This window comes from Heterodontus francisci, chromosome 41 (assembly GCF_036365525.1).
Source record: "Heterodontus francisci isolate sHetFra1 chromosome 41, sHetFra1.hap1, whole genome shotgun sequence".
Taxonomy (NCBI): domain Eukaryota; kingdom Metazoa; phylum Chordata; class Chondrichthyes; order Heterodontiformes; family Heterodontidae; genus Heterodontus; species Heterodontus francisci.
The window spans coordinates 31226614-31293381 of record NC_090411.1 but is presented as its reverse complement, the minus strand read 5'-3'; the positions used below and the strand labels follow the sequence as shown (position 1 = coordinate 31293381).

General features: G+C 44.7%; 2 protein-coding genes across 5 annotated transcripts; both read right to left on the bottom strand.

The window, feature by feature from the left end:
- Positions 1-6431: 6431 nt before the first annotated feature.
- Positions 6432-20573, bottom strand: LOC137353429 (protein lin-7 homolog B). Of its 3 annotated transcripts, none has more exons than XM_068019707.1 (6): positions 20507-20573; positions 17699-17817; positions 15986-16057; positions 14335-14544; positions 12763-12974; positions 6432-6634 (listed from the first exon to the last, which is right to left on the bottom strand). In XM_068019707.1, exons 1-5 carry the CDS (start codon positions 20541-20543, stop codon positions 12807-12809), a joined length of 606 nt encoding a protein of 201 aa, XP_067875808.1. In that variant the 5' UTR covers positions 20544-20573; the 3' UTR covers positions 6432-6634; positions 12763-12806. The 3 variants fall into 3 exon arrangements, with proteins under 3 accessions (XP_067875808.1, XP_067875807.1, XP_067875809.1); XM_068019706.1 differs by having other exon boundaries at positions 12811-12974; XM_068019708.1 differs by lacking the exon at positions 15986-16057 and having other exon boundaries at positions 12811-12974.
- Positions 20574-36388: 15815 nt separating this feature from the next.
- On the bottom strand, positions 36389-62375 carry LOC137353671 (neurotrophin-4-like). 2 transcript variants are annotated; one of them, XM_068020032.1, is made up of 2 exons: positions 62193-62375; positions 36389-37259 (listed from the first exon to the last, which is right to left on the bottom strand). In XM_068020032.1, the coding sequence occupies exon 2, from the start codon at positions 37236-37238 to the stop codon at positions 36507-36509; it is 732 nt and encodes a 243-aa protein (XP_067876133.1). In that variant the 5' UTR covers positions 37239-37259; positions 62193-62375; the 3' UTR covers positions 36389-36506. The 2 variants fall into 2 exon arrangements, with proteins under 2 accessions (XP_067876133.1, XP_067876132.1); XM_068020031.1 differs by lacking the exon at positions 62193-62375 and adding an exon at positions 61168-61213.
- Between the last annotated feature and the right edge of the window lie 4393 nt (positions 62376-66768).

The following is a 66768-nucleotide window of genomic DNA, read 5'->3' as shown; positions in this document are numbered from 1 at the left end:
AAGGATATGCAGATAGGGTTCAATGAAGTAGTGGTGGGAGGAGGCTTGTGTGCAGCATAAACATAGTCATGGACCAGTTAAGCCAAATGGCCTGATTCTGTGCTGCAAGTTCTACAGACCTCGGTATGCAGCCCCACAGTTTGTTAATTTTCCAATCGCGGATCTGCATGGTGAAATTTTCTTTTATCTGGTTCTCTTCCCCAGAGGCTAAAGGCTCTCGCGGGGATACAGCTGCAGGAGTGGGGAAAACTCCACAAATAATGAAGGGCTCACCGCTCTCAACTGCTATTCAGGAGAGTGCACGTGTGGACGTCACGAGCAGAGAATCATCTCTGGTTGTGAGACCCATTTCCCCCAACACCACCAAGAAGGCGCTGAAAGGGTTAAATTAGGAGGATAGGTTGCTTCGACTAGGCTTGTACCCTCATATGAACAAGGAGCAGAAGTAGGTCATTCGGCCCCTTTAGCCTGCTCCGCCATTCAATAAGATCATGGCTGATTTGTTTGTGTCTCGAATTCCACTCTCCCCTATTAACCTTTGATCCCTTGCCTAACAAGAATCTACCTACCTCTGCCTCAAAATTATTCAACGACCCAGCCTCCACCACCTTCTGAGGCAGAGTGTTCCAAAGTCGCACAACCCTCAGAAAAAAAACTTCTCATCTCTGTCCTAAAAGGAGGACGCCCTAATTTTAAAACAATGCCTCCAAGTTCTGGACTCCCCCACATCCTTTCCACATCCACCTTGTCAAGAACTTTCAGGATCTTATAAACTTCAATCAAGTCTCCCCTCACTCTTCTAAACTCCAATGAAAATACCCTTGCGTGTAGAAGATTGAGGGGTGATTGCGGTTTTGAAGATGATTAAAGGACTTCATAGGGAAGAAAGAGACAGAAACTATTTTCTCTGGTGGGGTAGTCCAGAATAAAGGCTGTTCGGGGGTGATGTCAAGAAGCCCTTTCCACACAAAGGGCAGTGGAAATCTAGAACTCTCAAGGCTGGGGTTCAATTAAAAATTTTGAAACGGAGATGGATAGATTTTTGTTTCGTGGATACTTGTATTAGGGGATACGGAACTGATATAGGTAAATAGAGTTCAGATACAGGTAAGCCATAATATAACTGAATGGCAGAACAATCTCGAAGGGCTGAATGGCCTGTTCTGTTCTTAACGTTGCGAAGTAAGTTTCTGATACTGCCTAGACTCGCACGTTAAGAATGGGCAAAGCAGCTGGAGAGTGACACCCTGAGCATGAATCACTCCCTTTGAGTGAGGAGGGTAGAATAAAACTTCTGAGACACAAAATGCAACAACTGGTTTGTAATAGCATTTGGAAACATGGCAGTTTATGCATGATTAAGGTGATAATTATCTGTGCTGTGATGAAATGTCCTAATGCCACTCTACAGCACCCATAACCACTGTCAGGTCAATGCTGCTGAATTCTTCCTTCAATGCATTTAAAAGAAGAGAAACAAAAATATATCAAATTACATTTCCAGGTATTAGATAGAATTTTTAATCTTCATTTTGTCTCCACTGCCCCCTGCTGGCTCAGAGTGCAGATATCTCTGACTCATTCACTATTCATTTAGCTTCAGGTTACAAACACCCTGATTTAACAAATGTTTGACTTTGACTTGTTGCTAACATCCAAATGACGGTTCTGATCCAAGATGCAACAATTCACGGCGAGTCTGAACTCACATTGTATGTTTAACCACTCAAACTCTTGCCTTACAGATCATCGACTTCAGAATCAGGGAGCAATGTCTCATCAGTCATCTGAGTGAATGGAAACTGATGTGCCATGTTTGAGATGCAGGCAAATGCTTGCCAGTAGTTCACACAAGCATTTGGTGCAGAACAGATTATGTTGAGGGAAATGCTTAGTGTTAAGGCTCTGGAACACTCACGGAGCCTGCATTTTAAATAGCATCGAATGTAATGCCTCTATCTACACCATTCGGTCGCCTGCAAAGGAAACATTCAACATTTCTTTTACTGTTTTAAATAATTATATATTATTTTTTATTCGGCAATAAATTAGGCAGTAGCTATATGAAAGAATTATGGAAACACTTAAGACTTGAGCTGCTTACAATATACATCAGTGCATATTACTCCAGTACATTTACAGTACATACAGGATTTACAGACATCCCCAGATCAGTTTCCCGTTAACACACAAGTATGTTCAAGATATACAATATTTCACAACGGTAAGTTAGGAAGGTGGGATCCGGCATCCAGCCTGCCTTGAACTGAACCACTGGTAATGCACAGCATGGGCATTTATGAGCGGGATGAGGGTGGAGGTGTCTCTCACACCCACACCACATACATGTGGCAAGTCCTATGACACACATAGATGTAACTATTTAACTGCACCCCTGTTTCGGGGCCCTAGCCAGTGCTATTTCCTTTAAGTTATCCCTGCCACAAGAGTGGGATAAGTATGCTTCCTAGCGTTTACCATCTAGCAACCAATGCACTCTTGCACAGTATTTCCACCTGTGCCAGTTGTCCCTCTCTTGGTTTATACTGCTGCCAGTTGCCAAAGATTCTAGTTGCCAATGGAAATTCCAAAAAGCACGAAATCTCCTGCGCTAGTCAGTCAAGTAAACACAAGTTAGTGACTTCTTTTGGTTACCCTTTCTTTTTTTCTAACACACAGATAACAAATGATTACTTTCAGCTCTTATCAAGCATGAGACAAAACGGGCTCTGCAACATAACCATTTCATTGTTAATTAGAATAAAACACTTTATTTTAGTATATATTAACATCTTATAGATTAAGGTAGTGAATAATTAGGAATGAACATTCCTAAGCTGCCTTGACAATCCAGCAGATGAAGGCACAACTCAGTGTAGAACTAAAGCACAGGGCTGAAGGTTCCAGCTTTGGTTCATGGGTTATGCTTTTGAGCTGACCTTAGCAAGGGTAGCAGTGGGACACTGCAAACAACAACATCCCCTGGGCTAAGGAAGAGAAAGAGAGAAAAAAAAACTGGTATCCAGTGACATCCACTTGGCAAGACAGCAGGTGAGGAGACAGGTAGGGTTTGACCGTGATACCTTCCATGCTCGAACAGCCTGCCGATACTTACTGTCTTAAGCCATACACGATGATTAGTTTCTTGGGCAAGGTATCAGAGGGTGCAAGTGGAATGACACCACACCACTTTCAGGACAGGGAGGGGTGTAAAATGGACAGGGGAGGAGGGAGGGAGGAAATTAACATTTATAAAGTGAGCAGAGACTTGAAGGACAAAATGGGAATGTCTCTACATCCATAAACAAATTTTCATGCTTCAGAAACAAAAGTCCCCCTGTAAACACAACTTCTGGAAGGCTACAGCGTTTTTGTGCTGAGACTTCCCGGGCAGCGGCCTATTTGACTTCTCCAAGTGTAGCTGGACTATGGCGGTCACTCACGAGTTTGCTCATCTGCAGCAGCACATTCTGTTCAAAGGTAACTTTCATGATCAAAGACTGATCAATTACATGTCAATCTTCCGAATCTGAATAAACCCCTTTTTCACAACCAGTTGATCCCATCTCCAAAAACAGATGGGAACAAGGAGACAGGGGAATAAAATTAAAACGTGGGAAAAAAAGGGAATGCTGTTGGAATAGTTAATAAATAAAACCACAGTTAAAATTTAAATAAAAGGATAAAGCAAGAGAGAATAGGAGGGGAAAAGGGCAACAGGATGAAGGGAAGATAGCGTTCAGATTCCTTTCATTTCAGTGAAAGTAATGCCTTTGTGTTCCTAATATCGGATCAGCTTTATTCCAGTAATATTAAGGCTTATTTTAGCATTACCATGTGTAAGTTGAAAAATAAAACTGCTCATTCCAGAGAGACAGGTACCTCCCTGAAACTGCCAGAAATCCAAGGGTTAAAATCGAGAAAGTAGTTTGATCTGCGAATATCGCACATTGAGAGACCTGCCAGATCTACATTTCTAGAGTCCCTCGACACTCAGAATGTGTTTTACCACAGTACCATTCCCTTTAGGAATAGCACGGGAAGACTGATCCAAACATTTCCCCCCCCCCCCCCATAACCAACTAGTTCGGACAAAGCAGAGTCTAAGTAACTGAACAAAGCAGTCAAAGCTCGGTTGGAAAGTCTGGAGTAAGTATGCCAGAACTGAGGGGTTGTACCTATCAGGAGAGATTGAACAGGCTGTGGTTCTTTTCTCTAGAAAAGTCAAGGCTGAGGGGTGACCTGATTATGCAGGGAATTGATAGAGTAGACAGAGAGATAGTTCCACTAGTGCAAGAACCAAAACAAGGAGCCATTAATATAAGATGGTCACTAATAAATTAAATAGGGAATTCAGGAGAAACCTCTTTACCCAGAGAGTAGAGAGAATTTGGAACTCACTACCACAAGGAGTGGTTGAGGAAAATGGTACAGATGGATTTAAGAGGAAGCTAGATGAACACACGAGGGAGAAAGGAATAGAAGGATATGCAGACAGGGCGAGATGAAGAGAGTGGGAGGAGGCTCGTACGGAGCATAAACACCAGCATGGACCAGTTGTGCCGAATGGCTGGTTTCTGTGCTGTGTATTCTATGTGCAGAGTTCAGTGTTCAGCCCTGGTATATACACTATGTTACAGTTTGTCTGGATTCTGAAAGGTGCTGGAAACATTCAATGCTCTCATGTTGAAATTAAATGAACAGCAGCTGCCTTCAAGACTATCGCAGTCAAAATAGACTTTAGAACTCAGGTGCAATGTAATGTGAAGAAAATACCACAGGGAACTCCAGAGTTTAGGCTGCAATCTTATCAATTTCTTTAAAAAGGAAATATTGACTCCAACAAGCATCATCAATGTGGCAGCAATGCAGTAGGCACACTAGTCACTACAATAACCCCTAGTGAATTGGCCAGACTGGCTACTACAGTAAATAGCAAGGAGGAAGCACTAGTAATAGCCCAATGGGCAGAATGGCCATCAGGCTTCCAGTAACCAGCAAGGACGGATAAGCAGATGACAATTAAAATCAGGCCATCCACAGCATTTCTACAATATGTTAAAAACAAGATTGGGCGGGGGGACGTGACAATTCCCAGCACTTTCACTGTTTAGCAAAGAAATATCAGATATAAGAACAGCCAAGATCAAGAGAGACCTCAATGCACATAACTACAAGCGTCATAAGTGGGGAACAGTTCAGACTGCAGATCTGGGTTCAAATTCAAAAGTCCTGCACAAAGTTACGAAGGGGTTCCCTTTCCGATAGTCAAGAGTTCCTAGAATGAGCCAAGTTTAGTTCAGGTCAATCATATTTCAAGTAAATTGCAGTCAGTTGCACCAAAACGTGTACACACATACAAACACTGACAATAAATTTAATGCTGTAACAATATGATTGCTCACTAGATATTTCTGCCCGGGGGAATGGGGAGCAGGGAAAGGATTAGGTTCTGTAAGCCACTACGAAAAAAATAGTTCATTATAAAATCTGGCACAATCAACACTCATAAATAAGCCTTGCTTATCATTTGACATTTAAAGGTTACTCCATGCAATTCCCTTCAGAATTCCGAATTATTCAAATATTCCCACTGCAAATTGAACAAAAGTTAACAAATTTCGGATAACCAGTCCTCATTCAGGTTACACTGGCCGCCATCACTCTGACCCTGGCTGTTGGATCTTCCCTCTCCGTCCAATAATGTAGCAGTAACTTTCTACTGAGGTGAAGATGAAAATTCAAATTGAACAAACACAGGTAACCTCCTATTTGCTTGTTAAGTCGCAACTTTAAAAAAAAAATGGTAAAGGTGAACTTTCAATCCTATTCCCAAACATATTTTTTTAATCCAACTAAATATCTTACTAGCAGAGCTTTGAAAATTGAAGTTAACGCAAACTATTGTACCAAAAGGTTACTTTAGTCTTCAATATCAAAAGAGCCCATTCAGAGCAAGGGGAAGTAATAGATAACAAACCAGTCAATTAACGGGATGTGTGCACATTAGAGTTTTATGTAAGCGACTTGCCACAATTGTAGATTTTTGCTACTTTTAGTTCTTGACATATACAGATGTATTACCTTCACCGAGAAACATCCACCGCTTTTGCCACTTGTTTGCAAACCCACAATGCAATGACATTCAAAACCAGAAAATGATGGAAATACTCAGCAGGTCAGGGGGCATGTGTAGAGAGAGAGAAACAGTTAACGTTTCATGTCAGAACCCGATTAAAGGGCACAGACCTGAAACGTTAACTGTGTTTCTCTCTCTACAGATGCTGCCTGACCTGCTGCGTATTTCCAGCATTTTGTTTTTATTTCAGACTTCCGGCATCTGCAGTATTTTGCTTTTGTGTGAGATAACATAATTGCGTTGAAATGTATCAGCGCACATATCTGGAACATATATGACTCTTTGGCCGTGCGCCCCCCCACCCCACCCCCCCAACATGCGCTGAACATTTATTCATGAAAAGGTGATGCCCGTTCACAGTCTAACTAAGCTCGTATCGATTCTCGTGGTCAGACCTACAGTACGGGGGTCACTCGGATACGCTCGCAACAGCTGCATCACGTGCTTGATATCAGGCCCACCTCTGGAAACAGCTATCCTCTGGATTCCAGTGACCTGCCAGAGAAAAAGAAATCAAAAAAGCTGCACAGCACGCTTCAGAAAAACAAAGAACAAAGAAAATTACAGCACAGGAACAGGCCCTTCGGCCCTCCAAGCCTACGCCGATCCAAATCCTCTATCTAAACCTGTCACCTATTTTCTAAGGGTCTGTATCTCTTTACTTCCTGCCCATTCATGTATCTGTCTAGATACATCTTAAAAGACGCTATCGTGCCCGCGTCTACCACCTCCGCTGGCAAAGCGTTCCATGCACCCACCACCCTCTGCGTAAAGAAATTTCCACGCATATCCCCCCTAAACTTTTCCCCTTTCACTTTGAACTCGTGTCCCCTTGTAATTGAATCCCCCACTCTGGGAAAAAGCTTCTTGCTATCCACCCTGTCTATACCTCTCATGATTTTGTACACCTCAATCAGGTCCCCCCTCAACCTCCGTCTTTCTAATGAAAATAATCCTAATCTACTCAACCTCTCTTCATAGCTAGCGCCCTCCATACCAGGCAACATCCTGGTGAATCTCCTCTGCACCCTCTCCAAAGCATCTACATCCTTTTGGTAATGTGGTGACCAGAACTGCACACAGTATTCCAAATGTGGCCGAACCAAAGTCTTACACAACTGTAACATGACCTGCCAACTCTTGTACTCAATACCCCGTCCGATGAAGGAAAGCATGCCGTATGCCTTCTTGACCACTCTATTGATCTGCGTTGCCACCTTAAGGGAACAATGGACCTGAACACCCAAATCTCTCTGTACATCAATTTTCCCCAGGACTTTTCCATTTACTGTATAGTTCACTCTTGAATTGGATCTTCCAAAATGCATCACCTCGCATTTGCCCTGATTGAACTCCATCTGCCATTTCTCTGCCCAACTCTCCAGTCTATCTATATTCTGCTGTATTCTCTGACAGTCCCCTTCAGTATCTGCTACTCCACCAATCTTAGTGTCGTCTGCAAACTTGCTAATCAGACCACCTATACTTTCCTCCAAATCATTTATGTATATCACAAACAACAGTGGTCCCAGCACGGATCCCTGTGGAACACCACTGGTCACACGTCTCCATTTTGAGAAACTCCCTTCCACTGCTACTCTCTGTCTCCTGTTGCCCAGCCAGTTCTTTATCCATCTAGCTAGTACACCTTGGACCCCATGCGCCTTCACTTTCTCCATCAGCCTACCATGGGGAACCTTATCAAACGCCTTACTGAAGTCCATGTATATGACATCTACAGCCCTTCCCTCATCAATCAACTTTGTCACTTCCTCAAAGAATTCTATTAAGTTGGTAAGACATGACCTTCCCTGCACAAAACCATGTTGCCTATCACTGATAAGCCCATTTTCTTCCAGATGGGAATAGATCCTATCCCTCAGTATCTTCTCCAGCAGCTTCCCTACCACTGACGTCAGGCTCACCGGTCTATAATTACCTGGATTATCCCTGCTACCCTTCTTAAACAAGGGGACAACATTAGCAATTCTCCAGTCCTCCGGGACCTCACCCGTGTTTAAGGATGTTGCAAAGATATCTGTTAAGGCCCCAACTATTTCCTCTCTCGCTTCCCTCAGTAACCTGGGATAGATTCCATCCGGACCTGGGGACTTGTCCACCTTAATGCCTTTTAGAATACTTCCTCCCTCCTTATGCCGACTTGACCTAGAGTAATCAAACATCTGTCCCTAACCTCAACATCCGTCATGTCCCTCTCCTCGGTGAATACCGATGCAAAGTACTCGTTTAGAATCTCACCCATTTTCTCTGACTCCACGCATAACTTTCCTCCTTTGTCCTTGAGTGGGCCAATCCTTTCTCTAGTTACCCTCTTGCTCCTTATATATGAATAAAAGGCTTTGGGATTTTCCTTAACCCTGTTTGCTAAAGATATTTCATGACCCCTTTTAGCCCTCTTAATTCCTCGTTTCAGATTGTGCCTACAATCCCGATATTCTTTCAAAGCTTCGTCTTTCTTCAGCCACCTAGACCTTATGTATGCTTCCTTTTTCCTCTTAGCTAGTCTCACAATTTCACCTGTCATCCATGGTTCCCTAATCTTGCCATTTCTACCCCTCATTTTCACAGGAACATGTCTCTCCTGCACGCTAATCAACCTCTCTTTAAAAGCCTCCCACATATCAAATGTGGATTTACCTTCAAACAGCTGCTCCCAATCTACATTCCCCAGCTCCTGCCGAATTTTGGTATAGTTGGCCTTCCCCCAATTTAGCACTCTTCCTTTAGGACCACTCTCGTCTTTGTCCATGAGTATTCTAAAACTTACGGAATTGTGATCACTATTCCCAAAGTAGTCCCCTACTGAAACGTCAACCACCTGGCCCGGCTCATTTCCCAACACCAGGTCCAATATGGCCCCTTCCTGAGTTGGACTATTTACATACTGCTCTAGAAAACCCTCCTGGATGCTCCTTACAAATTCTGCTCCATCTAGACCTCTAACATTAAGTGAATCCCAGTCAATGTTGGGAAAATTAAAATCTCCTATCACCACCACCCTGTTGCTCCTGCAGCTTTCCATAATCTGTTTACATATTTGTACCTCTATCTCACGCTCGCTGTTGGGAGGCCTGTTGTACAGCCCCAACATTGTTACCGCACCCTTCCTATTTCCGAGTTCTGCCCATATTGCCTCACAGCTCGTGTCCTCCATAGTGCCTTCCTTCAGCACGGCTGTGATATCCTCTTTGACCAGTAATGCAACTCCTCCACCCCTTTTACCTCCCTCTCTATCCCGCCTGAAGCATCGGTATCCTGGGATATTTAGTTGCCAATCATGTCCTTCCCTTAACCAAGTCTCAGTAATAGCAATAACATCATACTCCCAGGTACTAATCCAAGCCCTAAGTTCATCTGCCTTACCTACTACACTTCTTGCATTAAAACAAATACACCTCAGACCACCAGTCCCTTTTCTTTCATCATCTGCTCCCTGCCTACTCTTTCCCTTAGTCACGCTGACTTCATTATCTAGTTCCTTACAGGCTTTAGTTACTACATCCTTACTCTCTACTGACCTCATTTGGTTCCCAACCCCCTGCCACATTAGTTTAAACCCTCCCCAACAGCGTTAGCAAAAGCACCCCCAAGGACATTGGTTCCAGTCCGGCCCAGGTGTAGACCGTCCACATCTTTTTTTTCCACCAAAAATAACATCTGTCGGTTAAACACTTCCCGTTCTCCAGATTTAGGATATCTAAAGTCTGGAAATAAAATTTACTGCACACAAATCCCAAGCAAATCATAAAATTTGCATTATATAAATTTTATATGTTTACAATAAATTGGATACCACTCCATGTTCATGGCCAATTCTGTACTAATGAGGGGCAATGCCCAGTTTAATTACAGAATAACAGTGATTACATTTCAAAAGTGGGTACGGTTGCATAGTGGTTATGTTAATGGACAAATGACAGAGGCTTGGACTAATAATTCAGACATGAGTTCAACTCACAACACGGCAGACAGCAAATTTTAATTCAAATAAATAAACCTGGAATAAAAAGCTAGTATCGGTATTGGTGAGCATGAAACTACCAGATTATCTGGTTCACTAATGCCCTTTATGTAAGGAAATTTGCTGTCCTTACCTGATCTGGCCTGCGTGTAAATCGAGACCCACAGCAATGTGGTTAACTCTTAACTGCCTTCTGAAACAGCCCAGCAAGCCACTCAGTTGTATTCAAGAGGGTGCCTCAAGGGCAATTAGAGATTCTGGCCTTGCCAATAATGCCCACATCCCATGAATGAATAAAAAATAGTAGTCCATTGGCTGTGACGCACTTTGGGACACCATGAAAGGCACTATATAAACGCAACCTGTCTTTTGCCAATATAATGCTTTGTGCTCCAAGAAACATGCTTCCCAAACCATTGCTCGTGAAAGCAATACTCTTATTAAAATGGGGTGGCGCAGTGGTTAGCACTGCAGCCTCACAGCTCCAGCGACCCGGGTTCAGTTCTGGGTACTGCCTGTGCGAAGTTTGCAAGTTCTCCCTGTGACAGCGTGGGTTTCCGCCGGGTGCTCCGGTTTCCTCCCACAGTCAAAGACTTGCAGGTTGATAGATAAATTGGCCATTGTAAAATTGCCCCTAGTGTAGGTAGGTGGTAGGAGAATTGAGGGAAGGTGGGGATGTGGTAGGGGACATGGGATTAATGTAGGATTAGTATAAATGGGTGGTTGATGGTCAACACAGACTCGGTGGGCCAAAGGGCCTGTTTCAGTGACTCTATAAAAATGGAACATTTTCTATTATGCCTCCCACCCCTTTCAGATTTTACTTTTCTGAAGCCTCCAACTCTTACGGGTAGATGGTTCTACAGGTGCCCCTCCAGTAGTTTGCAAAAGTATCCATCTATATTGGCTGAGCTCAAGATAGTGAGTGTTGACAAGCTACTCAACTGGGGAGGGCATCACCACTGAGCTTGATGCTGCCTGAGCATGTGCACTTTCCAGCACGTGCCACTGGACGGCGATCAGGAGCAAGGACCCTACCTGACCTTTAAATTGCCCATCTGAACCACAGGTAGTGAGGGAAACTATAGAACCCGAAGCCCCTTCCCTCTTCCGAGATCACCAAAGACTGGGAACGAAAGCTGGGAGCTTCTGGTCTGCACCATGCAATCCCTTTACTCCAGACCGATAGTGAAGTTACAGCACAGTTGCACAAAGCACTGATGATGAACCTTTGCTACCCAGATAGGCTAAAGCAGCTGTCTCTCTATTTATTTCTGAGCAGCACAGACTTAGAGACAACCTGACAGAGGTTTATAAAATAATTCAAGGGCTGGATGCCTATTGATCAGAGTATTCCAGTTTGACAGATTGGGGAGGACATGAGTTTAAATTCCCTAAGAGTAAGAACAGATTACATGATGGGCAGTTTGTCTTTTTCCAGACAGTAGTGAGATTCCGGAATGCCAGCTGGTGTGGTGGGTGCTCATTCTCTGCATTGCCTTCAAAAGGGAGATGCAACAGTTCTTTACTGGAGCAGAGATTGCATCACCTGGAGGCATGTGGGTTCACACAAACCAACAACTCACATTTATACAGCGCCTTTAACATTATAAAATGTCCCTAGGTGCTTTACAAGCATTATCAAACAAAATTTGGCATCAAGGAAAGACTTGCATTCACACAGCACCTTTCACTAGACGTCCCAAAGAACCTTACAGCCAATGAAGTACCTCTGAAATGTAGTCACTGCTGTAATGTAGGAAACGTGGCAGCTAGTTTGTGCACAGCAAGCTCCCAAAAACAGCAATGTGATAATCTGTTTTTAAAGATGTTGATTGAGGGATGAATATTGTCCAGGACACTGGGGATAACCACCACCCCCTCCCCCCACCCCCCCCGACCCCCGCTCTTGTTCGAAATAATGCCATGGCATCTTTTCCATACACCCGAGAGGGACAGCGGGGCCTCTCAGCCGAATGACGGCACCTCCGACGCTGCAGCACTCCCTCAGTACTGCATTGCTGCATCAGCCTTGATTTTTGTGTTCAAGTCCTGGATTGGGACTTGAACCCACAACCATGTGACTCAGACGCGAGTGTGCTGCCAACTGAGACACTACTGACACATAGGTCACGTAAGGGGATATTAGGCCAGATGACCAAATGTTTGGTCAAAGAGGCAGGTTTTAAGGAGAGTCTTAAAAGGATGAGAGAGGAGTAGGAGCGGGGAGATTACAGGAGGGAATTCGAGAGCTTATTATATCTTCATGGGGCTCAGCGTCAAATTTTGTTTGAGGCTCAACTCCTGGTCAAATATAACGCCAAGGTTGCGAACCGCCTGGTTGAGCCTCAGATAGTTGCCAAGGAGTTGGTGACAAAGGAATTTGTGACGGGGACCGAAGACATTGGCTTCAGTCTTCCCAATATTTAACTGAAGGAAAAAAACAACAGCTTCTGTAACACCTGATCCATGTGATCTCCCGGACTGCTCCTCGATCGCTTGAGATGGTCAGTGAGGAACTTTTCAGGGCATTTTTCCCCCCATATTGACCCTGGGGCTTCCTCTGCTCTTTTTGCCACTCCCAGGAGATTAGATTAGCGTATTTGTGACTTTGCCTCACGAGTTATGAGGCCATCATTACCGGTAAAATAAACGTTTAACCAATTCCTGCTGCCATCCTAAGACCTACGAGTAGCTGTTGTGTTGCTGCCTGCGGCGGGCAGTCCTCATTTTCTCAAAGCGGGCCTCCATCTCTTCCAGGACTTTGGGTGTGTATCGCACCACCAACTTCACCGTGCCTTGTGCAGCTTTCAACAACTCCACTGCCTTCTCATGCTGCTCCCCCTCTACACTCTGAAAACAAAGGGGGGGCGACAAGGCGAAAAGCAACATGTGAATCTCAGCAATACGCTGAAGTGAAACATGTCTTTTAAACATCAACACTAATCTCCCTCCGCCACCCTGCTGTTGGTGCCCCTCACGCACGCATGCACACACACACAAAGTGAGACCAAAGTAGTGGAGGAGCAGGGAGAAGGAGATGGGGCAGAAACAGAACGACTCTCCATAATCTCTCCATACTAACTACCAAGTAAATACTAACAGCCAAGTAAATTACCCTGTAATAAATAAATAGGATTTAAACTCATCTGATTTTGGCTGCACAGCCAACAAAGTACTCCATCGAGCCCCCATGGCTGTGCACACAAACTGCTAACCCTGGCACATTCACAACGTACCTAAATATACAGGGGAGGGGGGCTAAAAAAACAGAAGAGTCAAAAAACCAGCCCTGCTCATGGTGCCCTAGAGAGCAAACTGTTGTTACTGCCTACCAATTCACTTTACCACAGTGAATCAGCCAAGAGAGGTCACATCATAGTAACAACCTATCAAAGGAAATGAAACAAAGAAAGGCTCACACCATTCTTTGCAACGGCTGAGTCTGTTAGGCCATGCAGGCAGGGCCCAAAATAGACGAACCAAACCCAAGATTGGACGAGTGTCTCTCCAGTCTTTAAGCTGTTACATAAAGCTCTGGTTAGACCCCATCTTCGGTAACTGCATTCGATTCTGGGCACCTCACCTCACCTCAGGAAGGTGATACTGGCCTTAGAGAGGGTGCAGTGCAGATTCACCAGAATGATACTGGGGCTAAAAGGGTTAAATTATGAGGGCAGGTTGCACAGACTGGGCTTGTATTTCAAGTTAAGGTGTTTAAGATAATTAAAGGATTTGATAGGGTAGATACAGAAAAATGATTCCTCTGGTTGGAGGAGTCTAGAACAAGGGGCAAAACACTAGAGTTCGGCCATTCAGGGGGTGATGTCAGGAAGCACTTCCTCACATAAAGGTAGTGGAAATCTGCAACTCTCTCCCCCAAAACGCTGCTGAGGCTGGGGGTCAATTGAAATTGTCAAAACTGAGATTGACAGATTTATGTTGGGTAAGGGCATTAAGGGTTATAGAACAAGGTGGGTTTATGCGGTTATGATACAGATCAGCCATGATCTAACTGAAGGATGCAGAACAGGCTCAAGGGACTGAATGGCTTCGTCCTATTCTTATAATGATCAAGTCGATTCTCTGACCAACAAAGGAAAAACAGGACATTAAACCCAGATAAGCCTTCAACCCTTCTCAGCCAGTCGCTGTTACCAGTCACATCCAACAGGAGCAGAAATAAATACAGTAAGTAAACCTTAGCACCCACCACTCCATTAACTGAGAGCAACTGGTCTCCCCGTTTAAGTCCTCCGTGTCTGTCTGCGACTCCTCCGGGTATAATGCGGGATATATAGATTGGGGAGTTCTGTTCCTTCCCGCCCATTATGTTGAAGCCAAGTCCCTCTTCTGTTTTAGGAAGTTCCACAACCCGAGGGTGTGCATGCCCTTCACTGGCCGCAAAGGCTGCAACTGTTGCCTAGGATACAGAGAGAGAGAGAGGAGAACTAAATTAACTGACCCTGTTGGGAATATTTTCCCTGCCGGGAAAGAATAGTTTGCACTTCGCTAACACTTTCATGACCTCAGGACATTCCAAAGGGCTTAGTAGCCAATGAAGTACTTTTTGAAGCTTAGTCACTGTCGTAATGCAGGAAACACGACAGCCACCTAGCACACAGCAAGATTCCACAAACAGCAATGAGATAAATGACCAGAGAATCTGTTTTTTTTTTAATTGGTTGAAGGATAAATATTGGCTAGGACACCGGGGAGAACTCCATAGAACCTCCTCAAATAGCGCCATGGGATCATTTATGTCCACCTGAGAGGTTTCGACGGAGCCTCGGTTTAACATCCCATATGAAAAACGGCACCTCCAACAGTGCAGCATTCACTCAGTACTAGGTCCCTCGGCCCTCTAGGGCTCACATTCTGGAATTTCCTTCATAAACCTCTCTGCCTCTACGTCCTCTTTTAAAACACTCCTTAAAACTTACCTCTTTGGCCAAATTGCTGTTACCGATCACATCCGTCAGTAGCAGAAATAAATACATCAAATAAGCTTTAGTTGCCACCACTCATCAACACAGAGAAGCTGGTAGCCATGTTTAATTCCTCCATGTCAGTCCACTACTCTTCTGGGTATAAATTGGACTAACTAGATGGGGAAAAGTTTCATTTGTTTCTGTCCAGCAATGCTCATCTGATATCGCAAAGAACTGTCAAGCAAACACTACAGTAATTAAGCCTATGGGGAACAAAAGCGTCTATATCATACAGCTGGACTGGCCAAGTCTAGCTTAAATGATTCTAAAGAAATACTTGAGAAATTGCATGTTTGTCCTCTGTAAGCACCCATATCTCACACCTTGATTGGACACTATTTTCTCTGGTGGGGGAAGGCCAGAGCAAAGGGGACATCCCCTTAAAATTTGAGCCAGGCCGTTCAGGGGTAATTCATGGAGTATTTCTTCATATAAAGGGGAGTGGAAATCTGTAATTCTGTCCACCCAAAAAAATCTGATGCGGCTGAGGGTCAGTTGAAAATTTCAAATCTGAGGTTGATAGATTTTTGTTAGGTGAGGTTATTAAGGGATTATAGAACTCAGGCAGGTAAACTGAATGAAGCTGCAGATCAGCTGTGATCCGTTTGAATGGTGGAAGCGGTTCGAGAGGCAGGATGGCCTTCTCCTGTTCCTATGGTTGCAGATTAGCTAATACCTTAATGCTCATGCTCGATTAGAGTCATCGAGTCATTACAGCACAAGAGGTGGCCATTTGGCCCATCGAGTCCATGCCGCTCCTCAGTAGAGCAATCCAATCAGTTCCATTCCCCTGCTCTCTCCCCGTGGCCCTGCAAGTTTATTTCCCTCAAGTGGGCAAGCTGCTAGGACCTGCATTCATCAGGTTATAGGTACCTTGGCTGTTGCATGCGCTCTGATCTCAGGGCTGCCATTGATGTCGAGTGTCTCGTAAAGCTGCTCATATACCTGCAACGAGAGACAGACAGTCCATTATCTGGCCCTCCCATACCCGTTGCACCACTCTACGCCCAGCCAAAGGACAAAGCCTGTCAAGTGACAAACTTACAGGAGCAAAGAGAAAAAACTGCCACCAGAGAAAATTACCAAAGCACACCTGTTGGTGCTAACCCTGTGTTTGTTGGCGACAACTGCTAAAATTCACACACACGTTTCCAAACCCCTTTGTACACTTGCGTCATGTCAGGAATTCTATGCAGTGTCTACAAGTCTGCAGTTCCCAGCACTCCAACAGGGAACTTCAAAAATGTAGCAGCCTCTGCACTGAATTACTCCCACATCATCCTGTGCCCTTATGGAACAGCGCAGTGCTCTCAAAAATTAGTGGAATAGACTAATAACTGTAATCAGCCAATTATAAAGGACAGTCACTAGTGGATTACAATCTAATGCTGTCAGATCTCTTGTGGTATCTCCATGGTATAATTATACCAACAGGACTGTTAATCAAGTGTGGCGGGAAGAGTTTTACGGGAAATCAGCATCACATTTACGTGCCAGACTTAGAAAAATATTACAAGCTGATCTCCCATGGAATTTCACACAGAGTCAAGATCAAGTATGGGTTTCAGGTGAGATGAGATTAGAAGGCGAGGGATAATTGGAACAAAACACACAGCCATTTTAAAGTCTATCCTTATTTTTGTACAATGTGTCAACTTTTCTTATTACACGTTTCTACATCCACACTTATAATAGGAACTGTGTATGTAAACACGTCTCGTGTATAATTACACCTGCTTAGCAGTGATGGTCCTGCAGCACCTCCGCTGGGTGGAGGGTGTAATTACAGTGTGACATTTACAAAGGCAGTTTCTATTACAAAAGCGGTAGCAGGAATTTATAATGGAAAAAGTCGACACAAGCATGACAAAAGAAAGTAATAACCTGTAGACAGAAGGCAGGTATTACTGCAGAGGCAAGGTATTACAGGTTGCTCTCCACTGATGCTGTAAACGGGGCATTAAGACAAAGTATATTGTTCAGGTTAAGCTGGGGGGGGGGGGGGGGGGGGGTGGTGGGTTTCTCTGATGACGTGGACAACACAAACCTGAGGCACAACAACAGTGTAACTGCAGTGTGTCGAGTTTCCTTATAGACATGAAAATCGGAATTGACAAAGATTTATTTTTAATATATTTCTAGACATAGACAGATAATCCAGGTATGTAACATAGAATTTATAGCACAGAAACAGGCTATTCTGGTCTGTGCCGATGGTTATGCACTAGATGAGCCTTCTACCTGCCTCTTTCCCCATCCCTCAACTTTATCTCATCCTATCAGCATAACCTACTATTCCTTCTCCCTCATGTGTTTATTCAGTTCCCCCTTAACTGCAACTGTGCTATTCACCTCAACCACTCCATGTGGCAGAGTTCCAAATTCTCACCACTCGCTAGGTAAAACTTTAAATGTTAAAAAGTTTAAAATTCATTTTTAACTAGATACAAGAATACAACTTGCCAATTAGCTTATTCCCTCAAATGCTGTTGCATGCAGAAAGGGCTACAAAGCAATATTTGTTACCGACTGAGGGGTTTATGAACGCATGAGTTTAGGGAGCCAAGTCACAGATTGGGCACTGACCTCTCGGATGGCGGAGCAGAACTTGCTCTGAAGAACTCGCTGCAGCGTCTGCAGTTTCTGCGGTGGGACGTTGCCACTTCGCTGTAACTTCTCCAGCAGCTCGATTGCTCTGGCAACATCTGGAATACATGGAAAGCAGGAGTCAAGAATCAATCAGCTCCACAGAGTGTGCTCAGACATGAGATCCTGGGTCGCTTTCCCTCGCAGTTCAAATTCTCAGGTCCCTTGCCTCACTTACAGCAGTTTATAAATAACACCAGACCCCACCTGCCTCCTCAGGTGGACGTAAAAGACCCCATGGTACCACTTGAAGACGAGCGAGGGGTTCTTTCCCTGGGGGTCCTGGCCAATATTTATCCTTCAACCAAATCACTATAACTTAGTCATTATCACACCGCTGTTTGCTGGAGCTTGCTGTGTGCAAATTGGCTGCCAGATTTTCTATATTGCTGTTGTGAAACGTGTTATATCAAAGCAAGCTCTTTCTTTTCTTTATATGTTTTGCGATGGAAACAGTGAATGTTTAAGGTGGTGGATGGGGTGCCAATCAAGTAGGCTGCAGAATGCCCAGCCTCTGACCTGCTCTTGTAAGCCACAGAATTGATGTGATTGGTCCAGTTTAGTTTTTGGTTAATGGTAACCCCCATGATGTTTATGACGTGACACAAGACATCATTCATCCAGATACCCAACACTCCAATTGCTAAATCAATGTGACACAGCATTTAAATCAGGCAGACTTAAAACTTGATGATCAAAATGCTGGAGCCTCCACTATTGGAATATTTTTCTTGTATTAATGTAGTCTTTTTTCAGCATACTCCTCTGTCTTTTTATAGAAGAAAATAATATTGTATCATAAATACTGCTGCATTTATTCAGCGATGGGAATGCCGTTGAACCTCAAGGGGAGGTGGTTAGACTTTACCTTGTTGGAGATTGTCATTGCCTGCCACTTGTATGCACAAATGTTACTTGCCACTTACCAGCCCAAGCTGGAATGTCGTCCAGGTCTTGCTGCATGTGGGTAGTGACTGTTTCATTATCTGAGGAGTTGTGAATGGAACTGAATACCGTACAATCATCAGCGAACATCCCCACTTCTGACCGTATGATGGAGGAAAGTTCATTGATGAACCAGCTGAAGATGGTTGGGCCTAGGATCTCCTGAGAAACTCCTGCTGTGATGTCCTGGGACTGAGACAATTGGCCTCCAACAAATCACAACCATCTTCCTTTGTGGTAGGTATGACTCCAGCCAGTGGAGAGTTTTCCCCCTGATTTCCATCGACACTCAGTCAAATGCTGCCCTAATGTCACTCTTACCTAACCTCTGGAAATCAGCTCCTTTGTCCATGTTTGGACCAAGGCTGTAAAGAGGTCTGGAGCTGAGTGGTCCTGGTAGAATCCAAACTGAGCACCAGTGAGCAGTTATTGCTGAATAGCACAATTGATGACACCTTCCATCACTTTGCTGATGATTGAGAGTAGGCTGATGGGGCAGTAATTGGCCAGATTGGATTTGTCCTGCTCTTTGTGGACATATTTATCTTATCCGCAAGACGGCACTCCCCCAGTACCGCGCTACATTGATATAGAACCCATAACAGCTCAGGCATCACATCTAATTACTTTTGACAGACAATCATTCATGTTATTTAGAGAAATACAGCAGTCGATTTGCACTTAGCAAGTTCCCACACACAGCAAATGAAATGAAGGACCAGGTAATCTGCTTTCGTGCTGGGTGTCAGCCATGTCTTTGAGGGTAGTGCTCTTGCCTCTGAAACAGCAAGCTGTGGGTGTTAAGCCCCATTCCAGGGAATGGAGCGCTAAATCTAGGCTGACACTTCCAGCGCAGTACTGGGGGAGTGCCGTCTTGCGGACAAGACGTTAAAACCGAGGCTCTGTACGCCCTCTCAGGTGGACGTGAAAGATCCCACTGCCACTATTTCAAAGAAAAGCAGAGGATATCCCCCCCTCCCCAGTGACCTGGCCAATATTTATCCCTCAATCAACATCACAATAACTGATGATCTGGTCATTAACACATTACTGTTTGTGGGAGCTTGCTGTGTTCAAATTGGCCGCCGCGTTTCCATTACAATAGTGATCACGCTGTGAAAGTACTTAATTGGGTGCAAAATGCTTTGAGAAGTTCTGGAGGTTGTTAAAGGTGCTATATAAATGCAAGCCTCCCTTGAGAGGATGAATATCGGTTGAGATGCTGGGACAAACACTTTGATCTTCTTCCAACAGTGTCATGGGATCTTTTACAGCCACACAGACATAACCTCAATCTGACATAGAGTTATAGTCATTACAGCACAGGCCACCATTTAGCCCATACATCCCTCCTGTATCTCTTGTCCAAAACCTTAAAACCATGTCCCCCTAATCCTTGTACCATCAGCTAATAGGAGCAGCTTTTGTTTGTCTAACTCACTCATCCAAAAAGCAGCACAATCCTTCCTCAGTGCTGCACTGAATTATCAGCCTGGACTCTGGGTCCAAACCTCCTCAGCAATGCTCAGGTAACATTCCGCAGAAGCCCCGCCCCCTCCCTCTCCTATTGGCCTCGCCGCTTTTTGAATATTAATCAGTGCCGTCAGTCCATTGGTCCACCCTGTTGTCCATCAAAGCGCCGCCAAGCCTGATTGGCCGCGCGGATAACCGGCTCCTCATTCACGGAATAAAAATAATAAAATGACCGCCAAAGGGCAAACGTCCGACCTTTGCCGCTGCTCAAATAAATTGAGAGCGGCAAGCGCCGACTGCAAACAAACGGCGATCCGCTATTCCGCTCACCTCTCTCCAGCGACAGAGACTCCGCCAACGCCGCCATCGTGAAGCCGGTATCACCTGACCGGCAACCATGGAGGAGCACGTGACCGCCCCTGGCAACGCCGTAGCTCCTCCCACTTTGAGGAGGGGGGGGGCAGGAGGATCGCCCACCTGCACTGACCTTGTTCATTCACAGGGGTCGCTGTTAGCTGGCCTGGGCCTTTGGGTCTATTCTTTTGCCAACCCCCCATTGCCATTCATTGCTATTGTCCTTCCAAATGGAAACCACTCTTTATTAAAATAAAATAATGAGTGGGAGCAGCAGTAGAATAGAATTATAGAATAGTTACAGGACAGAAGGAGGTCATTTGGCCCACTGAGTCTGCTTCAGCTCTCTGCAACAGCAACTCAGCTGGTCCTACTGTCTTTCCCCGAAGCCCTGAAAAATTTTCTCTTCCAATAATTATCTTTTGAAGGGCACAATTGAATCTCAGGCAGTGCATTCCAGATCCTAACCACTCACTGTGTTAAAAAAATTTCCTCATGTCGCCTTTGATTTGTCCACCTTAAATCGGTGTCTTCTGGTTCTCGACCCTTCCACCAATGGGAACAGTTTCTCCCTATCTACTCTGTCCACACCCTTCACGATTTTGAACAGCTCTATCAAATCTCCTTTCAATCTTCTCTTCTATAAGGAGAACAGCCCCAGATTCTCCAATCTATCCTCATAACAGAAGTCCCTCATCCCTGAAACCATTCACAGAAATCTTTTCTGCACCTTCTCTAAAGCTTTTAGATCCTTCATAAAATGCAGTGCCTAGAATCGGTCACAATACTCCAGTTGAGGCAGAACGAGTGTTTTATAAAGTTTCATCATAACTTCCTTGCCTTGGTACTCTATGCCTCTATTTATAAAGCCCAGGATCTACCTGGCCACATGGCCCCCTTCAAGCCTGCTCCACCATTCAATAGGATAGGATGGCTGTATTTTCCCAATCTAGTCCGGGGACACACAACCTGACACTGACCTGACACAGCCCCGTTCACTTTATTGACTGACCTCAGGGAAGCCTGGGGTCATAGGAACTTGCACAGCCATTCATATTTAGAGTATTCATTCGGGGACAAGTTTCGTGAACCGGGGTCTCTTCCTTCTCTTCTGTGTTATTCTATGACTCTAATATCTAATATAGAAGAAATGGGCATCGCTGACAATGACACACTCCTTCAGTCCTGCATTGGTGTACCAAACCTAGTGGGGCTTGAACCCACTGCCTTTCAGTTTAGGAGGAGAATGGAAAACCAACAGAGCTATGAACCATAGAAAAGTTATGGCACCGAAAGAAGCCCACCGTGTCTGCGCCAGCTGAAAAAACTAGCCGCCCAAACCAATCCCACCTTCCAGCACCTGGTCTGTAGCTTTGCAGGTTACAGCACTTCAGGTGCAGGTCCAGGTACCTTTTAAATCAGTTGAGGGTTTCTGCCTCCACCACTGATCTGGGCAGCGAATTCCAGACACCCACTACCCTCTGGGTAATTTCAGAGCATGACGGCCCCCTTTTTAGTTTTATTTTTAGTTATTTTTTCTTTTTTATTTGCTTATTTTATTTTATTTTGTTTAGTTTGTTTCTATTATGCCTACCCACTGTTTTTTTTATGTTTCTGCTTGGGGCCAGGGCTGTTCATTGTTCTGTCAATTAACGCCCTCTCTGCACTATGCTTTGTCTTTCAGCACACCATTAACATACCATTTGCCTTTGCTCCATGACCTTCTGGTCAGTTATTCTCTGTTAATTTTTCCTATCAACACCTTCTCTTTTGTTATCTCTTCCCTACCCCCGCTTTACTTGCTTAAAACCTATTACATTTCTAATATTTGCCAGTTCTGATGAAGGGTCACTGACCTGAAACATTAACTCTGCTTATCGCTCCACAGATGCTGCCAGACCTGCTGAGTATTTCCAGCATTTCTTGTTTTTCTTTCAGATTTCCAGCATCTGCAGTATTTTGCTTTTATTTTAACATTTTTGTAAATTTCCTCTGTACTCTCTCCAGAGCAAGTATGTCCTACCTGTAATGTGGTGACCAGAACTGTACACAATACACCAGCTGTGTCCTAACCAGTGTTTTATACAGTTCCAGCATTATATCCCTACTTTTGTATTCAATATCTTGGCCAATAAAGGAAAGTATTCCATATGCCTTCTTCACCACTCTATCTACCTGTCCTGCCACCTTCAGGGACCTGTGGACATGCACTCCAAGGTCTCTCACTTCCTCTACCTGTCTCAATATCCTCCCGTTTATAGTGTATTCCCTTACTTTGTTTGCCCTGCCCAAGTGCATTACCTCACACTTCTCCGGATTAAATTCCATTTGTCACTTTTCCACCCAATCTACCAAACCATTGATATCATTCTGGAGTCTAAAGCTATCCTCTTCACTATCAACTACATGGCCAATTTTTGTGTCATCAGCAAATTTCCCAATCATGCCTCCCACATTTAAGTCCAAATCATTAATATATACCACAAACAGCAAGGGACCCAACACTGAGCCCTGTGGAACGCCACTGGAAACAGCTTTCCATTGGCAAAAACATTCGTTGACCACTACCCTTTGTTTCCTGTATCCCATGGGCTTTTACTTTTCTGACCAGTCTGCTATGTAGGATCTTGTCAAATGTCTTACTAAAATCCATGTAGACCACATCCACTGCACTACCCTCATCAATCCTCCTTATTACTTCCTCAAAAAATTCAGTTAAGTTAGTAAGACACGACCTTCCCTTAACAAATCCATGCTGACTATCCATGTCTTTCTAAGTGACAGTTTATCTTATCTCTCAGAATTGATTCTAACAATTTACCCACCACTGAGGTCAGACTGACTGGCCTATAATTATTTGGCGTATCCCTCGCACCCTTTTTAAACAATGGTACAATCTTTGCAGACCTCCAATCCTCTGGTACCTCGCCTGTATCTAGTGAGGATTTGAAGATGATCCTCAGAGCAGCCGCTATTTCCTCCCTGGCTTCCTTTAACAGCTTGGGATGCAATCCATCCAGTCCTGGCGATTTATCCACTCTCAAGGATGTCAGACCCTCTAGTACTTCCTCTCTCATTATGCTTATCATATCTAATATTTCACACTCCTCCTCTTTAACTACAATGTCTGCATCATCCCTCTCCCTTGTGAAGACAGAGACAAAGTACTCATTAAGAACCCTGCCCACATCTTCTGCATCCAAGCATAAGTTACCTTGTACATCTCTGATATGCCCTACCTTTTCCTTAGTTATCCTCTTGCTCTTAATGTACTGATAAAACATCTTCAGGTTTTCCTTGATTTTTTCTGCCAATAATTTTTCACGTCCTCTCTTTGCTTTCCTAATTTCTTTTTTTACTTTACCCCTGCACTTTCTATATTCCTCTAGACTTTCTAAAGTATTAAGTTTTTTGTGACTTTCATAAGCTTTCTTTTTCTGTTTTATCTTACCCTGAATGCTTCCAGATAACTAGGGGGATGTAGATTTGGCAGTACCACTCTTTTTCTTTGTGGGGACATATCTAAACTGTGCCCGTAGAATCTCACTTTTGAATGCCCCCCACTGGTTTGCCGTTGATTTTCCTTCGAGTAGCTGTAACCAGTGCACATTTGCCAGATCACCTCTCAGCTTCGTAAATTTTGTCTTCCCCCAATTTCGAACTTTTACTCCTGCTCTATCCTGTCCTTTTCCATAATAATGCGAAATCTGACTGTATTATGGTCACTATCTCCAAAATGGTCTCCCACTGCTACTTCATCCACTTGCCCAGCTTCATTCCAAAGACTAAATCTAGAATTGCATCCCCTCTCATTGGGCTTGTTATGTGCTGGCTAAAAAAGTTCCCTTGAATGCAGTTCAAGAATTTTGTCCCCCCTGTGCCCTTCACAATGTTTGTATCCCAGTTGATATTGGGGTAGTTGAAATCCCCAACTATTATTGCCCTACTGTTTTTGCACTCAGAAAATTTCTTACATATTTGTTCTTCTATCTCCCTCTCACTATTTGGGGGTCTATAGCAAACTCCTAGTAGTGGAGCTGTCCCTTTTTTTATTTCTGAGCTCAACCCATATGGCCTCATTTGATAATTTATTTAGTATATCATGCCTCCTCACAGTTGTAATTGATTAACCAATAATGCTACACTCCCTCTTTTTTTATCCCCTTCTCTACCTGCCTGAAAACTTTATATCCAGGGATGTTGAGCTGCCATTCCACCTCTCTTATAACCAAGTTTCCGTTATAGCAATGATATCATGTTGCCATGTGTCTATCTGTGCCCTCAGCTCATCGACTTTATTTGCTATATTCCTTGCATTTAAATAAATACCTTTTAACACTGCCAAATTCCTGTGCCGCACACTTTTTAGCTTTTGCTTCTTCTGTCTTTCAGAGTCGCTCACTAATTTTCTGCCTCCCGTCCCCTGCGCTGAATTTGCCCTATTTGAAACTGCCCTCCGGTTCCCATCTCCCTGCCAAACTAGTTTAAACCATCCCCAACAGCATTAGCAAACCTTCCTGCAAGGATGTTCATCCCAGTCCTGTTCAGGTGTAGATTGTCCAGCTTGTGCAGGTCCCACCTTCCCCAGAACCGGTCCCAATGCCCCAGAAATCTGAAGCCCCCCTTCCTGCACCATCTCTGCAGCCACGCATGCATCTGGTGTATTTTCCTATTTCTAAACTCACTAGCACATGGCCTTGGGAATAATCTGGAGATTACTACCGTTGAGGTCCTGCTAACTAATCTCTTTCCTAACTCCCTAAACTCAGCCTGCAGGACCTCGTCCCTTTATCTACACACGCCATTGGTACCAATGTGGACCATAACCTCCGGCTGTGCACCCTCACCCTCCAGAATGCCCTGTAGCCCCTCGGTGATATCCATGACCCTTGCACCAGGGAGGCAACATACCATCCTGGAATCAGGTCTGCGACCACAGAAATGCCTGTCTGTTCCCCTAACCATAGAATCCCCTACCGCTATTGCTGTCCTAGCTTTAGAAGAAAAGGGCCAACATGCACATGGCATTTCATAAATTGATCAAATTCCACTTTACCCTACCTTCACGATAGGCTAGAAACAGGCAAATTGGGGGAAAGTACCTGGAAACTGGAGAAGCTGGGGTTGTTGTTTCTTTTTATTCATTCATGGGATGTGGGCATCACTGGCCAGGCCAGCATTTATTGCCCATCCCTAACTGCCTTTGAGAAGGTGGTGGTGAGCTGCCTTCTTGAACTACTGCAGTCCATGAGGTGCTGGTAGGAAGGGAGTTCCAGGATTTTGACCCAGCGGCAGTGAAGGAACGGCGATATAGTTCCACGTTAGGATGGTGTGTGACCTGGAGGGTAACTTGCAGGTGATGGTGTTCCCATCTGCTGCTCTTGTCCTTCTAGGTGGTAGAGTTCACGAGTTTGGAAGGTGCTGTCGAAGGAGCCTTGGTGCATGGCTGCAGTGCATCTTGTAGATGGTACACACTGCTACCACTGTGCGTTGGTGGTGGAGGGAGTGAATGTTTGTAGATGGAATGCCAATCAAACGGGCTGCTTTGTCCTTGATGGTGTCGAGCTTCTTGAGTGTTGTTGGAGCTGCACCCATCCAGGCAAGTGGACAGTATTCCATCACACTCCTGGCTTGTGCCTTGTAGATGGTGGACAGGCTTTGGGGAGACAGGAGGTGAGTTACTCACCTCAGGATTCCTAGCCTCTGACCTGCTCTTGTAGCCACAATATTTGTGTGGCTGCTCCAGTTCAGTTTCTGGTCAATGGTGACCCCCAGGATGCTATAGTGGGGGATTCAGCAGTGGTAATGCCATTGAATGTCGTGGGGAGATGGTTAGATTTTCTTTTGTTTGAGATGGCCATTGCCTGGCACTTGTGTGGCGCAAATGTTACTTGGATGCTGTCCAGGTCTTGCTGCAATAGGTGACCTGATAGAGGTCTTTAAAATGATGAATAGGTAGACGTATAGAAGATGTTTCCACTTGTGGGGTCAATCACGAATAAAATTCAGATGAAATGTCTTTACTCAAAGGGTGCATAGAATGTGGAATTTGGTGCAACACACCAGTCGAATAACATGCAAAGAGAAGTTGGATAAATACGTAAGGGAGAAAGGAATAGAATGTGTTAATGGGAGTGAGGTGAAGTAGGGTGGGGTGGAGGTTCATGTGGAGGATAAAGACCAGCATGGACCTGTGAGTCGAATGACGTGCTTCTGTGTTGTAAATTTGATGTGTGGACATAAACCCATCGAAAATAAACAGGTTAACATGTGTGTTCAAAAAGCAGGCAGAAAGCCAGCATGAGGCAGAATGTCAAAACTTCCTCAACCGGGTAAAGTTTCAAGTTTTGGCCAACTTTCACTTGTTTAAAGGTAAAGGGACCTCTAACCAATGCACAACGGGTAGATCCCAGTTCAATTCCCAGCCTGCGCTGAGTTCTCAGTTGGGGACACTGGAAGGGCTGCCAAAATTGGGCCTGAACTTAGGGAGAGGAAAATCAGTCAGGAATGCTGCATCGATCACTAAAAGTGAAGGTTAATTGAGTATAGGATTGGGTTTTTTCAAAAAACATTTTGATTTTAAAATTCTCATTCTTGCTTTTAAATCCCTCCATAGCCTCGCCCCTCCCTATCTCTGTAATCTCCTCCAGCCCCACAACCCTCTAAGATATCTCTGCTTATCTAATTCTTGCCTCTTGTGCATCCCCAATTTTAATTGCCCCACTATTGGCATCCATGCCTTCAGCTGCCTCGGCCCCAAGCTTTGGAATACAGTGGCGCAGTGGTTAGCACCGCAGCCTCACAGCTCCAGCGACCCGGGTTCAATTCTGGGTACTGCCTGTGTGGAGTTTGCAAGTTCTCCCTGTGTCTGCGTGGGTTTCCTCCGGGTGCTCCGGTTTCCTCCCACATGCCAAAGACTTGCAGGTTGATAGGTTAATTGGCCATTATAAATTGCCACTAGTATAGGTAGGTGGTAGGGAAATATAGGGACAGGTGGGGATGTGGTAGGAATATGGAATTAGTGTGGGATTAGTATAAATGGGTGGTTGATGGTCGGCACAGACTCGGTGGGCCGAAGGGCCTGTTTCGGTGCTGTATCTCTAAACTTAAACTTAAACTAAACTCCCTAAACCTCTCCACCTCTCTTTCCGCCTTTAAGATGCTCCTTAAAACCCACCTCTTTGACCAAGCTTTTGGCCATGTGCTCTAATATTGCCTTATGAGGCTCGGTGTCAAATTTTGCTTCATAACGCTCCTGTGAAGCACCTTGGATGTTTTATGATGTTAAAGGTGCTATATAAATACAAGTTGTTTCTGTGATGCCACATGTGGTGGAATAGCTTGTTGACAGGGCACTTCTGCAGTCACACGCGAATAATGGTCATTTAAGGGGAAGTGACAGAGGACGTGAAGGTGGGACTGGTGACTTCTACCTGTGTTGATGGATTCTGTCGCACGTCAAGCTCTCTGTCATGTCCCCAATATGAGCACTCAGCTGGAAATATTACCAGCCACAAGAGGGCAGCAGAGTTCCTCTTTTTTACAGCATACTGAAGGCATCAACATTTTAAAGTGATTTAAGTTTTGTCATTTACCTAGTTTTTACCTTCTTTTGGAAAGTCACAAACAGGAAACAGGTTGGAGCTCGGAGAGGGCCAGAAGCAACGGCGGATGATTCCTGGGTAACACAAGGCCAGGCTGAAGAATGTGGGTAGCTAGAAAGACTGAACAATCTGGGGCTCTTTGATCTTGCAAAGAGAAGGCTGAGGGGGCATCTGACAGAGGTCTTTAAAACTATGAAGGGGTTTGATAGGGTAAACATAAGAGAAGTCATAGAACTGGGGGCCATTCAAGTAGGAGAAATAAAAAGGAATGCAGTAGTGGTAGGGGACAGTATAGTTTGGGGCATAGAGACAGTTCTCTGCAGCCGAGAGCGTTAGTCCTGAGAGTGTTGCCTGCCCGGTGCCAGCGTTAAGGACATCTCCTCGGGGCCGGAGAGGAACTTGGAGTAGGAGGGGAAGGATCCAGTTGTCATGGTCCATGTGGGTATCAATGACATAGGTAGGACTAAGAAAGAGGTTCTGCTGAGGGAGCACGAGCAGCTGGGGGCTAAAGTAAAAAGTAGGATCACAAAGGTAATAATCTCTGGATTACTACCTGAGCCACAAGCAAATTGGCATTGTGTTAATAAGATCAGAGAGTTGAATGCATGACTCAAAGATTGGAGTGGGAAAAACAGATTTCAATTCATGGGGCACTGGCACCAGTACTGGGGAAAGAAGGAGCTGTACCATTGGGATGGCCTTCACCTGAACCACACTGGGAGCAGTGTCCTGGTGAATCATGTAACTGGGGCTGTAAAGAGGGCTATAAAGAGGGTTCAGGTGAAGGGAAATTTAGAAAGTTAACGTGAAAGGACAAGGCAATAGTGCAGGGTAGCAATACGGGCAACAGGAAGTGTGACAGGAAGAGACAGAGTTTATAAACATAAGAGTGCACCAGCAAATAAGGTCAGTGTAGGGAAAATGGTAAAAAGAACGAATTAAAGGCTCTTTATCTGAATGCATGCAGCATTCATAACAAGACGGATGAAGTGATAGCCAGATAGAAATAAAAGGGTATGATATGATAGCCATTGTAGAGATATGGTTGCAAGGTGACCAAGGCTGGGAACTAAATATTCAAGGGTATTTGACATTTCAGAAGGATAGGAAAAAGGAAAAAGAGGTGGAGTAGCTCTGTTAATAAAGGATGCAATCAGCACAGTAGTGAGAAATGAACTTGGCTCAGAAGATCGAGATGCAGAATCAGTTTAGATGGAAATAACAAATAGCAAAAGAAAGGAGTCAGTCGTGGGAGCAGTTTATAGGTCCCCTAACAGTATCTACACTGTAGGACAGAATATAAATCAAGAAATAATGGGGGGGGGGGGGGGTTGTAGGAAAGGTATTGCCATAATGATGGGTGATTTTAATCTTCATATAGATTGTATAACAAAAGTGCATCTGTGTTTTGTTACATATATTTTTTAAGGATTCATATTTGAAAGAGTGAAGAAATGTTGAACTTTGTGGTTTTCAAAGGGGGTCCTGTAAAGGCCACTTGAGTTTGGAAAACAGTCCCTGGAAATATTTTTTAAAAGGGGCACTGAGAGGTCTTGTGAGGAAAACAAGCCTGTCCAGGAAACCACCTGACTTCCAGCTCAATAAACAACAGAGAACTTTGGACACCTGAAGAAGTTGTTTACGAAGAAGTGACAGGTCAAGATTGATGGAGGTCAAAAGGTTGACCTTCCTGTTGTCCGTTTCACTTTTGAATTGTTTTGAGTTGGGGTTGAACTGTATAAAAAGGGAGAGAACTTCCAAGGATAGAATTCCCAAGGAAGGAGAGAAGACCAGACCCAGCTCAGCTTTCTAGCACCTCTCTAAAAGATCCTGAGAAGACCACTGTGTCAACTCATCTCATCTCCTGTCTTTGAAGAAAAGCCTACTAAATTAATTCTCAATGCTGCCTGAAAAGAATTGTTCTAAAAGATCCCAGTGACCTGCTTACGTGTGCTTGGAGGCCAGACTGTGTGCCAGTTTTGGAACACAACATATCTCATCTGCTGTTTCTTCAAGAACGAGCAAGTATTCAGCCCATGTGTATTTTTGTTTGTAGTAGAGCTGTAAAAACAAAAAAAATCCCTTTATTTTTCTGGTTAACCGGTGTATGTGGGTGTGTGAAAGAGAGAGTGTGAGGGGCTCAGGTGAAAAGGGAACTTTAATATTTCAATCTGTGTGTTTATGCCTTACTTCATTACTGGTTAAGACTTGTTTTTAATAAACAACAAAATTATCAGGTTATTATAAGAAACCTGGTTGGTGTGTTTTATTCTGGGATAAAAATAGAGTCTATGATTGATCGTATTGGTAAGTGGGAAAAAATGTAAATATATGTTGTGATCCATGGAGAGTGGAACCAGGATAAACAGTGCGCTCCTCTATCCTCGTTCGTAACAACTGGACTAATCAAATTGGCAAAGGTGGCCTGGAGGATGAGTTCATAGAGTGTATTAGAGGCAGTTTCTTAGAACAATATGTTCTGGGACCAATCCAGGAGCATGCTGTATTAGACCTGGTAATGTGTAACGAGACAGGATTAATAAATGACCTCATAGCATAGGATCTTCTAAGCAAAAGTGATCATAACATGACATAATTTCACATTCAGTTTGAGAGTTTGGGTCCAAAACTATTGTCTTAAACTTAAATAAAGGCAATTACAAGGGTATGAAGACAGAGTTGGCTAAAGTGGACTGGGAAAATGAGTTAAAATGTAAGACACTAGAGAAGCAGAGGCAGACATTTAAGGAGATATTTCATAACTCTCAACAAAGATATATTCCACTAAGAAAGAAAGACTCTTTCTTGAGAAGGATGCATCATTCATGACTAAGGAACTAAGTAAGCTAAGGATGGTATCAAATTGAAGGAAAAGGCATACTATGCTGCAAAGATTAGCGGTAAGCCCGAAGATTGTGTGGAGCTGGAGGACATAGGTGAGGTTTTGAATGATTACTTTTCATCTGTGTTCACTATGGAGAGGGACGATGTAGGTGTAGAGATGAGGGAGGGGGATTGAGATATACTTGAACAAAGCATTGAAAAGGAGTAAGTATTGGCTGTTTTAGCGGGCTTAAAGGTGGATAAATCCCCAGGCCCAGATGAAATGTATCCCAGGCTGCTATGTGAGGCAAGGGAGGAGATAACAGGGGCTCTGACACAAATTTTCAAATCCTCTCTGGCCACAGGAGAGGTACCAGAGGACTGGGGGACAGCGAATGTGGTACCATTATTCAAGAAGGGTAGCAGGGATAAACCAGGTAATTACAGGCCGGTGAGTCTAACATCAGTGGTAGGGAAATTATTGGAAAAAATTCAGAGAGACAAGATTAATCTCCACTTGGAGAGGCAGGGATTAATCAGGGATAGTCAGCATGGCTTTGTCAGGGGGAGATTGTAACAAATTTGATTGAAATTTTCGAGGAGGTGACTGGATGTGTAGATGAGGGTAAAGTGGTTGATGTAGTCTACATGGACCTCATAAGGCTTTTGATAAGGTCCCGCATGGGAGATTGGTTAAGAAAGTAAGAGCCCATTGGATCCAAAGCAATTTGGCAAATTGGATCCAAAACTGGCTTAGTGGACGGAGGCAGAGGGTGATTGTGGAGGGTTGTTTTTGTGAATGGAGACCTGTGACCAGTGGTGTACCACAGGGATCAGTGCTGGGACCCTTGCTGTTTGTAGCGTACATTAATGATTTAGATGTGAATATCGACGGTATGATCAGTAAGTTCGCAGATGACACAAAAATTGGCGGTGTTGTAAATAGTGAGGAGGAAAGCCTTAGATTACAGGATGATATGGATGGGCTGGTAAGATGGGCAGAGCAGTGGCAAATGGAATTTAATCCTGAGAAGTGTGAGATGATGCACTTTGGGAGGACTAACAAGGGAAGGGAATATACAATGGATGGTAGGACCCTAGGAAGTACAGAGGGTCAGAGGGACTTTGGGGTGCTTGTCCATAGATCACTGAAGGCAGCAGCACAGGTAGATAAGGTGGTTAGGAAGGCATATGGGATACTTGTCTTTATTAGCCGAGGCATAGAGTATAAGAGTAGGGAGGTTATGATGGAGCTGTATAAAATGTTGGTTAGGCCACAGCTGGAGTACTGTGCACAGTTCTGGTCACCACACTATAGGAAGGATGTGATTGCACTGGAGAGGGTGCAGGGGAGATTCACCAGGACGTTGCCTGGGCTGGAGCATTTCAGCTATGAAGAGAGACTGGATAGGGTAGAATTGTTTTCCTTGAAATGGAGAAGGCTGAGGGGGGACACCTGATTGAGGTGTACAAAATTATGAAAGGATAGATAGGAAGGAACTTTTTCCCTTAGCAGAGGGGTCAATAACCAGGGGGCATAGATTTAAGATAAGGGGCTTGAGGTTTAGAGGGGAGTTGAGGGAGATTTTTTCACCCAGAGGGTGGTTGGAATCTGAAACACACTGCCTGAAGGGCTGGTAGAGGCAGGAACCCTCACGACATTTAAGAAGTATTTAGATGAGCACTTGAAATGCCATAGCATACAAGGCTGCAGGCCAAGTGTGGGAAAATGGGATTATATTGGATGGGGGCTTGATGGTCGGCGCAGATATGATGGGCTGAAGGGCCTGTTTCTGTGCAGTATAACTCTATGACTCTAAGATTGGGAAAATTTTAGAAACTGGCAGAGGATAACTAAAAAAAATGAGAAATTAGAGTATGGGAGTAAACTAGCAAGAAATATAAAAACAGACAGTAAAAGCTTCTACAAATATAGAAAAAGGAAGAGAGTAGCTAAAGTAAGCATTGGTCACTTAGAGGATGAGACTGGGAATTAATAATCAGAAACAGGGAAATGGCAGAGACTTTGAGCAAGTAGCAAAGGGTATGGGGGGAAAGCGGGAACAGGTTACTGAGTTGGATGATCAGCCATGATCATAATGAATGGCGGAGCAGGCTCGAAGGGCCGAATAGCCTACTGCTGCTCCTATTTCCTATGTTTTTATGACTTGGGCCGGGTCGGGCTTGGGGTCGGATGCGGTTCTGTGGGGCTCGGGTCGGGTCTCATTTGCAGACCCAAGCAGGCCTTTAATGCATTGGCTGTAATCTTCCAAAATTCCCTGGATTCTGGAAAGGTCCCAGCAGATTGGAAAATCTCTATTCAAGAAAGGTGGATGGGGGAGGGGGGGAGGCAGGGAACGACAGAAAGCAGGAAACTCTAGGCCAGTTAGCGTAACATCCGTCATTGGGAAAATGCTAGAATCCATTATTAAGGAAGTAGTAGCAGGACATTTAAAAAATCATGATGCAATCGGGCAGAGTAAACGTGGTTCTATGAAAGGGAAATCGTGTTTGACAAATTTATTAGAGTTGTTTGAGGATGTAACAAGCAGGGTGGATAAAGGGGAACCAGTAGATGTAATGTATTTGGATTTCCAAAAGGCATTCGATATGATGACACATAAAAGGTTACTACACAAGAGCTCATGGTGTGGGGGTAATATATTAGCATGGATAAAGGAATGGCTAAATAACAAGAAATAGAGAGTCAGGATAAATGGGTCATTTTCAGGTCAGCAAAGTGTAACTGGTGGAGTGCCACAGTGCTGGGGCCTCAACTATTTATAATCTTTATTAATGACTTAGATGAAGGGACCAAGTGTATTGTAGCCAAATTTGTGGATGATACAAATGTAGGTAGAAAAGCATGTTATGAGGAGGTCATAAAGTGTCTGCAAAGAGATAGGTTAAGAAAGTGGGCAAAAAATTGGTAGATGGAGTATAATGTGGGGAAAAAAATGAGGTTGTCCACCGTGGCAGGATGAATAGAAAAGAATATTATTTACATGGAGAGAGACTGCAGAATGCAGCGGTACTGAGGAACCTGGGCATGCAGGTACAGCAAGTAATTAGGAAGGCAAATGGAATGTTGACATTTATCACAAGAGGAATGGAGTATAAAAGTAGGGAAGTTGGAGGCAGTTCAGAGAAGGATTACTCGGCTGATTCCTGGGATGGAGGGGTTGTCTTATGAGGAAAGGTTGAGCAGGTTGGACCTATACTCATTGGAGTTTAGAAGAATGCGAGGTGATCTTATTGAAACATATAAGATTCTGAGGGGGTTTGACAGGGTAGATGCTGAGAGGATGTTTCCCCTCATGGGGGAATCTAGAACTAGGGAGCACAGTTTCAGAATAAGAGGAGTCCCTTTTAAGACACAAATGAGGAATTTCTTCTCTCAGGTCGTTAATCTTTGGAATTCTCTTCCCCAGAGAGCAGTGGAGGCTGGGTTCATTGAATATATTCAAGGCTGAGTTAGACAGATTTTTGAACCACAAGGAAGTCAAGGGTTATGGGGGGCTGGCAGGAAAGTGGAGTTAAGGCCACAATCAGATCAGCCGTGATCGTATTGAATGGCAGAGCAGGCTTGAGGGGCCGAATGGTCTACTCCTGCTCCTATTTATGTTCATATGTTTCCATTTGTGACGGAAACCAGGGGCCATAAGTACAAGATAATCATTAACAAATCCAATAGGGAGTTCAAGAGAAACTTCTTTACCCAGAGAGTGGTGAGAATGTGGAACTCACTACCACAGGGAGTGGTTGAGGCGAATAGCATAAATACATGTAAGAGGAAGCTGGATAAATACATGAGGGAGAAATGAATAGAAGGATATGCTGATAGGGTGAGATGAAGAGGGGATGGGAGGAGGCTTGTGCTGAGCAGAAACACCAGCATGAAGCAGTTGGGCCGAATGGCCTGTTTCTGTGCTGTAAATTCTATGTAAGGAAGCTTTGCAGGGGTGACAACTCTGGTTGGGGTATTACTGGAGATCTAATCACATGACCACTTGCTGCCCCACTTGGTTGAACAGTCATCACCACCCCCCCCCAAATGCCTCCCAATCTCCAATATCTTTATAACTAATTAGCAAAAATCCTCAAAGAAAATGAAGAAAACCCACGATCGTTTTTAATGCCCCTGTGATTTTTTTTTTTCTTCCTGCATTACTGGAAACAGTGTCCAGAAGATTATTCTTTAATTCCTGGAGATTAAATGACAAAAGCCATACCTAATAACATCGGTGCGGAGTGTCTGAGGCACAAGCCAAGAGGTATCAAGTGAATAATTAATTTGCAAAAACAAAATAAAAGGGAAGAGAAAAAGGAAGACTTGCCACCTTTAAGAACATCAGGCGTCCCAAACAGCTTTGAATCCAATGAAGCACTTCCTGAAGTGTAGGAAATGGAGCGGCCAATTTGTGCACAGCAAGCTCCCACAAATGTGATAATGACCAGATAATCTGTCCTTCAAAAATAATCAGTTTGAACCAGAGCCTAATTACATCAACAACAACAACTTATATTTATATAGCGCCTTTAACACAATAAAATACCCCAAGGCGCTTTACAGGACCATTATAAAACAAAATATGACACTGAGCCACAAAAGGAGATATTAGGTCAGATAACCAAAAGCTTGGTCAAAGAGTTCGGTTTTAAGGAACCTCTTAAAGGAAGACAGTAAGATGGAGAGGCAGAGAGGTTTAAGGAGGGAATTCCAGAGCTTGGGGCCCCAGGCAGCTGAAGGTGCAGCCACCAATGGTGGAGTGATTAAAATCAGGGATGCTTGAGGCCAGAATTAGAGGAGTGCAGAGGTCTTGGATGTTGTGGGTCTGCAGGAGATTACAGAGATAGGGAGGGGCGAGGCCATGGAGGGATTTGAAAACAGGCATGAGAATTTTAACATCAAGATGTTGTTTGACTGGGAGCCAATGCAGGTCAGTGAGCACAGGGGTGACAGGGGAATGGGACTTGGTACGAGTTAAAACATAGGCAGCAGAGTTTTGGATGACTCCAAGTTCACGGAGAGTAGAATATGGGAAACCAGCCAGGAGTGCATTGGAATTGGCAAGTATAGAAGTAACGGAGGCATGAATGAGGGTTTCACGGGCAGTTCACTTGAGACAGGGGCGAAGCCAGGCAATGTCACAGATGTGGAAATAGGCGGTCTTAGCGATGGTACGAAAATGAGGTCAGAAGCTCATCTCAGGGTCAAATATGATATCTGCCAACCTTAGTCCAATGAACCTCTGACCTCTAACCTGAAGACTATATTTGGTATGTGACTGAGAAAAACCGCCTGATTATATTAAAACACAGGATAATATATTTCAGCTACAATAAGTTAATACAAACAGTAGCAATATGTAAATTCAGGATTAATAAATACTATTGTTCAAAGTATAAACATAATTTTTTACATGCAATCCATAAAACTTAGTGAAATAATTTATATATTTTATATATTTACAAACATATAGATAACACCAGATAAAGTGAGGGGGTGGGGGGGGGGGGGGTGGGGGGTGGATAAGAGAGTTCAAATGTCACATTCTTCCAGTCCGATTAATCAACGTGCAAACGCACGAGGTGTTTATCCGTATCCAGCGCCAGCCCGCCTGCTTTTGGGCATCCATGGTAAGTGCCCGCACGTAGGACTGCTTGGTCTTGCACTCGGAGATCCAGTGCCTCTTGTCAACGCCCCTGCAGCCCCCCTGAGCAGTGGAGGACTGCTCGTTGCATTTTGTCTCGTAAAAGTACTGCTTGAGGGGGCCCGTGGATGTGGGCACCTCAATCATGACAGTCACCATCTTCCCGTGAACATCCACCGCCATTTTCCGGTCCGTCACCCAGCGGCTGATGCTGTCGCAGACTGAGAGGTCCCCCCTCCGGGAGGGGTCGACATTGCTGACCCCCGCCTGCCTCTTCACCCTCAAAGTCCGGTTCGCCACCTCAGCCTGGCTCAAGGACTCCTCCATGATAAACAGCAAGGGCGGGACCCCCGGAGGCTGGGCGGCCAAGGTCACCCTCGGAGAATAGAAGTCCCACTCCTTCCCCGAAACATCGGCGCCGACACCCTGGATATCAGGGACCACGTCCTCGAGGAGATACTCGCTGTCGGCCGCCTCATCCACCATCTCGCTATCGTACAATTGGGTTTCCCGCACGATTACCTCCTGAGGAGATCCGTGGCCTTGCAGAGCGGTGTTTGATTGCAAAGGGGCAGCTTTGACGCTTCCGAGATATAAAACAACCATGGCGTAAAGGAGGGTGATCATTACTCTACCCACCTCACAGACCTGTGAAGAAAGAACAGACCCAAAGGTTTAGATATTGAACAATGTCAGCAGGGAATAAAAGCGTTAAATTATGAGGACAAGTTGCATAAACTAGGCTTGTATTCCTCGAGTCCAGAAGATTAAAGGGTGATCTAATTGACGTTTAACATAGTTAAAGGAGTTGATGTGTCGATAGAGAGAAATAATGTCCTCTGTTGTGATGGGGCGGATTTGGGGGGAGTCCAGAACAAGGAGTTTAAACTTAAAATTAGAGCCAGGCCATTCAGGGGTGATGTCAGAAAGCACTTCTTCACACAAAGGGGAGTGTAAATCTGGAACTCTCTCTCCCAATTGAAAATGTCAAGACTGAGATGGATAGATTTTTGTTAGGTAAGGTAACAAGGGTTATGGAACCAAGGCGGGTAGTTGGGAGTTAAGATGCATATCAGTCTAATTGAACAACAGATCTGCCCTCCTCCTGTTTCCATGCTCCTATGAGTGTGCTGCGACTCTTTAATGCTGCGGCTCTTTAATACTGCAGCTCTTTAATGCTGCAGCTCTTTAATGCTGTGGCTCTTTAATGCTGCGGCTCTTTAATACTGCAGCTCTTTAATACTGCAGCTCTTTAACGCTGCAGCTCTTTAACGCTGCAGCTCTTTAACGCTGCAGCTCTTTAATGCTGCGGCTCTTTAATACTGCGGCTCTTTAATACTGCAGCTCTTTAACGCTGCAGCTCTTTAACGCTGCAGCTCTTTAATGCTGCAGCTCTTTAGTTTTAGTTTTAGTTTAGTTTAGAGATACAGCACTGAAACAGGCCCTTCGGCCCACCGAGTCTGTGCCGACCATCAACCACCCATTTATACTAATCCTACACTAATTCCATATTCCTACCACATCCCCACCTGTCCCTATATTTCCCTACCACCTACCTATACTAGTGGCAATTTATAATGGTCAATTAACCTATCAACCTGCAAGTCTTTGGCATGTGGGAGGAAACCGGAGCACCCGGAGGAAACCCACGCAGACACAGGGAGAACTTGCAAACTCCACACAGGCAGTATCCAGAATTGAACCCGGGTCGCTGGAGCTGTGAGGCTACAGTGCTAACCACTGCGCCACTGTGCAGCTCTTTAACGCTGCAGCTCTTTAATACTGCAGGTACCAATTAAACCCATCACCTGCCCATCAAAGGAACAAAAGTGGGCATCACTCAGTTATGCGACTCACCTACTGGTGGAAATCTTTCATTATTTGCCCTTTTGAATGTTTCCGTTCGATTCTCTCTCAGAGTGGGGTGTTTCTGAGTCCCAGTCCAGAGTGAGCACAAGCTGATGCTCCCAGTGCAGCACCGAGCGAGTGCTGCACGGTCGGAGGTGCTGTCTTTCGGATGGTACATCATGCTCACACTACTCCCTGGTCAAGCATTGTGCAAGGGTTCTTAAGTAGCTCATGTTCAGCTCCGACTGCAGGCGGAATGTCTAACGGGGCAGTCAGATTTAACACTAGACATTTCAAGAGGGGTCTGTTCACAGACTCTTAAATCTTTCACACTCCAAATAGTAGCCACAGTATTTGGAGGAAGGACTCCTCCATGAGATGTCACCTTGTTGTGGAATCTGCTAACAACAGGTTCATTATTCCCCTCTGTCCAAAACTAGGGGCCATGAATATAAGACAGTCACTAATAAATCCAATTGGGAATTCACGAGAAATCTCTTTACCCAGAGAGTGGTGAGAATGTGGAACTCGCTACCTCAGGGAGTGGTTGAGGTGAAATAGCATAGATGCATTTATGGGGAGGTTAGACAACCATATGAGGGAGAAGGGAGTAGTGGGTTACAATGATAGATTTAGATGAGGAAAGACAGGACGAGGCTCGAGCAGAGCTTAAAAGCTGGTATGGACCAGCTGGGCTTTTCCTTGCCTTATATCCTATGAAATCCTACCAACACACGGACTGCAGCGGTTCAAGAAGGCAGCGCATTACCACCTTCTCAAGGGCAATTAGGGATGGGCAATAAATGTTGGCCTGGCCAGCGATGCCCACAAACCATGAACGAATAAAAAATACTGCAGCCCTAGACTATGACTTGACGTCTGAACCAGAAGCCTGGGCAGCTCAGTCCCATCCTCAACCACTTGCTCACTGGGTTGTAGCTTGGATTTTGTGGGTTTGTTTTCATTATTGCTGATATAACCCTAAATCAGAACACCCGATACCAAAAGAAAATTAGAATTGCATTTAATTGGAATTGCTTTCAAAACAACAGGACATCCCAAAACGCTTTACAGCCAATGAAGTACTTTTGAAGTGTAGTCGCTGTTGTAATGTAGGAAACACAGCAGCCAATTTGCGCACAGCAAGATTCCACGAAAAGCAATGAGATTTTAGGTGTTGGCTGTTTTTTTGGAATTTTGATTGAGGGATAAATATTGACCAGGACACTGGGAAGAACACCCCTGCTCTTCTTCAGAATACTGCCGTGGAATCTTTTACCTCCAGCTGAGATCGCAATATCTCATCCAAAAGACTGCGCCTTTGACAGTGCAGCACTCCCTCAGTGCTGCACTCGAGTGTCAGCCTAGATTACATCCTGCAGTCTCTAGAGTGGGTCTTGAACCCACAGGTGACACCAATGAGGATCCGGTTGGCGCTTATATTCAATTCCATTCATTCAGAAAGAAAGAGCTGTCTTGGGGTTGCGTTAATTGTCTGAACCTTGCTGACCAGAGCTCTGCCACCGTGGGCGATAATCCACGAGCTGTTGACCCCTGCATAAACTGGAGCCCTGACTGGCAGGCGGCCTGCATGTAAGTGTGTAACATCAAATTCACAAATAGAAACAGGCCATTCGGCCCATGTGGTCCATACTGTTTATGTCCCACATGAGCCTCCTCCCACCCCATTTCATCTCACCCTATCAACAATACCCTTCCATTCCTTTCTCCCTCATGTACTTATCGAGCTTCCCCTTAAATGCACCTACGCTATTCACCTCATCCACTCCCTGTGGTAGCGAGTTCCACATTCTCACCACTCTCTGGGTAAAGAGGTTTCTCCTGAATTCCCTGGATTTATTAGTGACTGTTTTATATTTATGGCCCCTAGTTCTGGTCTCGACCTCAAGTGGAAACATCGTTCTTGGTATACCTCTCTGCAATTACACCCCTCCCCACACACCCCCCTGCCCCTTCCCCCCGAAGGGAATCACACATTCAGTGTGACAAGTTATGGAGAAATGGTAGCCCGTCTCAGAGGGTAAATGTTGCAAATTCCACAAATATTTACAGCTGGTTAGTCAAAGCTCAGTGCAGCTACCTCCAGCTCAAGTGGTAGCACGTTCCTGTCTGCATTAATATTCCACTCAGACAGTGGAATAAAAGGAAGGCAATTTTGCACAACACCGACCTCATTTTCATTGTGATAACTTCCCGTGCTTGCCTTTCACAACCTCAGGACCTCCCGAAGTGCTTTACAGCCAATAAAGCGCATTTTGAAGTGTAGTCACTATTGTAACGTAGGAAACCCAGCAGCCAATTTGCACACAGCAAGCTCCCACAAACAGCAGTGTGTTAATGACACAGATAACCTGTTTTGAGTGATGTTGACTGACAGATAACTCTCGGCCAGTGCACTAGGGAGAACTCCCCTGCTCTTCTTCGAAATAGTGTTGTGGACAAGGGCCTTGGTTTAGTGCCTCATCCAAGAGACGGCATCTCTGACAGTGTGTGTGTGTGTGTGTGTGTGTGCATGAGTGTGTGTGAGCGTGAATGTGTGTGTGTGTGGACAGGATGAAGCTTGTCCCATTCCTTACCTGCCGTGTTCAAAGAGCCCATCGACACTCTCTGTCTCCACTCACACATGAAGCAATGACACTTGGATGAGATACTGAGGGGCTGCAGAACTGCTCCCAACGCAAGTGTTGGCATTTCAAAAGAGAAGCCACATAAATCCACAGTTAACTCACAGCAGCCAGAACATCACTGAGCTCTTGTTCAGACACAGCCTGGGCCCCTCTTGAGTTTAATTCCCTCTCACTGCCACTCCCCACTTACAGTACAGATTTCAACAAAGTGCCCTGGGACAGGGTTAAACGAAACACCAGGCGCATTACGTAACCGTGCAAAAACACTAGGGAATGTCGGAGCTCCACCTGCCTAGGATACTCAAAAAAAAAGGGGGGGGGGTCTTTAAAATAATTGGAGCTTTCTGCAGAAAGAGCAAGGTTTATTAACCCAAAGAGAGAATCAAAACGGTTTCCGAAGCTGCAGAGTGCTCATTCTGTCTCTGACTGCACCCCCAACTTGCACAGTTGCGGCTGGCATTCGTTCTCTTTCTGGGTTTGGGAAAGGCACAGCATCAGAGAAGCAAATCCCTGGCTGCCCTGTGAGGAGAGTGGGTGCCCTGTGAGGAGAGTGGCTGCCCTGTGAGGAGAGTGGCTGCCCTGTGAGGAGAGTGGGTGCCCTGTGAGGAGAGTGGCTGCCCTGTGAGGAGAGTGGGTGCCCTGTGAGGAGAGTGGGTGCCCTGTGAGGAGAGTGGCTGCCCTGTGAGGAGAGTGGCTGCCCTGTGAGGAGAGTGGGTGCTGCTGATTAAAACACAGCTTTTGCCTGCAAGTTGCAGCTAACTCCATCGGGTGGCAGTGCTGCCCGCACAAACCACACAGCCAACTCTGGGCACTTGGGAATACCAAATTTCCCCACCCCCCAGGGTGTGCTTGCCCCCATCTCCCAATCCCACCGACCATCAGGAATTTCTCGCTTGCAAGCCAGAAACTGCGATACAGCGGAGATATGTAAATTCATCGGGCAGTTTTCCAACATGTGTGCTGATAGTTATCAGGGATGTTTCTCTTCTTGAAGGGTGACAAGCTATTTTTCTTGGCAAACTGCAGCGGGCTGAGTCCGGGCTTCTGCCAGCTTGCTGGCATCGCCAAGGGTACTGCAGCTTTCCCCAGACCTCGCCCTGCTGTGGATTTCCCGAAGGCCGTGTATGTCACCCCTGAGAACCTACAATTATGGCAATAATTATATGGCCGGATTAAAGCTCCTCGCCGCTCTCTTATTTACCTGCAGTCAGCGTGCTGCAAGGCTTGACTCATCATTTGGCTTGTGTCCAAAACCAAACACAGGGCAAGAATAGGAGAGAGACGGGCAGGAGGAATGCGATTGCTTTCCGGCGCTGCAGGTATCAGCCAGGACTCATTTGATTGCACTCTGAATCTGCAAGCTGCTGGGCTCAAGTCCCCATCCCCATCAGCACATCCAGCCCCACCACTCCCAGTGCAGTACTGAGGGAGTGCGGCACTGTTGGAGGGGCCGAGTCTCAGATGAGCTGTTAAACTGAGGCCCCGTCTGCCCTCTCAGGTTGATGTTATGTAACAAAAAAAAAATCTCATGCTGAGGACAAAGACCTGTCCCTGTCCAATATTTATCCCTTCGCTCATAATCACCAAAACACACGTGATCTGGTCATTATCACGTTGCTGTTTGTGGGATCTTGCTGTGCGCAGTCTGGCTGCTGCATTTCCTCCAACACTTCAAATAGGCGCTTCATTGGCTGTGACATGTTTTGCTGGGGCTGGGGCAAGAGTTATATAAATGTGATTTTGCTTTTTGTCAAAACTCCAGTCTGAAAAAAGCAAAAGTGCACAATCTGCTGTACAAACTATCACTTCCTTTGATCGTTTAGTTATCTCAGCGTGAATGTACTTGTGTTGGGGACATGACGATGGAGATTGAGGGGTGTCATTGTCCTTTATGGTCAGTAGGAAGGGTTGTTGTGCTGGGGCTTCACTTTATCCCATTGTTGAATAAAGAAAGGGAAGCAAACCCCAGTTATTTTTGTCCAGGAAGCTCATTCAAAAAAATATTCTATGGAGTCCTGTTGCAAAGACAGAGGGATAGGATTGAGCACAGTAAGAGTGGGACAAGGTCTACAAGAAAGTGCAGAATGGCAAAAGACCATTGAGCTCAGCCTGTCCTACAAACGGTGGGGTGTCCAACCATCACAGAGTCTCCCCGTTGGGAGAAGGGGGAGGGACGGACTAGGGACCGACCGCAGGAAATCTGTGCAAAGTTTCTTCCCCACGCCTGGCTCGACATTGTGACCAGTCAGACAGCGTACTGTCCCTTTAAGGGTCAAGAGATGGTGAAGGGCCTAGTGAGAAGTTGAGATTGAGATCACGAAAGGGGGCGGGTGTGTCTGAATTCATCTCCCTGTATCTATAGTTACGAAAATCTGTATACTATCTTCTGGAGTCTGCGTCTGAATCCAATCCAGACTGATGGATCAAAATGTTTCTCCTTTAGGTGGCTGTGAGGCACTGAGCAGAGAGATGTCAGCATGACTCAGCGGGTAGCATCTTGTGGAGTCAGAGGATGTGGGTTCAAGCCCCACTCCAGAGCCTTCAGCACAAAATCTGAGCTGATGCACCCAGTGCAGTACTGAGGGAGTGCTGCACTGTCAGAGGTGCCTCCTTTCAGATGAAACATTAAACTGAGGCCACTTCTGCCCTCTCAGGTGCGTGTAAGAAAAAAAATTCACCTCATTATTACGAAGAAAAGCAGAGGGAGTTCTTCCCCGGTGTCCTGGCCAATATTTATCTCTCAACCAACTGCTAAGCCAAATGATCTAGTCATTTACCTCATTGCTGTTTGTGGGATCTTGCTGTGCGCAAATTGGCTTCCGCATTTCCTACTTTAGAACAGCAACGACACTTCAAAAGTACTTCATGGGCTGTGAAGCACTTTGGGAGGTCCTGAGCTCATGAAAGGCGCTATATAAATGCAAGTTCTTTCTATCTGTCCTAGTTTCTGGTGGGCGTGGGTCTTTTACCCCCACGTGACAGCGCCAGGACGAGACCTATGGAGTGACTCACTGTCGTGTATCGCATGTGCACATGAAGCAGGGAGAGATAAGTTAGTGGTAATTATCGGCAACAGTTGTGGAAATGCCATAGACATTGCCGAAACGCACCCTGAGAAGATGCAGCCTGTAACATCATCGTTTCACCAACAGTGACGACTATAGACAGTGACAACTGGCACTGGCTCCTCCAAGAGAAAGCTTCTCACCAATTGACACAATATCCTGAGCTCAGATACTGTATGGGTTAGATACAGAGTAAAGCTCCCTCTACACTGTCCCATCAAACACTCCCAGGACAGGTACAGCACGGGGGTTAGATACAGAGTAAAGCTCCCTCTACACTGTCCCATCAAACACTCCCAGGACAGGTACAGCACCAGGGTTAGATACAGAGTAAAGCTCCCTCTACACTGTCCCATCAAACACTCCCAGGACAGGTACAGCACGGGGGTTAGATACAGAGTAAAGCTCCCTCTACACTGTCCCCATCAAACACTCCCAGGCCAGGTACAGCACGGGGGTTAGATACAGAGTAAAGCTCCCTCTACACTGTCCCCATCAAACACTCCCAGGCCAGGTACAGCACGGGGGTTAGATACAGAGTAAAGCTCCCTCTACACTGTCCCATCAAACACACCCAGGATAGGTACAGCAAGGGTTAGATACAGAGTAAAGTTCCATCTACACTGTCCCATCAAACACTCCCAGGCCAGGTACAGCACAGGGTTAGATACATGATTTAACTGAATGGCATAATAAGCTTGAGGGGCTGAATGGCCTCGTCCAAGAGAAAGCTTCTCACCAATTGACACAATATCCTGAGCTCAGATACTGTATGGGTTAGATGCAGAGTAAAGCTCCCTCTACACTGTCCCATCAAACACTCCCAGGACAGGTACAGCACGGGGGTTAGATACAGAGTAAAGCTCCCTCTACACTGTCCCATCAAACACTCCCAGGACAGGTACAGCACCAGGGTTAGATACAGAGTAAAGCTCCTTCTACACTGTCCCCATCAAACACTCCCAGGCCAGGTACAGCACGGGGGTTAGATACAGAGTAAAGCTCCCTCTACACTGTCCCATCAAACACACCCAGGCCAGGTACAGCACGGGTTTAGATACAGAGTAAAGTTCCATCTACACTGTCCCATCAAACACTCCCAGGCCAGGTACAGCACAGGGTTAGATACATGATGTAACTGAATGGCATAATAAGCTTGAGGGGCTGAATGGCCTCGTCCAGATCCTTTATACGTTCCTTATCCACCAAATCAGTGAACCTGTCAATAAACTGACCTCACAGATACAGATTAGCAAATAAAGCACTACTTAAACTTGCCAATAAAACTCACAGATAATTACCATCCTGATCCAGATTACATTGACCATGACAATGGTTGATGTTGAGGTCAAGTCAATACCTATGTCAGCTCTAGGAGAGGACTCATGTGAGAAATAGAAATAGTAACACTGGTGCAGTATCAGGGGCTGTTCTGAAATGGGGGTTTAGTTACATTGGGCAGTATAGAGGGAGCTTCAATTTGCATCCTACTCATGCGGGGTTAGATACATGATCTAACTGAATGGCATAATGTGCAATTCTTGATGGGGCAGTGAAGAGGCAGCTGCCTGAACAGTGTATGGCAACACGGCTTTCTTCTGCATCTGCCCTGAGTTGTGAGCACTTGATGCTGACATCAGATGCTTGAAGAATGAAAAATGCTTTCCGAGCACAACTTTCTCCCATCATCCTCCTAAAAACATTTGATTTTGTGCCAGTGATTCTGAATCTACAATGTTCCCAACTCGCAGGTCTGTTAGAAAAGGGAAGTGGATATGAGGCAATAAAACAGGGACAGAGGGAATATTGCAGAAGGAAATTCACGCTCCTTCCAGCATCCCTGTTTATTCAGCAGGGTAAGGATTACTCACTGTGCAACTGTACGGAGTTACTATTTGTTCAGCAGGGTAAAGATTACTCACTGTGTAACTGTACGGAGTTACTATTTGTTCAGCAGGGTAAAGATTACTCACTGTGCAACTGTACGGAGTTACTATTTGTTCAGCAGGGTAAAGATTACTCACTGTGCAACTGTACGGAGTTACTATTTGTTCAGCAGGTTAAAGATTACTCACTGTGCAACTGTACGGAGTTACTATTTGTTCAGCAGGGTAAAGATTACTCACTGTGCAACTGTACAGAGTTACTATTTGTTCAGCAGGGTAAAGATTACTCACTGTGCAACTGTACGGAGTTACTATTTGTTCAGCAGGGTAAAGATTACTCACTGTGCAACTGTACAGAGTTACTATTTGTTCAGCAGGGTAAAGATTACTCACTGTGCAACTGTACGGAGTTACTATTTGTTCAGCAGGGTAAAGATTACTCACTGTGTAACCGTACGGAGTTACTATTTGTTCAGCAGGGTAAAGATTACTCACTGTGCAACCGTACGGAGTTACTATTTGTTCAGCAGGGTAAAGATTACTCACTGTGTAACCGTACGGAGTTACTATTTGTTCAGCAGGGTAAAGATTACTCACTGTGCAACCGTACGGAGTTACTATTTGTTCAGCAGGGTAAAGATTACTCACTGTGCAACTGTACGGAGTTACTATTTGTTCAGCAGGGTAAAGATTACTCACTGTGCAACTGTACGGAGTTACTATTTGTTCAGCAGGGTAAAGATTACTCACTGTGTAACTGTACGGAGTTACTATTTGTTCAGCAGGGTAAAGATTACTCACTGTGCAACTGTACGGAGTTACTATTTGTTCAGCAGGGTAAGGATTACTCACTGTGTAACTGTACGGAGTTACTATTTGTTCAGCAGGGTAAGGATTACTCACTGTGTAACTGTGCAGAGTTCCTGTTTAAATCTGCATAAAATGATCTTGTAATAGCCATTGCTCTGATGTGAGGATTACAAATGTTGCTGTTGATGATCAGAGTGCGCAGTAAATAAATACTGACTCTGACATGAAGCAAGATACCTAGAATAAGGTATATGATAGTAGTGTGGAATTACAGAATGTGAGAGACAGAAAAAGAAAGAGCTGTATTTATATAGCACCTTTCACAACCACCGAATGCCCCAAAGTGCTTTACAGCCAAAGAAGTACTTTTGGAAGTTTAGCCACTGTTGTAATGTAGGAAACGTGACAGCCAATTTGCACACAGCAAGCTCCCACAAGTAGCAGTGACCAGATAATCTGTTTTTGTGATGTTGCTTAAGGGATACATATTGGCCAGGACACTGGGGAGAACTCCCCTGCTCTTCTTCAAAATATTGCCATGGGATCTTTTACATCCACCTGAGAGGGGCAGATGGGCCTTCAGTTTAATGTCTCATCTGAAAGACAGCACCTCTGACAATGCAGCACTCTCTCAGTGCTCTACTGGTTCGTTAGCCTGGATTTTTGTTCCCAAGTGTGTCTTAGACCCATAGCTTCTGACATAGAGGTGAGAGTAACACCAACTGAGCTGACAGAAAGAGAGAGAGAGAGAGAGAGAGAGAATTCACAAAACAGCACAAGAGAACGTGAGAGTGCGAGACAGCACAAGAGAACGAGAAGGAATGCGACGGACAGCACAAGAGAGTGGGAATAAGGAAATAGCACAAGAGAGTGCAAGAGTGAAGAAGTGAAAGAACAGTACAAGGGTATGAAAATGGGGGACACAGCACAAGATGTGTGAGAATAAGACAGAAACAACTGAAGAGAGCATGAGAATGAAAGACATAACTTGAGCCAACAGAGAAAGAGAGAAAGGCAGCAAAGAGAAATCTATGAATGATAGAGAGAACGCAGGAGAGAGAGAGTGGGAGGAGGTGAGAAATGAGTGTGTGAATGTGAGCTAGATGCAGGGAGGTATTGTATTATCTACACGCCCCACATCCTGCTCACAAACATGTCAAGTGAGTCAGTTCTCGAAAACACTGAAAGTTGTCCAGGTTAAACTGTGATTGACAACCTGATGTGCATCTGCACAAAACACAAGGCAGGTGGAGTTTATTTCCTCCAGATAAGCACTCCCAACTCATGCAGTTCACGTCATGCCGATTAACTCCTTTCAAGAGGAACTGGATGAATAGAAAGAATCTTTTATTTTTAATCACACGTTTCTCAGGATTTCCCAAAAGCAATTCAGATTTTTAAAAAAATACTTGAAGCAAAATCACTGCTGCTATGTATGGGTCTTTAAAAAACAAGGCAGCATCAATAAAACAGATTATCTGGTCATTAACTCATTGCTACTCATGGGATCTTGCTGTGCGCAAATTGGATGTAGCGTTTCCTGCATTACAACAGTGACTACACTTCAAAAACACTTGACTGGCTGTGAAGCGCCAAGGGGCATACTGAAGTTGGGAAAGGCGCTATATAAATGCAAGTCTTTCTTTCTTTAGGTGAAGGTCCACTCCTTTCAGTTTTGGTGCTAAGGGACGAATGTTTGCCAAGAAACTGTCATGTTCTTCTTCAAGCTATGTCACTGGGTATTTTACCTGGACAGGCAAGGGGGGGGGGAAATATCGGTTTACCATCTCATCTGAAAGATGGAATCTGTGACCAGGCACTCCTCTGCTCGCCAATAATTGTTCTCAGACTATTTCAACATCTCCTCCCTGCCCAAAGACATCCCTTGTGTGCGAATGAAGCTCAGAAACTTGCTCCTAGCACTCTAACAGAGCTCAGACATAACCAATCACAGAAACACATCCAATCGTAATCACAGGGATGAAGCTCGATGTTAGCTCAAAGAGCAGTGTCTCATCTTTGTTTCAAGCATTTTCCAGTCTTATCAAAGAAGCACATTCAGAGGCAATGGGAGAAATAAATTTGGAGAGGGCAGCATTGATAGCAAGAGAGGGGAAGGGTTCTGAAAGCTAACAGAAATAGATCTCACTGTTATGATGGGAAAACTGGATTGGTTGGTCGGGAAAAGCAAAATATTGCAGATGCTGGAAATCTGAAATAAAAACAAGAAATGCTGGAAATACTCAGCAGGTCTGGCAGCATCTGTAGAAAGAGAGACAGAGTTAATGTTTTGAGTTGGATATGACTTCTTCAACTGTGTTGGTAGTTTGTGACAGTTGGGAAGGAAATTAATTGGGAGTTACCATGGATTATGAAGTATAGTAACTGTCCATGATTTAGAAATATAAGTTTAATCGTAGAATCATACAGTGCAGAGACCATTCAGCTTATTGTACCTGTGCCAGCTCATTGAAAGTACTATCCAATTAGTCTTAACTTCTCCCCCTTCAGAACTTTAAGCATCCCAATTAAATCTCCTCTTAACCTTTGTTCTTCTAAAGAGAACAATCCCAGCTTCTCTTGTCAAATTGGGTTTAACAGTTTTAGATCTTAACCACTTCTCCCACATTCTCATGGACATTCTGTAAGGTTTTAGACTTTCTACGGACCCATCATTTCAGCGTCTTTTGCCTTGCACCATCCTCCCTTTTGTAACAATAAGTCCTGCCCTTCACCCTATCACCCAGCTCTCTCCTTTGCTGTTCCCCACCCACTTCCCCCACTCTCTTTCCCTTCCTCTGTACTTGCTTAAAAGCTGTGACGTCTCTAACATCTCCCAGTTTTGATAAAAGCCCATTGACCTAAAACGTTAACTCTGTTTCTCTCTCCACAGACATCACCAGACCTGCTGGGTGTTTCCAGCATTCCCTGCTTTTATTTCTGGGGCTCCCAGTGAGATGGACATCACTGTGGGATGAACCTCTCCTGATTGACCCTGCACGCTGACAACTTTCCCAATGAAGAAACATCTCTAGTTGAGTTTGAATCTTATGTAACCCTGGCACTCAAACATACAGGCTTCTATCTGACAGTGAAATACCAGCCTGTTCTCAACACATGACATCTGGGCTTTAAATAAGGTACTGTAAAGAAAGTAAGAAGGAATTTGCATTTATATAGCACCTTACACTTCCTCAGGACGTCCCAAAGTACTTTGCAATGTCGTCACGTGTTTTATAGGCAAATGCAGCAGTCAGTTTGCACACAGCAAGCCCCACAAAGAGCAATGAGATGAATGACTGGTTAATTTCTTTTTTATTCTTTCGTGAGTTGTGGGCGTCACTGGCCAGGCCAGCATTTATTGCCCATCCCTAATTGCCCTTGAGAAGGTGGTGGTGAGCTGCCTTCTTGAACCACTGCAGTCCATGTGGGGTAGGTACACCCACAGTGCTGTTAGGAAGGGAGTTCCAGGATTTTGATCCAACAACAGTGAAGGAACGACGATATAGTTCCAAGTCAGGATGGTGTGTGACTTGGAGGGGAACTTGCAGGTGGTGGTGTTCCCATGCATCTGCTGCCCTTGTCCTTCTAGGTGATAGAAGTCGCGGGTTTGGTAGGTGCCGTCGAAGGAGGCGTGGTGAGCTGCTGCAGTGCATCTTGTAGATGGTACACACTGCTGTCATTGTGCATCAGTGGTGGAGGGAGTGAATGTTTAAGGTGATGGATGGGGCGCCAATCAAGTGGGCTGTTTTGTCCTGGGTGGTGTCAAGTCTTTGGAGTGTTACTGGAGTTGCAGTCATCCAGGCAAGTGTAAAGTATTCCATCACATTCCTGACTTGTTTCTATTTTTGACAGTATTGATTGAGGGATGATTGTTGGCCAGGACCTAGGAGACCTCCCCTACTCCTATTGCAATAGTGCCAGATAACCGAGAGTCAAACGGGGTCCATTCTCCACAGCAAAACCTGTATTAGCTGTTAGTGAGTCAGTTGTTACCTAAATCCTTAGCTTGGCTCAACTGGTTATCCACACCCACCCCCTTCCCCCATATCAGGGCCAGAAGGTTGTGGGTTCAAGGCCTTCTCAAGGATTTGCACTCATAATTTGGGTTAGCAACTTTACTGCAGTATTGAGAGACTGATGTATAGTTGGATAAGAAGTTAAACTCTCTGGTTTCAGTGGATGTACTGTTTGAAGAAGAGCAGGAGGGCAATTAGATGCGATGTTAAACCAAAGCCTGTTTGCCCTCCGAGGTGGATGTAAAAGATCCCATGATGCTATTTTGAAGGGCGGGAGAGTTCTCCTAGTGTCTTGGCCAATATGTATCCCTCAATCAACATCACTAAAACAGAGTAATGAGCCATTTAACTTACTGTAGGTTGCGGGAGCTTGCTGTGCACAAATTGGCTGCTACGTTTCCTACCTTACAACAGTGACTACACTTCAAAAATGCTTCAATACCTGTAAAGCACTCCTGAGGTTGTGAAATGCAGTATATAAATGCAAGTGTTTTTATGTTTATCTGGTTCTGGTGAGCACAATGATTTAAGCAGCCGACAGTGACCGTGTGTGTTACACTGTACATACACAAAGGAACATTATGGAACTCACTCCAGGCAACAGACCCTGCCAATTATAGTAACAGATTTCAACCTCTGCACGTAAATCAATAACACATTGTGCGCCAAGCAGTTATCCCAGTCTTAATGAGCCTTCACTTTAGTTTATAAACCACCTGAAGCTTTTGAGCCTTTTCAATGGTGGAGGTAATTAAAGATGGCGGCATTCACGGAGAAACCAGTTATACTGTCCACAGCCGTCAGACCAGAGTAATAGCTGGAGCTGTGACTGATGATTTACCATCGGAGGCGCCTGCAAGGGGGCTGCATGAGACCGACAGAAAAACAGCACGCCTGCTGCAAGGAGTCTGCAGCAAAGCTGCACCTCTGCTGCGAGAGATTTTGATGGGAAATATTCCGTGAGAATCCCAGGTCTGCATTGGGGCCACTGAGCCAGAAGATGAACAACTGTTTGGGATTCTTGGCTAGAGAATGTGTTTATCCAGTTTCCCCTTAAAATGTATCGATACTATTTGCCTCAACTACTCCCTGTGGTAGCAAGTTCCACATTCTCACCATTCTCTGGGTAAGGAAGTTTCTCCTGAATTCCTTATTGGATTTATTAGCGATTATCTGATATTTATGACCCCCGAGTTTTGAACAAGTAGAAACATCTTCTCTACATCTACCTTCAGCTTCCACTTTTCTAGGAAAATGAGCTCCCTAGCCTGTTCAGTCTCTCTTGATAGGTATAATCTCTCAGTTCTAATATCATCCTTGCGAGTCTTTTTTGCACCTTCACCAGTGTCTCTACTTCCTTTTTGTAACAGTGAACAGTACTGTAAGTGTGTTCTAACCAAGTTTCTAATATGACATAATATTTAGACAGTCTTATTAATCTCTTGTGATGATACTCAGGTAGATACACCACAGTAGCATTATTCCACATTATATTATTCCGCTGCTAAGGTGGGCCCATGTTTAATGTTGGCCTGTCCCTTTAAATCCACAAAGTTTACTAAATAGGCTCATCCTGAGTTTATATAGGGGCTAACGACTGTTTGTCAGAGAAATTGCTGATTGATGACTACTTGTAAATGGGTGCAAATATAATGGGCCCAATTTTAACTCCTTAAAATAAGGGCAGCAATTTGCTCCTAACGTCAACTTGCTCTTTTGAGCTGGCAAGCAGGATGCTTACAGGAAGGCAAGTGGGATCCTTCTGTAAACACACAGATTGGGCCCTGATGGGCACCAGTGGGACCCGACTGCAAGTTTGGTCGGAGGCCTGAGTCAGCAAAGCAATGATAGTTCCTCCTCAGGCGCAACCCCTACCCCAGGCCCAACCTGCTGGGAGTAGGGGACTGTTCATGAGCCAGAAGAGGCTCAAACAGGTAAGTAATTAAATCTTAGGTCTCCTGGTGGGACTGGAGCCACAGATAGGCCAAGACCTGGTAAGGATGATAAGTTTCTGTCCCTTAAGGGCAGAGTGAGCGAGTTGGGTTCATGGCCACCTGTACTGACACCTGATTTTAATTTTAAACTGAATTCAAATTCTCAAACAGTTGCGGTGGGATTTAAACTCACAATTTCTGGATTATTGGTCAAGTAGCATAACAACGACACTACCAGGAGAATGGCTAAGTTGTTCTGGTATTTTGCATTTTTGCTTTAGAAGGTTAAGGCTTAACTGTGACAAACACACACACGCACAATACATCATGCCAACTTAATGTCTCACTATCAGTGCAGAAAGTAAGCTCTACGTCACAGGACTGTGAATCCACTCAGATGTTTAATGTCGATTACAGACCTGCCAAACAGGTGGACAGAAAGAAAAGACTTCTATTTTTATAGCGCCTTTTATGACCTCAGAATGCCCCAAAGCAATTTACAGCCAATGAAATACTTTAAGTGTAGTCACTATTACAATGTAGGAAACACAGCAACCAATTTGCACACAGAAAGCTCCCACAAACAGCAATGTAATAATGACCAGATCATTTTTTTTTAGACAATATTGGCTAAGACATCAATATTAGAACTCCACTGCTCTGAATAGCAGCCAACAGGATCTTTTACATCCGGCTGACAGGGCCTCAGTTTAACATCACATCTGAAAGACAGCGCCTTTTCTTCATTAGAAAGACTGACTCTTCTGTTCAAGTCACTAGAGTAGGATTTGAACCCACAACCTTCCAACCTAGAAACAACAGCACGACCGCTGAGCCCTGTTCGGAATGGATACATGCAGTGCAGGCTTGCTGTGTAATAGGGTGGGATGAAAAAAGTTACATGACACCATACCTCTGCATTCTATAGTCCTGATCCCAGTTCTGATCACATTGGCAGGACTGACTATCCCTTTACTGATTGTGTCCTTTAGTGACACAGCGCCAGTGTTGATCAGACCTATAGCAGGACCTGCAGTGCCTGTAAGAAGACTGACCCACAGACTAACTATCATTTTACTTGACTCTGTCTGCAAACAGGACCGACCCATTACTGCCGATGTAACCAGGAGGACTGGCCTAATGACTGTGTAAATAGCCAGCAGCTGACCATCAATAATAGAACTGATCAATACTGCCACCTGGAACATAGGGTGTGGGAATGTAAATCCAGAGTTGAACACCACATCGCACATGGGGATATTAGGAATGATCGGTATTCCATGAAATTATCTTCTAACAGAGGTCTTAATGCTTTAAGATTAAAATGGGTTAACACATCTATTATTCACTTACACACACACAGCACGGTTTCAATCTCGTCCTCATTACAATACTGCCTACACTTTAAACATACTCCATTGGCTGTGAAGCACTTTGGGACATCCTGAGATTGTGAAAGGCGCTATTTAAATGCAAGTCTTTTCTTTCATGAAATTTTTGCAACATGAACCGTCCACCCGCAGGGATTCTGTGCCTTGGCAACTGGTGCCCAAGTCTCTCTTCCATCTGCCAGACTCCCACTTGCGAACCACCTGCCGTTTCGTCCACCAGCTACATCCGGCTAACACCCACCTCTGAGTAAAAATCCAAACCTAGAAATACAGTGCACAGAATGTGTGTGTCATAGTCATAGAGAGATACAGCACCGAAACAGGCCCTTCAGCCCACCAAGTCTGTGCTGACTATCAACCACCCATTTATACTAATCCTACATTAATCCCATATTCCTACCACATCCCCACCTTCCCTCAATTCCCCTACCACCTACCTACACTAGGGGCAATTTACAATGGCCAATTTACCTATCAACCTGCAAGTCTTTGGCTGTGGGAGGAAACCGGAGCACCCGGCGGAAACCCACGCAGTCACAGGGAGAACTTGCAAACTCCACGCAGGCAGTACCCAGAACTGAACCCGGGTCACTGGAGCTGTGAGGCTGCGGTGCTAACCACTGCGCCACTGTGCTGCCCGGAGGCGTGTGTGTGCGTGTGCGCGTGCGTGACCCCTGAAGGAGGCCAGAAGGGATTTAATTGTAATCGGACTCAAATTATGGGTCTATCACTTGGTGCTGCAGAGACGCACTCAGTCAAACCATCATGAATAAAATTCAAGCAAGGCGGCAGTGATGCTTTATTGCAGCCTAGTGCTTTCCTCCTGACTCCATGCACAGATGAAAGTATCTCCACAACTGGCCCTGCACCCTTTCAGGTGTCAGCTGTGGCGCAGTGGGTAGCACTCTCACCTCTAAGCCCCATGGTCATGGGCTCACAACCCCTACTCCAAAGATATTAGCTCGAAATCCAGGCAGATACTTCAATGCAGTACTGAGGGAGAGCAGCCCTGTTGGAGGTGCCGTCTTTTGGATGAGACCTTAGAGTAGGGGCAGCTTTCCATGAGGCCAATATTTATCCCTCAACCAACATCACTAAAAACAGATTATCTGGTCATTACCACATTGCTGTTTTTTGGGAGTTTGCTATGCACAAATTGGCTACATTACAACAGTGACGACACTTCAAAAGTACTTTGATGGTTGCAAGATGCCTTGGGCTGTCTGAAGTTGTGAAATGCGCTATAAAGTTTTCTCCTAAATGCCATTTCACGTGCAACTGCAATGAACTGGTTGTATGCTGAGTCACTGCACCGTCTCATTCCCACATCAAGTGATTTTTGTTTTCTCTCAATGACGTGCTCTCCTCTTCTACTTTTCTCTCCTGAAGGTGCTCCTAACCCATGTGGTAACACGATCATGTCGTGCCCAGTGAGCTTCAAGAGGCCGATTGACCGCTGGGTGCATCACAGCCTAGCCCACTCCTGTTCTCACCTGGCGCACACTCTTTAAAGCAGGAGTAAAGACACTGGCTGAATTTCCTCCCTCTGCCCATCACTGTCTCTCCGCCCAGAGATCAATTCTCATGCCCCCTTCATTGTGCCCTGCTAAGCTCAGCCTCTCCAGCAGGGCTTCATAGCTGGGCCATTCCTGGGCCATTAGTACCACACCCACGTGATGTGCTCAGCCACAACGCCATCAAGGCGCCTGCAGCCAGTTCTGTTTGCAATTGCTGGCAAGTAAACATGTACGATGACAGAGAGCTGGAAAATCAGAGCAACTTTCATCCTCACACATTGCTTTAATTCTGCAGCAGCCAATCCCCTCCATCCCAGAACACTTTCTATTTCTGGAAAGACGCACAGAAACTGCACAAAGTGAAGGGGAAAAAAACCCAAAACTCTCCACCTGCCTTAGCTCTGCGCAGTAATCGAAAACAGGTTCCCCTTAACTTTGTTCTGTGGGCAGTTTTCAAACCTTTAACATGGGCTCTGGCACCTCAGCCCCATTCAAGAATCTCACCGCAGTCAAATTCTCATGCTCCCTCGAGATTCCCAACGCCAAAGGGAAAATGCCTGGTATTGGTGGCCCATCCCAAAATTCCTTTCCATGGGAATGATGCGTGGTTATTTTTACCGGCTATTGCGGATTGCTGCCTATTACCCAGAATTAATGCAGGCCCTGCTTTAAAATTTTCGTTCTTGCATTTCAACTCCCTCCCAAGTCTCACCCCTTCCTACCACCATAACCTCCTCCAGCCCCACGTCTCTCCCAGATCTGTGCATCTCCAATTCTGACCACTGGCTAATCCCTGATTTTAATCGCTTCACCATTGGCAGCCAAGCCTCCAGTTTCCTGAGTGCTAGGTTCTGAAATTCGCCTGTCTCTCCTCCTTTAGCATGTGCCTTAAAACCTACCTCTTTGACTAAGCTTTTGGTCACCTGTCTGACATTTTGCTGGATTTACTTCAGTAGAGATACAGTCAGTAATACAGGGCACTGAGGCAGGAGAAGGAGAGGTTATTGAGTGACAGTGAGAGACAGCCAGAGTAACATCAGAACAGATACAGTTTTGTAATAGAGTCATCGAGTCATTATGGCACAGAAGGAGGCTATTCAGCCCATTGAGTTCATGCTGGCTCTCTGTAGAGCAATCCAGTCAGTCCCATTCCCCCGGTCTATCCCCATAGCCCTGCAAGTTTATTTCCTTTTGAAATCATTGATCTCCACTTGCACCACCCTCATAAGCAGTGAGTTCCAGGTCATTACTGACTTTGTTGAAAATGCTGGGGTCCCTTTAATTAACCAGGACTTACTTCAGAGTTAATAGAGGCGATGCTCATTGCAGCTTGTATTTAAGGGCTGAGTTTTTCCTCAGTAGAGAGAGTCACTTCTGGACAGGGAGTTCGTCCAGAACGGAGTGTGGAAATTGGTGTTTGTACTGAACCGTGGACTGAGAATCAAACAGTTGTGGATCACAGACTGTCTGCTGCTTCCTGATTTTGGTGAATGGCTATCTGCCAATTGATCAATTACGACTCTGTGTAAAGAAGTGCTTCCTCACATCCCCCCACCCCCCCACCGCCCCCCGTTTCGCTTGCCCAAAATGTTACATTGGGTTCTGAAATTCATCTATTCTAATATGAAACACAAACAACATTTTATGGATGTTGCATGATTGAGTACCATGTAAAAACAATTTCTAAAGGCTTGCAATTTTAGTTCCACTTTTTTTTTCCCGCCCATCTTCCAATTCCCCATGTCAGGACTGAACCGTTTTTAGTTTAAACTGAAAGTCTACGTTGATAAAACAACACTGGGTTAAAAATTTGCAAACTCATCTGTAGGAAATAAAGTCCAAGGAAAAAGACACAGTACATAAAGCTTCTGTTGACTACAAAAAAGACACCACCTTCACCCAACAAAAATCTATCAATCTCAGTCTTAGAAGCTCCAATTGGTCCCCATCATCCAAAGCCTTGTTGTGGGGTGGGGAAGTTGCAGATTTTCACTCCCCTTTGTGTGAAAACGTACTTCCTGATTTCACTCCTGAATGGCCCTGAGCTCTCATTTAAAGAGCATGCTCCCCATTCTTGATTTCCTCATCAGATGAAATAGTTTCCCTGCATCTACCTTTTCAAATCCTTTTAACGTTTTAAACACCTCAATCTGATCACCCCTCCATCTCCTATGCTCAGGGGAATACATACCAAGTTTATGCAACCTGTCCTCATAATTTAACCTTCTGAGCCCCAGTATTCTGCTGAAAATGTGCTGCACCCTCTCCATGGTCGATATATCCATCCTGAGATGCAGTACAAAAAACTGAGCACAGTTACTCCAACTGGGGTCTGACAAAGCTCTGGACAACCGAAGCTTGACTTCTTCCCTTTGTTACCAGTTCACTTGAGATTAATGACATTCTTGTATGCACCACACAAATGAAGCTTATTGAAGCAGTTACTTTCTTATTGAAACCACAACGTTTGAACTCAATAATATTCTACTAACACAACTTAAGCACCACAACACAAGAAAACATCACAATGTGGTTATCAGTGGGGCTCCAACTAGATTCATTCAGCCAGGCATTCCAGTACAAGTCTGGCACACTGTTCCAGCTGCCCAAACCTCCCACTTCCCTCACCCAAGTGCTCACCAGTGTTGCCACTAGTGTCCCTGGAATGAAAGAAAGACTTGCATTGATGTAGCTCCTTTCACAACCTCAGCCAATAAAGTACTTCTCGAAGTGTAGTGTTGGAGTGTAGGAAAGTGATCGCCAATTTGCACACAGCAAGTGCCCACAAGCAGCAGTGAGATAATAACCACATCAACTGTTCTTTCAGTGATTTTGGTTGAGGGATAAATATTAGCCAGGGCACCAGGGAGAATTTCTCTGCCCGGCTTCAAAATAACGGCCGTGGGATCTTTTACAGCCACTCGAGGGCAGATGGGGCTTAGTTTTAATAAGAAACAGCACCTCTGACAGTGTAGCACTCCCTTAAGGCTGCACTGGGAGTATCAGCTTAGACAGTGTGCTCAAGTCTCTCAAGTAGGACTTGAACTCCTGAGCATCTGACTCAGAGAAAAGGATGCTACCCGCTCAGCCACGTTACTCCCTCAATGGCAGCATGTGGTGTGGTACTAAGCCATGCAGACTAGACGGTCCCAGTTTCATGCTCCAGGTCTGTGCTGAGCTTGCTGACCTCAGCTGAAGCAGTAAAAAAAAACACAGATCTGTAAATCAGTCTCAGCATCCCTTGATTCGGGAAACAGCAAATCATTCAGGGTTCACATCTCTAATCACTCTTTAATCATTCCTGGTGTAAAGCTCATGTGTAAAGGAGGTTACTGGGTGGGGATTGAATTCAATTTGGTTGCAATGGCTCCCATGGTGGAATAGCCTGCCACTGCTCACCGTTAGGGTTCAAGTGCAACAGGCTTCAGCTTTGGCGAGGTATGCTGGGGGTGGGGGGGGGGTGGAGAGATGTCTGTAGATCTGTTACCCCAAAAAGACCCAATGCTTTGAGGAAGAGGATGGGTGAGGGGGGGCTGGAAATTGGAGGGGATATATTTTATTGAAAAGAAAGATTAAGGATGTCACAATTTTCATCGGGGAGAACCCCTCCTACCTCCCCACCCTCCCTCAGCTACTCATTCAATCATATTTTCTGGTTTGTGGGATCTTGCTGTGCCCAAACCAGTTGCTGCATTTTCCCACATAACAAGTGAATGTGTTTCAATTGGTGATCCACTGGGACATCCCAAGGATGTGACATATAAATGCACCATCTTTTTTAGATTGCTACAGAGTCCCTCCTAGTCTCTCAGTTCCTCTGTTCAGCTAGGGGCTACATAAACTACACACGTCGTGATACCTCAACCAATGCAGGACCCCAAAGCCCTTTCCCGGCACATCACGACCTTCCACTGCCTGAGGGAATGCAAAGCTAGTGCATCTGTCTAATGTTGCCCAATATGTATTTCATTATAAACGTCTGATAATTAGGATAAAACTGGGAAAAGAACATCGTATTGGAAGCAGCCTTACATTTGGGAAAACGAATTCAGTTGGAGTTCAGACTGAATTCCTGCTGTGAAAATTACCAATTACTTTAATGCAAAATGTCGCAGAAACAGTTTTCACTTGCTGATGTGAAACCTAAACTCACAAGCACAAAGCAAACACCCTGGCCTGTAATGAACAGTTTGTGGCATATGGTTTCCTCATGAAACAGAGTAGAATTAATCCAGAGACTTGAGCACGTAACCCTGGCTGACGCTCCAATGCAGTACTGAGGGAGTGCTGCACTGTCAGAGGTGCCATGATTCGGTTCAGATATTAAATCGAGGCCCTCTCGGGTGGACGCACAAGAGCACTATTTTAAAGAAGACCAATTGAGTCAATATTTAACCCTTAGTCAACATCATTAAAAAAAACAAATTATCTGGTCACTATTACTTTGCTGTTTGTGGGATCTTACTCTGTGCAAATTGGCAGCTACGTTTCCTATATTACAACAGTGACTACGCTTCAAACAAGTACTTAATTGGCTGTAAAGCGCTTTGGGAGGTCCTGAGGTCATGAAAGGTGCTATAGAAATGCAAGTTCATTCGCTAAATGTGATGGTCTGTAGTCCAGAACAGAGGCAGACGCAGACCAGAGTAGAAACCTGTGCAAATCTGCAGATGTATGCAACCTTAACGTCCTGTTCAAATCCCTCCTAATTTTATCTCCTCAGAGCCATACTGTTGAGATCATGTCAACAGTGGGTTTTACTGGTTGCAAATCCCATCAAAAGTCTTGTGGATCCTGCCTGCTCCCAGAGAATACACAGTTTATTGTACAAACCGATTGCTAAAATGGGATGGGGCTTTGATCACGGATGTTTGCTCACTGAACCTTCCTTTAAACATTGATTCTTGTGATGAAGAAAAAAAATTCCAAACCATACCTTTTGTAAAATCAGGGAGTGTTTGTATCCGAGCAGGGAACCCATTCTGAATGAGGCATCACTGAGCACCTTTTACAACTAACACTCGGTAAACAGGTGCTGAAAAGCAGAATCCCAAAGGCAGTCTACAGCTCTCATTAAAACAAAAAAATCCGAGGCAGAAAAATGTCTGTTCACACAAAGCACACAATGTTGTTTAAACTTCATGTCCAGACGCAATCCAAGTAAAGGTGAAATAATTTAATCTGACTACAGACACATTGCTCAGAAACATCTGTAAACAAGAATATGTCAATGAGCAAAAAAAAAACAACAAACTCCAACCCCTAAATTTCCACCAGGACTTGGGTCAACCCCAAGGAGCCAATTTATTGGAGGAGTTTTAATAGCAATATTTACAGACAATCCCCTTGGGGAAACTGGACACAAGAGACTGTCAGAGGCCAGAATCCAATACAATTTAAACTGATGAAGTGTTTAACAATGGTTGAAGTCTTCTAACCTTATAACTTTGACAAGCTGCATCAGTGGGCATTAGCTGGCTGGATCTCTGATGTCTTGTTGACTGAGGGTGAGGAAGGGGTGGCGGGAAGCTAACCCTCTCTCTCCAAGTAATTTTTCCTCTTAACATGCCTGGAAGATGCAGCGTGGAAGTGACATTCCTCAGGATGGTCTCCAGGACATGTTTACAGCGGACTGGGTTCTGCCGAAGGGAGACAAAGGTGGGAGTTTGAACTGGGGTTGGGACCCAAAAGGGGAAAAAATGCCAGGGCGACTCACATTTCCTATAAAATCTTTATAACTTGTGGCTCTGGCAGGGATCAATTTCACACCGGAGGAGCTCTTTTAAGGGCTGAACGGGGCCATGAAATTTTTTTTTCGTGAAAAACACCATGGACCAGCGCAGAAAGAGAATTGCAGTTTCCGCCTTAAAATAGGCAACAGTTCTCAGAGAAAAAAAACTCCTGAAATTTTAAATGGAACCATTTATAGCTGAAACGCTATAACCTCAACTTTTGCATGGAGACATAGTGAAAAAGGATGCGGTGAAAACGTTGGACAAGCTCGTTTAAGAGCAAATGTGCCCTTCACGTTTGATTTGGGAGGGAACTTTTTTGTTTTAATGAGATATTCAAGTTTATTTTGTCATTGAAAGAGTTGGTAGAGAGAGAGACGGTTAGTGGGTGGGGGGTGGGGGGAGGTTCAGACTGCAGGGCTGCTAAAATGTGTATCTGAATAATGTTTTTTCTGTGTGACACTCAACTAGGATAATGTATAATTCATGCAGATTAAAAAGCCCGCGTTTATTCAGGAATACCATCCCCAGTTGTAAAAGGATTGATGTCTTTTGAACAATCCCGTTTAGCCTTTGAAAAAAAATGCAATTAAATTAATGCAGTCATCCCTTATTAATGAACTTATCAATTTTCAGTGTCATTAACGGACACAGTCAGGAGCAGTCAGCCAGTTCCAAGCGGGTTTATTTATTAAGATAACACACAACAACACACACACATTTATTCTTACCGTCTGGGAGTTGGTTTGATCCCAAACCAGACTTGGAAAAAACACGCACGCTTAGAGGCGGGCTCCCCCGGAATCCTGGATCTCATGCAAGTCGATTAGAATCGATCCGATTGCCCTGTCAGCCCCGTGGGGTGCAGGATGCAAGGTGAGCTTTTGGTTCCGTGCCATGTTGAGCGGAGCTGAGCCGGTTCTGGTCCCGAAGCAAAGCCACCGACCCGGGGTTCCAATGCATCTTTCACCCAGTCTCTCCCCCCGCCCTCCCCCAGTTCTTAAACCTCCTTTTCACGCTGATTCTTTTTTGAGGGGGATTTTGGGGGGGGGGGGGGGGAGGAACTCGTGGGCAATCTTCTTGCAAAAAAAAAAGAAATGAAAATCAAAGGGGGGAATCACGAGAGAACGAGAGAGAATTCTTGAGTTACTTTCTGCCGGTGACGTGTCCTCCAAATCCGCCCCTTTTAAAACCAGGAAAAAATCAAATTCCATTTGATTTCGATTATTCCCAGGAACAAGGGTGGGGGATTGTTATAAATCACCATGGGACCCCGGAGGTTTAACCTACCCGCAGTCTCGAGGCTGGCGAGAAGCCGCTGCTTATAGTTTTGAGAAAATTCAAGAGTTAAAAATGAATGGAGAAATTGATCCAGCAGTCAGTTTCACCTCAGGCACTGAGACGGTTAAGCTGACATTTTATTTTTCTCTCTTGCGAGTGAACTGAGCGAGAGAACACGTTTGTGGCAATCACCCAGAGCCGTGTGGGAGAAGGGAAATACTGTTGAATGTTAAACATAACACACGCTTCAAGATAGCGAGGTTTAAACCATCCTCTCTCACACACCACCTGTGTCGAGAGACCACCTGCCTGTAGTTACCACCTCTATGGATCACCTGCCTATAGTGAGCCCTCTACAGGTACCTGAAGAACCCAATCCGACACATCACCTGGCTGCAGTGCCTCCTCTATAGGTACCTACACCACCCACATCTGTACATTACCCGTCAGCTATACCCATTTCTACATTAACTTGTCCAGAGACTAGCCATCAAGCCTAAGCAAACTTAGTTTGAACCTACGTTGAGACCAACCTTTCCAATAAGACCCCCATCGAACCAATCTAAATTGTGACAACATTAGATACTCAACGCTCAGAATAACTAGTAAAACTCAAAATAGAAATTTAATATAACAGAATACTACTGAAGATTAGACAATATTAGACAAGAATCTAAATAGAAGGAAAGATTTGCATTTATATAGCACTTTTCATGACCTCAAGACACCCAAAAGTGGTTTACAGCCAATGAATTATATTTGAAGTGTAGTGACTGTTGTAAAGTAGGAAATGCGGCAGCCAATTTGTGCACAGCAAGCTCCCACAAACAGCTATGAGATAATGACCAGATAATCTGTTATAGCGATGTTGATTGAGCGATGCAAATTGGACAGGACATCAGGGAGGGACCCCCCTCTCCCCCCCAACATAAATAAATGAATCATTAAAGATTAAACGCTGCACAGAATACTGGGACAATTATAGGTGCTTATAATTGCCCCCATGACAATTTTGAAAATCAGTCTGGGGTTGGTGTACACAGAATCCATACACTGGTTAACCAGGAGTCCTCAATGTTTCTCCATGGGAAGGAACAGAGATTTCATCCAAATTACACTTGTGATTTCCTGGCTTTTGGTGACAGAGTTGGTCGTGGGTTTGGGAGCAATTATTGTTGCCCAAATTCCCAACCAAGGAAATAAAGTCTTTAAAATTATGAAGGGGTTTAATAGGGTAGAGAATAGAGATATTTCCATTTGTGAGGTCTAAAACTAAGGGTTGTAAATATAAGATAGTCACTAATAAATCCAGTTATGTTTTAAGCAGAAACTTCCTTACGCAGAGCATAGCGAGAATGTGGAATCCATTACTACAAGGAGTGGTTGAGGCAAACACTGATGCATTTAAGGGAAAACTAGGTAAATACACAAGGGAGAAAGGAATCAAGGCTCACCATCACCTTCTCAAGGGCAATTAGAGATGATCAATAAATGCTGGCCTTGCCAGCGATGCTCACATCCCATGAACGAATAAAGAAAAAGGATATGCGGACAGGGTTAGGTGAAGTAGGGCAGGAGAAGGCTCAGGTGGAGCAGAAACACCAGTTGGGCTGAATGGTCCATTCAGTGCTAGAATTTCTATGTGAAATAGTGGGGTGAGTGAGTCCTTAAAGAATGAGTAGAGAAAGAAAATGTTGTCGAGGAGAATACTGAGATTCAGACTACTAGGCTAGATGGGATTGAGGTTCACAAGGAGGAGGTGTTAGCAATTTTGGAAAGTGTGAAAATAGATAAGTCCCATGGGCCAGATGGGATTTATCCTAGGATTCTCTGGGAAGCCAGGGAGGAGATTGCAGAGCCTTTGTCCTTGATCTTTATGTCGTCATTGTCGACAGGAATAGTGCCGGAAGACTGGAGGATAGCAAATGTTGTCCCTTTGTTCAAGAAGGGGAGTAGAGACAGCCCTGGTAATTATAGACCTGTGAGCCTTACTTTGGTTGTGGGTAAAATGTTGGAAAAGGTTATAAGAGACAGGATTTATAATCATCTTGAAAAGAATAAGTTCATTAGCGATAGTCAGCATGGTTTTGTGAAGGGTAGGTCGTGCCTCACAAACCTTATTGAGTTTTTTGAGAAGGTGACCAAACAGGTGGATGAGGGTAAAGCAGTGGATGTGGTGTATATGGATTTCAGTAAGGCGTTTGATAAGGTTCCCCACGGTAGGCTATTGCAGAAAATACGGAAGTATGGGGTTGAAGGTGATTTAGAGCTTTGGATCAGAAATTGGCTAGCTGAAAGAAGACAGAGGGTGGTGGTTGATGGCAAATGTTCATCCTGGAGTTTAGTTACTAGTGGTGTACCGCAAGGATCTGTTTTGGGGCCACTGCTGTTTGTCATTTTTATAAATGACCTGGAAGAGGGTGTAGAAGGGTGGGTTAGTAAATTTGCGGATGACACTAAGGTCGGTGGAGTTGTGGATAGTGCCGAAGGATGTTGTAGGGTACAGAGGGACATAGATAGGCTGCAGAGCTGGGCTGAGAGATGGCAAATGGAGTTTAATGCGGAAAAGTGTGAGGTGATTCACTTTGGAAGGAGTAACAGGAATGCAGAGTACTGGGCTAATGGGAAGATTCTTGGTAGTGTAGATGAGCAGAGAGATCTTGGTATCCAGGTACATAAATCCCTGAAAGTTGCTACCCAGGTTAATAGGGCTGTTAAGAAGGCATATGGTGTGTTAGCTTTTATTAGTAGGGGGATCGAGTTTCGGAGCCACGAGGTCATGCTGCAGCTGTACAAAACTCTGGTGAGACCGCACCTGGAGTATTGCGTGCAGTTCTGGTCACCGCATTATAGGAAGGATGTGGAAGCTTTGGAAAGGGTGCAGAGGAGATTTACTAGGATGTTGCCTGGTATGGAGGGAAGGTCTTACGAGGAAAGGCTGAGGGACCTGAGGTTGTTTTCGTTGGAGAGAAGGAGGAGGAGTGGTGACTTAATAGAGACATATAAGATAATCAGAGGGTTAGATAGGGTGGATAGTGAGAGTCTTTTTCCTCGGATAGTGATGGCAAACACGAGGGGACATAGCTTTAAGTTGAGGGGTGATAGATATAGGACAGATGTTAGAGGTAGTTTCTTTACTCAGAGAGGGTGGCACAGTGGCGCAGTGGTTAGCACCGCAGCATCACAGCTCCAGCAACCCGGGTTCAATTCTGGGTACTGCCTGTGTGGAGTATGCAAGTTCTCCCTGTGTTTGTGTGGGTTTCCTCCCACAAGCCAAAAGACTTGCAGGTTGGTAGGTAAATTGGCCATTATAAATTGCCCCTAGTATAGGTAGGTGGTAGGGGAATATAGGGACAGGTGGGGATGTGGTAGGAATATGGGGATGAGTGTAGGATTAGTATAAAATGGGTGGTTGATGGTCGGCACAGACTCGGTGGGCCGAAGGGCCTGTTTCAGTGCTGTATCTCTAAACTAAACTAAACTAAACTAAACTAGTAGGGGCGTGGAACGCCCTGCCTGCAACAGTAGTAGACTCACCAACTTTAAGGGCATTTAAGTGGTCATTGGATAGACATATGGATGAAAATGGAATGATGTAGGTCAGATGGTTTCACAGGTCGGCGCAACATCGAGGGCCAAAGGGCCTGTACTGCACTGTAATGTTCTAATTCTAATTCTAATGAGTCCTTATCTCTGGAAAGAGATCTCCAGAGGCAGAGAGAGTCCTGCTTTTGTATTCTGTTTGTAGAACCTCTGCTGGAATATTGTAATAACTGATGTTGATTTTTAATAATTTGCTCACACAAATTCTGTTCAGTGCCTTTTCCAACAAAAATAGCTTAATAAACAAAAAATGTAAAAAAAAGTGGAAGCATCTCCTCCTAACCACTAGCTGTCGTCAGTTCATTTAGTTAACAGTGTGACCACAGATAGGCAATGGATTTGCAATTGGAGATTTATAAAAAGACTTGCATTTATATAGTGCCTATCACAACCTCAGGACCTCCCAAAGTGAACAAAGAACAA

What these genes read in the sequence shown, in the direction of transcription:
- LOC137353429 (XM_068019706.1), bottom strand. Translation starts at nt 20,543, where the DNA reads ATGGCGGCGTTGGCGGAGTCTCTGTCGCTGGAGAGAG. An exon ending in GAGCGCATGCAACAGCCAAG is followed by an intron (nt 14,545 to 15,985) that starts GTACCTATAACC and finishes TCTGTATCCTAG; the next exon opens with GCAACAGTTGCAGCCTTTGC. An exon ending in TGCTCTCAGTTAATGGAGTG is followed by an intron (nt 12,975 to 14,334) that starts GTGGGTGCTAAG and finishes CTTTGTTTTCAG; the next exon opens with AGTGTAGAGGGGGAGCAGCA.
- LOC137353671 (XM_068020031.1), bottom strand. Translation starts at nt 61,200, where the DNA reads ATGCCCACTGATGCAGCTTGTCAAAGTTATAAG. An exon ending in CAGCTTGTCAAAGTTATAAG is followed by an intron (nt 37,260 to 61,167) that starts GTTAGAAGACTT and finishes CTTTCTTCACAG; the next exon opens with GTCTGTGAGGTGGGTAGAGT.